Genomic DNA, 72,089 nt, shown 5'->3' with positions numbered 1-72,089 from the left:
TTAGATCAGGGATTGTGTACTGTACTGAATCGGACCTGGATCTTGTGCTTGTTTTTAAGATTTTGGAAATCTTTTTGGTAACGCCTGCTATGTATGGTGACGTGATGGTTCCCCCACCCCCACCATGCCCAGTATAAACCCCTTGACTCCGGCTTCTTTCCCACTTCAGCAAAATTTCTTGCTGTGGTTGTCACACCTGATGACGATTGCTTGTGTTGCAATGGAAACGTCGTGATTTTTTAAATATTTTTATTTTTTATTTTCTTTACCTCCGTGACTTTACCGAAAGATCCTTGCGGTCATGAAACTTCAAATCTAGAAGGCTTCATCCTCGTCACTCCCACCCCACACTCACCTCCTCTGGGTGCAGTCTCATCACCTGCAGCCGTGAGCTCACCTTCAGAAAGTTCCCAACGCTGCGAAAGTCGGCGAGCTACTGCCAGCAGATTTTCAGCATGCAGGTGCCAAATAACACGTGGCACTTGCAGCCCATGTACGCCAGATTGTACACCGCCTGCAGCACCACCACCACCACCGTCATCATCGTCACCACCACCACCACACTCACCGCCACCATCATAATCGCCACTACCAACCGCCGTTCGCTAACAAGTGGCGGTGACGTCACGACGGCACCTGTGCCTGCGTCCGGGGATGGAATTCCTTTCCAGCTCAGACCCAGCATGCCCTTCGCCACAAACATCACCTCTTGCTGTGTGTAACGGCTCTCTCGCTGCTCCAGCAGTTCAACTGCTGGGTTATCTTTTTTTCGCCCTAAAGACGACCGCTTTGTGGTGTTGTGATCAAAACGGCGTGGACGTTTTATTTTTTCTACCTCCGTGACGACTTTACCGAAAGAACCCAAAGGGGTGTGGATTCCTGCAGTCGTGAAAGCTTCAAATCAAGATTCATGCATAACAATAATCTTAAATGTAAGAACTGTATCCTGCGACCAGACGTTATTGTACTTGAAACATAAACCGGTAAAATTTTGATTTAAAGCTTTCGTGATTGCAGGGATTCATATTCTTGGTTCTTTCGGTATAGTCACGTAGAAGGGAAACAATAAAATAATAAATAAATATATTAACCAATAAAATTCTCACGACGTTTCGACTGCAACACAAGCAATCATCAGGTGTGGAAACCAAAGCAAGAAAATTTGAAAAAAGTAGTGTTTTTTTTCTTCAAATTTTGATGATGATTGTTTGTGTTGCAGTCGAAACGTCATGAGAATTTTAATGTTCATATTTTTATTTTTTATTATTTTATTGTTTCCCTTCTACGTGACTTTACCGAAAGAACCAAGAATATAACCGGTGAAAGTTAAAGCGAGAATCATTGCATCAATCACGATTGGTAATACAACCCGAGCCGACGAAGCCGAACCTAATTTGCATTGATCGCATAAAATAACTTTTTTCCATTACATTTGTTTTTTAATGACAATACACACACATGCACAACCCACCCGTTCACCCACTCACTAGCCGGCCGGCCTCGTTGTTGTGCAAATTCATCGCCAAAGACTCCCCTCCTTGCCCGCTGCCACGATTGCAATCGCCCGCATCCACGAACCACTTGGCGAATTGGTATCCGTATTCGACGTCGTCTCCGGAGCCGCCCCGCCGAGCACCCGGCGGTAGCTTCATGGTGTGGGGAACGACCCAGGAACAACCGCCCTGCAGGGCCCCCTGGCGGCAGGCGCGCGCCACCGCGTGGGCCACTCCGGCGGCGGTGACGGCGGAGACGAACGCGGCCTCGCGCGAGCCTGGGGAGACTCCCGGGGGGGCGTCGTGCGTGAAGCCCGCCCCGTCAGCTGGAGACGGTGCGGCCAGACCGGTGTGGGAAGGGGTTTTGGGGGAGAACACGCCAAGCAGGTGGTAGGGAAAACGTCGCCTATTTAGAGACAGACCCCTCTCACGGGATTTGCCCGGGGGACCGAACAATGGGCTCCGCGGCCCTGCGAAAGGAGAGCCCCCGAATCGGTGGCGTGGGGGCGCGCAGCTCAGAAGCGGCAGCAGCACGAGCGGCTGGGGAGAGCTCCCACCCTCAAGGACCGACACGAGTGGGGACCAGGGGGATCGTCGCCGCGGGTAGGAGCCGAACGCCGTCTCCAACTCCGCGGAATAGATCTCGGGACAGGGAAACGATCAGGTGACGGGTATTACGATTGCTGCGTTTATAGCGGCCGACCTGGGGAGCGAACCAGGGCCGGTGGGACGTCCGGGACCCCCAAGAGGCGTGCCAGGAGCGTCAAGAGCAGTGAAGCGAGCGAGCCGCAGCCTGGCACTGGCCCAGAGCGAAGGCGGTTGTCATCGGGTTAACGGGGCGGCCGCTTGGGCCGCCCGTGGACATCTCCCGCTGCCCGAGGACGGGAACTCTGCGAAGCAGAGTCGCGTAGGGGAGGGGGAAACCCCTGGAGGAGGAACGCGGGAACTCCGAAGCAGAGTCGCGTAGGGGAGGGAGGTGGGCGACCCCCCCCTTTCCCCCCCCCAAAAAAGCTTCTGTGTGCGTGTCTCGGGGAACCGGTCGGGGACCTTAAGTGCGAGTGGATGTGGCGGGCTCGCTCTGACCCCTCACCCGACTTGGCCACGGGGTCCAGCGTGTCCTCCGCGCCAGGCACGGTGCAGTTCCACCGTTTGCCCTGGAACTGGTGCCGGCACTCGGACAGCGCCAGGTGGACGCCCTCGGCCACGTGCGCCATGTGGTCCCGGTGCCGCAGGCATATTCTGCGCTGTGCGGGGGACAGCCCCGGCACCCAAATGCACAGCGGCCGATACTCGGAGGGGTCAAAGTTGGGGGCCCACAGTGTGAGCGACCTGCAGAGGGATGGGGGCGGAAGTCACGGTGGACGGGGGATGTTGACTACCTCGCCTGGTACGCAGGCAGTTGTGGGTTCGATCCCAACCCCTTAAAAAATGCCTGCTGCTGCATGTACGTTTTGAGTTTGCATGTCTCTCCCCGTGGTTGCGTGGATTTATCTCCAGGTCCCTCTGGTTTTAGAATCAACGTCTCTACGCGTTTGGAGTGATTTGGCTGCTGCTATAAATTACCACGTGATGATGATATCGGCCACTTGCTTGAGCTATAAAGTGCGATAGCCAGGCCTCTCCTGAAAAAGTGCTACATGATAAAAAGTTAAATAGAGCAAATATCTGTGGAATTTCTACAGGTTTGTAAATTTGAATATTACACGATGTACACACACACACACATGAGTTATTCTTCTCTGAAGTTGTGTAGTGACACAGCGCCGACCGCTGTCCAGCGGCGGCAACTGCTGTGGACAGCGAGTGCACTCACGCCGTCGAGAGTCTACACACGGCCGCTGCGTGCCGGCAGGGCGGAGGAACCGGGGCAAGGGTCATGGAAGACCTCACAGGGAGGGAGGCCCCTGGAACCCTCTGGTTGGTTTGAGAAGGGAGGTGAGGCCAGGGACGGGGCCAGGGCGGGGCAAGGGGCAATATAAAAGCAGCGGTGAGAGCGCTCCGGGCTGCCGGTACTGGGAATGGACTCTTCTTCTCATTGTCGCCTTCACCGGTAATTGTGCGGCCGGACAGCGGTTGGTCGTCTCGGTCGACGCAACGCGGTTCAGGGTCGTGTCTGGGCCGCGGCTGTACAGCAGCGTGGTCGAGAGAGAGAGAGAGGCCGGAGTTGGTGTAACGGAAATAAGAGACGGTGCCTCCTGCGACTGCATCGTCTCCGACTGTGCGTGTGCGTGCCGCACGCCGGAGGAGGATGCTACATGGGCGCAGGATGGGAAACAAGCAATTGTCTTTTAGCGCGCAAGACCCCGGCCGAGCCAAGTGGCTCTTTCCTCAGCGGCGACCTGGCGATCATCACGCTGACACTTACAGCAGTAGGCAAACACTCTCAACGCGTGCTTCTAAATGTGGAGGGAATAATCGGAGGACCCCGGAATAAAAATTCTTAAGACGACCACGGGGAAAACATAGCAACTCCAAATATACGGCATGTGTCAAGGTCGCGATTGAACCCACGACCTCCTGCATAACAGCCGAGGTCGTCAACATCTCCTAGCCGCCATGGTGCCCCAATATACCGCGCTAGATACTGTATATGTGATGTATATACACGCACACGATAAAAAAAAAATCCCGTACAACAACCGTATGGGGTGTGCAAAATAGAGGCAAGGTAAGAAGGTTGCTCAAATCGACGTCGAAACTTGTGAGCTCTCATCGCAGCAGTGAGGACGAAGACAGCAGCGGTGGCGGCGGCTTGCGGTCACCACAAAGAGGCGCTGGCGACTGCCCACAGCTGTGCCAAGGCGCAGAGCCCCAGCGGGAACCAGCCCACACGTCGCAGGGGACCCATCGCAATCCTCGTGGTCAGCGGCGCTGCGCAGAAGAGAAGCGGCCCGGTGGTGACGATGTTAACTCCCTCGCCTGGTACGCAAGAGGTCGTGGGTTAGACCCTGACGATGCCCGCTGCCGTATGTTTTGAGTTTTCACGTCTCGCTCATCATCATCATCACCACGGTGGCTGGGAGATGATCGAACCCACGACCGATGCATACCAGGCGAGGGAGTTAACATCTCCTAGCCACCGTGATCGTGACCAACTCGACTGCCGTCACTCTGGTGGGCTCTGCAGCCACGTCGTGCAGTGAATGTATCCAGTCGGGTAGAGACCCCTCCTGCCTGCAACACCGGCAATGTGTTACACACAGACAAAGTGTTATACACACACAGACAAAGTGTTATACCCAATGTTACACACACAAAGTGTTATACACACACAAAGTGTTATACACACACAGACAAAGTGTTATACACACACACAAAGTGTTATATACACACACACAAAGTGTTATACACACACAAAGTGTTATATATACACACACACAAAGTGTTATACACACATTGACAATGTGTTATATACCAGGTGGGGGGCTTAAAAAAAAAACCTCTCAGTTCTCAAACAATCCGTCTTAACCCTGCAAATCCCAAACGGTCTGCATGGCTGTGCTGCTGCTGCCGTTTCATCTGCTTGTGGGATTTGCGAGAGAGTCTGAGATGGGGTTTGGGAGGGGTTGGTGTCAGAAGGCATGCGGAAGAATGAACGGAAGAGGGAGGAGGAGGAAGAGGAGTGACCCGTTTAAAGGTCACAGAGGTAAGGGTCAACGAGAGGGCTGCGTGCAGTCAGTCGGTAAATCCCCTGCGGTGTCTCAATCTTTGCGATGTAAAATGGAAAAGTAACATTTATTTTTTGTATCTGTGACGTTCCAAAACGCTAAAACGCTCGCTCAGATTGCGACGGCAGGGATGAGGACGCATTTTGCAAGTGACCCATCACTGCAATTCTGCATCATATGAGTGTGCAACATGAGTGTTGTTGTTTTTTTAAATCTGTAATTGTGGAATGCTGTGATGTTGTCTGCTGCCCAAGTCATTGAACATTTTTTCTTAGCTCTGGGGCTTTTCTCCTGGATGGTAAAACATTTTTGGACTCCTCCGATTACATTTGTGGGATTTTATTCAAATGTCTTGCCCGTTTCATACTGGATGATGTTTTTTGTTTGTGTCCAAACTGCTCATCCAGAGGCGTCTCATTCTCAGCCAGGGGTGAGGGTGGGAAAGATGATTTCCTTTATTGGTGGTCAATTAATTCTCAAACCCCGTAAGTGGTAGGCGAGCACACACGAGCACACGCCTTGCAAGCCTCGACAGTGCATGAAGGAGCCCTTGGTGCAAAGCGATTGCACTTTACTCAGATTGAAAGCAGTGTTTCCAGGTCCATTACATTGAATATATCCCACCCCCCCCCCGATTAGTGTTGCCAAGATGCTTGTAGGTAAATGACCACGTGATCGTAATTTTAATTGTTTCATCAAACACAACGATGACGATCAAGTACGTTCAACGCATTCGTATATAAAGTCACATTTGAGAGGAGTTTTAATAAAATGCAATGTAGTCATCGTTGGGGCTGCGCTTTAGTCTATTACAGCATGATAATGTGTTTATATATAATGTAATAACTCTGTGCAGAATATTGTTAAATCATTGTTAATAGAGTGAAACATCCGATTGCCAAATATAACCTTGTAAGATGATACCCCACACACACACATCTTTGTCGCATTTATTTTATTAAAATTACATTTTCTCGATAGCATTGGATTTTCATAGAACAGAACGACTTTTGAAGAAATTCTATGTCAAGTCAAATTAGTATTTCTAAAGGCAGGCACATGCAAAATACGTTAACATGAATATTTTTTACATTTTTTTATTAAATATCTCAATGTTTCAGCACATGTCTTACCGACACTAATATATGGTTACATTTCACCGCGTTCACATTTGTAAACGTATAACCAGATGCCATCCAGCACCGTTCGTGAGCGTTGTTAATAATAAAAAAATGCGATTAGGTTAATACACAGTACAGTTAATGTCCTTTTTAAAGGGGGCGCTTTGTAAGAACATCGACTTGCAGAGTGAGCAGCACACACAACGGATGAAGGCCTCCCTCCCCCATGTTGCGTCAGTCAGAGGTTGTTTGACCATACTTCACCACGCTGGTCAGTGCTTGTTCATAAACGTGGGGAGGTGAAACAGGCGTGCTTCAGATATCACCCTCTAAAGATAAAAACTTTAGAGTTTGATTTCAAGCTTTCGTGACTGCAGGGATTCACATTCTTGGTAATGATTGCTTCTTGTGTTGCAGTCGAAATGTCGTGAGAATTTTATTGTTTTATATTTGTATTATTTTATTGTTTCCCTTCTACGTGGTGACTTTACCGAAAGAACCAAGAATATAAACTTTAGAGTTCTTACCAGGCAAGGCCCACAGAGCTAGAGATGTTTTTGTTCACAAGCGACGTGGCTATCACAAATAACTGTACTTGCTTATCTACCAGTTATGTGTTACTTATTTATTGGATATTTACTTTTGTTACTTGTTTACCGTTTAAAGTTCACTCGTTTGCGGTTAGTTTGTCGTCTTTGTGCACGTTATGATTTTAATGTTAACAATTGACAGTGGAATGTATTACAAATGTAAACTTCGTATTAGTACGATGGAATAAAGCTGCGGTAACGACGTTAAATCTATGAATGCATGCGGGGTATATGGAGGTGCGGGCTATCTGAATTTCTGCGGGTGACATGCTTGAAACTACGGTAGTCTCAATGGAGCGTGGCTGCTGGTGGAGGGGGGTGAGGGCATGTGAGGATGATGAGACTCCCCGGTATCGTCTGAAGAGCGCGATGGGCCGGGGAGTTTCATGCTCCCCACCGTGAAACACTTGCACACACACACAAAGACAAAGGTCCCCCGTGCAAGCCTTAGACCATCGAGGCAAGTGCCGTTAGCGAGTAGCGGCGCCACGCTCGGCCGCCTTTGTCTCCCCTGTGGCGAGGTCTACCCATCGCACCAGGTGTGCGCATTTGAGGCCGAGTATACCTAGGGGAGGCCCAGGACCGGTTCAAATAATCGTCACTGGCGTTGGCCGTGAGCGAGGGAACTGAAATCGGGTCAAGAATTGACCCCACCTACGTTCGTCAGATTTATATTTTTAAGGCCGGAAGTTTGACCACTCGCTCGCTCCCTTCGGGCGAAGCGGCTAAGGAGCGAAATCCTTTCGCGTGAAGACGAAAAAAAAAACTCGCCCGCAATGTGGCGCCATTCCGAATTAAATAGACGCCGATTGCAAACGGTGCGACACTTTGGGACGTGCTCCACGGGCCGTGGACGAGTTTCCCCGTCGTCGGCAGTCTCACCTGGCAGGTGCACAGGCAGGTACACAGCCTGGCAGGCAGGTAGGTAGGCTGGCAGGCAGGCAGGAAGGCAGGGCAGGCAGGTGGGGCAGGCAGGCAGGCGGGTAGGCAGGCAGGCAGGCAGGTGGGGCAGGCAGGCAGGCGGGTAGGCAGGCAGGCAGGCGGGCGGGCAGGTAGGCAGGCGGGCAGGCAGGCAGTGGAATCCACACCCCCGCAGTGTCAGCGGAGGGCCCTTTTATAGATCTTGTTTGTCAAATTACTCATCACGGCGTGCTCATCACGAGTCCACGTGCTCCCGAGATGATCTCATCCCACACACAGATTAAAATTAATTAGCATACCAAAATTAGCATAGGATAACCGTTGACCAATCGCTGCGCACCATCGCCGGAGACGCGCCCAGGTTTGCCTCTCGACCAATCGGATCGCTGGCCCTGCCCCCCTCCCCACTTTGGCACGCGGCGACCAATAAGATCGCGGGAGGTCGCTACCATTTTTAATGCCCTACACGCTGAACGCCGCGCGCCCATGTGCGTGTGTTTAGTTTTGTTTTAATTATTTTAATCATTAAAGTTCGCGAGTGTCAAGGTAAGCTACGTTGACTTTTTTAAAGCATTTTCTCAAGAGAACCGTTGTTGCTGTTGCTGCGGCTGTTGTTGTGAAAGGCCCGGTACACCCTGAGGCCTTGCCTAGAATAGGACAGCCTTGATGTCACGTGGGTCCACACTCTTTGCGTCTTTCGGTAAAGTCACGGAGGTAGAAAATAAAATGTATTTATTATTTAATTTAATTACATTTTATTTTATACCTACGTTAAATTTAATTTAAAATGTTTATTTAAATGAAATGTATTTTATACCTACGTAATTGTTTTTATAAATGAATATTTTTTTATAATTTAAATTCATTTTATTTTATACCTACGTTAAATTTAATTTAAATGTGTAATAAATTACATTTTATTTCATACATACGTTAAATTAAATTGAATTTTTGTATAAATTAAATTTCTTTTATACCTACGTTTAATTTAAATTTTTAATAAATTACATTTATTTAAATTACATTTCTTTTATACCTACGTTAAATTAAATTTTTAATAAATTACATTTATTTAAATTACATTTCTTTTATACCTACGTTAAATAAAAAATTGTTTAAATTACATTTATTTACATTTATTTTATACCTATGTTAAATTACATTTTTTAGTACATTTATTTAATTTAAATTTATTTTATATTTACGTTAAATTAAATGTTTTAATAACTAAAATGTATTTTATTTAAATTAAATTTATTTTATTTAATACCTACACATGTACAGTCATTTTAACTCCTCTGACTGCTACAAGCTAAGTGTGGCCTGGAATCGTATTATTAAGTCATACATTCTACAATTACAATTCCTTATAGAGGAACCCCATACTAATGAACTGACTACGTATCTATATAATTAAAAGACCGCACGCAGACGTCGCAAAAGCGGACCCCGTTGTCAATGATATAATTTGATGTACGTACAGCAGTTGCTGTACGTACATCATTAAAATTACACCGATTGCAATACGTCACCAAAGACGACACAATTTTAATTTGACCCCCGGGTCTGATCGCGTTAACTGTGCAGGTGGCGGGTCGAGAGGTGACTTGCACGTGTGTGCAGTTTGTTGAATATTGACGTGCGATGACTTGTGGAGAGGAAGAACGATGATGATGGCAATGCAAGTCTTGAAGTCTGACGCTGTTCTCTGAGTCGTGTAGCCTACCGCGTGCCACTTTGGGGATTGCGTAATGTCATTTTAGTTTCCTCTGTGGAACTTTTTATTTTGTTGATCCTAACGATGTAACTAACGTAGGGCGGGCTTGGGAGCGGCGTTGACGATGTGTTTTGGCGTTACACCAACCAGCACCTTTGCATTCAGAAGTTGGAGGTGCTATGATTGTTACGGCGAGAGGTGGAATCATCACCGCCATCGTCATGGGCTTAAGTGGGCACGGAGCCCGTCAAGGGAATGGGTAGGTAGAGTAATGGGGTTGGAGAGTATACACAACTTGCATTTCTAGTCATTTCAACAATTTATGGGCATGCGCATCATTAACAGTGTCCTGATTGATGAGCAAAACAAAATCGCAATTTAATCGTGAATCTATTGTCATAAATGAGTCCAAAATATCAATAGTCATGCTCAAAACTGCATTCCTATTGTTATAAAAATAATTGTACCCCCCATTCATGATGACAATTCCAATGTGGTCATAATGATGCTCAGAATTACACTTATATTCTCAGAATCATGAACATTTATTAAAACAGCAGTGTGCTCAAAATGCTCATTTAACAATTGCAACATGTACACAATCAATTCCAACATTCTAATCAAAGTAAGTCCTATGTATCGTGGTGTTTTCATGCTTATCCATTATTGCGCGCCCCCCCAAAAAAATATACAAAAGTGTATTTTTATGTTTGCATGGTGTACAGTCTGGAAATTACTCACATGGCAAATTTCAAGCTTGGTGCGTGTCGGGAAGTACGCTAAACATTTTGAACAGACATACATTCACAACTTTGCCTTTGATATATGGAGATTAGTAATAAATTGTTAATTTAACTACTTTCATGTTGACGGATTGGAAATAGGAATAGCACTGGCTCACCACGGGGCTTATCGCGTGGTATCTGGGCACTTTATTTGAAACGTAAACCCCACAGTTTGTGGGTACAATTCCTCGCAAGTTGCGTCCACAGAGACAGACAGACAATGACGTTTCTAGGTAAGAGTAAGAAATGAATCTACGTGTCGAGGAGAGACGAGAGAGCCAAGAGGTCACCTCGGGAGACGGGGCGGCGCGTCAACCTTAGTCACGTGACTGAAGGAGTGTGGGCGTGCCGTGCGTACGTGTGTGTACTGTGTGTGTGTGTACCGTGAGTGTGTGTGTACCGTGTGTGTACTGTGCGTGTGTGTGTACCGTGTGTCTGTGTACCGTGTGTGTGTACTGTGCGTGTGTGTACTGTGTGTGTGTACCGTGCGTGTGTGTAGTGTGTGTGTGTGTACTGTGTGTGTACTGTGTGTGTGTAACGTGTGTGTGTGTAACGTGTGTGTGTGTAACGTGTGGTGGTAGTCTAGCGGTTAGTGCACTGTACTACGAACATAACGACCCGAGTTTGATTCCCGCTCACAGCCAACACCCAGTGACGATTATTTGAACCGGTTCTGGGCCTCCCCTAGGTCGACTCAGCCTCAAATGTGTGTGTGTGTACGTACACTACACACACACAGTGTGTACGTACACACAATAATGTCCAAGTTGTTGTTGCTGAGTTCACGCACCCAAGGGAGGGGGCAATGGAAAATGAATCTAAATCAACTTAAACTCCATCTACGCTCTGTGACGTCACCACTCAGCATGACCTCAACGGCATGAAGTGCCAGCGGGAGGTGGACCTCGCTAGTGACGTCATGTCACCAAGTTATTCACCCGTCCATCGCGCTCCTGAACGTGACGTCACCTCCGCTGGGGTCACTGTTGATATCGTTCCAGTGCCAATCCTTATTTGGGCAAAGCTACGCCCAGTGACGGCGGTTCATTAACATAATGTATCCGTTGAAGCCGTCGGGTTAAGCAGCCACGCCCTATCCCTCGACATATGGCCAGTTAACATTAACATAATTTATTCAGTTCCAGAGCCGCTCATTATGGGAGGGGCGTGTTTCTTACCCGGAAGTGACGTCACGTTACCTGCTTACCCGCGTGACGTCGCGAGGTAACAGGAGGCTGCCGATCCACGCTTGCACTGAAATCCGAGGTGAGAAATTCTCATGGTGGTTGTGGTGGTTGTTGTTTACCAAGGTAGAGCCTCTCTCTCTCAGGGATGTCAGTTGAGTAGCAGCGAGCATGGGAATCGATGTCCAGGTTGGAACTTTACAACGCGGGGCCTAGCCACGCGGGGCCTTGCCTCCTGCCCTCGCCTGATTGCGTTCACTTTAATTATCTCGCTTAAGTTTAATTTGTCTTCACCCGGCTCGCCACTTTGTAACTTTGTTTTATTGTAAATATTCACGCAGTTTTTATTTTCTTTTGTTAGCAGGCCAAGCCCGCTTGAGCTGCTATACCGCTCTTGTCATCAGAAGCGACCTGCCCACACCAACACAAGGTGAGGCTTTGTCAACGTGTGTGAATGTTTTGACTTAAAACTTTGGTGACTGCAGGAATTAATATTCTTGGTTCTTTCGGTAAAGTCACGTAGATAGAAAATTTAATGAAAATAACAATAAAAATAAATGTAAATAAAGCAAAAAACTCACGTCGTTTTGATCGCAACACAATTGGTCTTTATTTAATGTAATTGTATTATCAATTATTGTTATTTTCTATCTACATAACTTTACTGAAAGAAACAAGAATACGTGTGTCAATGTCTATCGGTCAAAAACGCAATACGGAGAGACGCGCAAACTCCAAATATACAGCAGGCGTCAGGGTCGGAATCGAACCCACGACTTCCTGTATACCAGGTGAGGTAGTTAACATCTCACCACGGAGAGAGACATGCAAACTCCAGTTAGCCTCAGCTATGTTCGTTGATCCTCAATTAATTACTTGGTGGAGTGAGGAAGCATTCATGCCAAGCAGATGAAGGTGGCCAGGCGTGATTCTAGACACGCCACCGCCTGTTTACCCAGTGACAGTGTACAGTTTGTGTTTGCAGTAACGTCTATTAACTCTGTTGAACACGGAGGTTATAGCGTAACAATATTCATAATAAAGGTTTTTGGGTTAGATCGCGTTTATTTATAAATGTGTCGTAACCCTCCACCACCCGACATGGCCAATCAGCAAAAAAAGTGTCACGTTGACAAAAGACAAATAATTCACTACTTCAGCCCACCGGTGTGTTGAAGAGTGAATCCACATTTACAGTTTGAGTACGACGTTTCGCTGGTAAATACATCCAGCATCATCGGGCAATTCGCCAGAATGGTAAAGCCCTCGCTTGCTCCCGGTTTTATATAGAGCAGCAGGGTGACGTCATCACTTAACTCATATCAGGTGCAGTGATTAGAGACGGAGGGGGGGGTATTGTAATTATATAATCGATTAGTAATCAGTCATTGGTTATGATTAGTAATGAGTTGTAGATTAGTAATTCTTTAAATCAAAATGTAATGTGTATTATTTAATAATACGCTTCCAGGCCGCACTAAGCCTGTAGCTGTCAGAGCGATTAAAGTTATTCTTGTTCCTCTCAATTTCAATGGATTCGCAGGGAGGCCGCGGTTGGACCGCGTGCGGCGCGGAAGAGACACTTCGACTTTTGGTGGCAGGGCGTGGGCAGGAGGGGGAGCAGCAGGAGGGGCGGAGGAGGAGGCGGAGCGAGAGGAGGAGGAGGGGAAGAGGAGGCCGAGGCGGCGATGAAGGCGGAGGAGGAAGAGGAGGAGCTTTTGGCCGGGCGGTCGCCGCTAAGCAAGCGGCGGGAGGCGGCGGAGGCGGATTGCCCGGTGGGACCGAATCCCGATCCCTGCCCGGGCTCCTCTACCTGCCGCGCTCCTCCGTCTCCTCCGTCGCCACCGGCTCCTCCTCCACCTCCTCCGTCTCCTCTGTCTCCTCCATCGCCGCCGGCGGCGGTCGCGGGCAAGCGGCGCTCGGCCCCGCTTGGGGTGACGTTCCACTTCTGCTCGCTGATGCCGCGGCCGCTGGCTGAGCCGCCGCCGCCGCCCACCGGGAGGTGCCGGGGTCGCGCCCTGGAGAAGCAGCGGCAGCGACGGAGACAAATTCAGCAACAATACCGGCAGCAGAGAGCGTCGTCATCGTCGTCCAGCTGTTGGTCGTTCTCGGACGCATCGTCGTCATCGTCTTCATCGCCGGAGGAGGTGGTGGAGGGTGACGAGGCGAAGGAGCGGAGGGGCGAGGAGGAGGAGGGGGAGGTGGTGGTGGAGGGTGATGAGGTGAAGGAGCGGAGGGACGAGGAGGAGGAGGAGGTGGTGGAGGGTGACGAGGTGAAGGAGCGGAGAGACGACGAGGAGGAGGGGGAGGTGGTGGTGGAGGGTGACGAGGTGAAGGAGCGGAGGGGCAAGGAGGAGAAGGAGGTGGTGGTGGAGGGTGACGAGGTGAAGGAGCGGAGGGACGACAAAGAGGAGGAGGTGGTGGAGTCTACAGGGGGCGTCCGCAGGCTGCTGCTGAAGTTTCGCGCCAGCCGCCTGCAGCCGAGCGTCGACAGAGCACGAGACGAGGAGGAGGCGGCGGACAACGAGGAGGAGGAGAACGAGGAGGAGGAGAGGAAGACGAGGAGGAGGAGGAGGAAGAAGAGGACGAGGAGGAGGAGGAGGGGACTACGGAGATCACGCAGTGCAGCCGATGATGGCGACTGTAAGTCGGGCGACGAGGAAGAGGTGGAGAAGAGGGTGGCGAGTCTCAAGAGGGTGGAGGAGTGCTGGATTCTCAAGCAGATAGACGACATCATGGCTGAGATACCCCAGCTGGAAGGGAGATGCAGGGTGAGGAGGAGGAGATGAGGTGTAGGGTGGTGAGGAGGGGCTGGGTGGTGAGGTGTAGTGTGGTGAGGAGGGGCTGGGTGGTGAGGTGTAGGGTGGTGAGGAGGGGCTGGGTGGTGAGGTGTAGGGTGGTGAGGAGGGGCTGGGTGGTGAGGTGTAGGGTGGTGAGGAGGGGCTGGGTGGTGAGGTGTAGGGTGGTGAGGAGGGGCTGGGTGGTGAGGTGTAGGGTGGTGAGGAGGGGCTGGGTGGTGAGGTGTAGGGTGGTGAGGAGGAGGGTGAGGAGACTCCAGGGCAGCGGGTGAGGGCGTTGGGAGTGGTTCACTCGCTTGCTCGGACACTCAGTCACTCAGTTACTCAATCAGACACTCACTCAGTCACTCGCTCAGTCACTCACTCAGACACTCAGTCACTCACTCAGTCACTCACTCAGACACGCACTCAGACACTCAGTCACTCAGACACTCAGTCACTCAGACACGTACTCAGACACTCAGTCACTCACTCAGACAGTCACTCAGTCACTCATACACTCAGTCACTCAGACACACACTGACACACACACACTGACACACACACTGACAACAACAACCGCCATTCACCACTAAGTGGCGGTGACGTCACCACGACGCTTGTGCCAGGCTATGCGCACCCTGAGGCCACGTGAAGTGTCGAACGCCCGCTGGCAGGAGGTCATGGGGCAGACCCAGGTGCCACGGGTCGACTGACTGAGATGACTGGCTGATGCACCACCTGTGCCCCCTACTGTGCCAACCTGCTGTGCTTTAGCCACCCGGCGGTCCGCTCGTTTTTCTGAGCGTCGCTCCTCCGCCCTCCGTTGTTGTTGGAGGGCGACTGCCTCCAACTGCCCAGTAGCATCCTTCACGAGCCTCCTCCACAGAGGCCGATCTTGACACCGCTGGTACCAGTCATCGGCAAGTCCACTCAGCTCCACGTCCTCCTGTACCACATCACTCCATCTCTTCTCTAGCCCGTGCTGCGCCCGCCTAGCCCCCTCAATTCGGCCGAATAAAAGCTGTTTCGGCATGCGGTGGCTGGGCATGCGGGCTACATGACCCAGCCATCACAGCCTTGCCCGCCGGAGGAGCTCACTGATGGGACCTTGCCCAGATCTTTCAAGGATTTGTGAACTCACACAATCCAGTCTGGTTAAACCCAGGATGGATCGTAGGCAGGCCAGACTAAATGTTTCTAACTGGCGAAGATGTTCCATTAGGGGGGTCCACGTTTCGCAAGCGTAGAGAAGGGAGGGAATGACCGTGGCCAAGAAGACCTGAAGCTTAGTGCGGAGCGACAGACCAGGTAGCTTCCACACAGCGTTATGCAACCGATGAAAAGATATTGCCGCTCGACTGATTCGGAGTGAGACCTCTGCTGTTAAACTGGAGCCAGTCATACCCAGGCAGGTGCTTAGTTTTGGTGGGGCTGATGGTAAGGCCCCACCTCTTAGTGGCACGCTCCAGTCTCAGCAGCAGCATCTCCAACTCCTCCTCTGACTGAGCAGCTATTACCAAATCATCAGCATACATAACGTGGTTGAGCAATAGGGAGCCATCCCTTGACCGCACCTGGGCATCGATCAGCCTCCCATTATATCTGTACCATATGGAGATTCCCCCAGTACAGCTATTGAAGGCTTCACGAACTACGTGGTCAAAATAGATGTTAAATAATGTGGGAGCCAGAGTACATCTCTGTCGCACCCCAAGGTGTACAGGGAATGGCTCTGACTCCCAGCCACGTAGTTTTACCCGGGCCCGCTCACCATCATGAAGGTCCTTAATGATCGTGAGCAGAGGGTCAGGTACTCCAAAAGCACGAAGAACAACCCAGAGCCCAGGCCTACTGATGGTATCATAGGCCTTGACCAGGTCAATAAAGCAGAGAGTTAAACACACACTGACACACACACTGACACACACACTCAGACACACACTGACACACACACACACTGACACATACACTGACACACACACCATGATACACACACTGACTGGAGGAGGTGGAGTGTGGTCAACACATCTACGCCTGAAACATTTTAGAAAGAAGTGGAGAATACGGAACAACCCACCTGTTGTCCATTTCGATTTCTGCGTTGCCTCTAATCTTCAGTCTTGCTGTGTATCCACCGTCTGCTGGAGCTCACCTTCTATAGCGAGGATATCCATCATCTCCAGTTTGTGTGTCTTTAATAAATTGTCTCGGATATTTCTTGCTGCTCTCTATGTCCCCTTCATACATGCTGCTGCATTGACATTAAGGTTTCCGCATGGTCCATGAATCATATTTGCGGTCACTACTGCAAACAGATTTTGGGTCTTCCTCTGGATTTGGAAACTCGGCAGATATAACATCGATTTGGATTGGATGATTTTTTTCTTTCAGCCGGATTAAAATATGAGCGTGGGCAAGTCATCTACATCATTAGACCTCCTTTGCCAGTACCAAAATATAAATACAACAAAACTGAAACCTTTTTACAAAGATTCATGTCTACTGCATTAACCACAATACCTGCAGTCAAAATGCAAACAAAACACACGCACTATGATAATATATGTGGCATTGTCCTTGAAACCGATTGGTCCACACCAAGGGACGGCTTTCTTGAGAGCCTCGACCCAATTGGTGCTCGACCAGAGGACGCCAAAAGGTTTCAGTTTTGTTGCCAGAAAAATAGGGGAAACCCCTATGATGTGGAAGTCCTCGTTTCTGCCACTCAATTGAGTACATCCAGCATCTTGTTTCTCCAAAAAACACGACTCTCAGTGAATGCTCTCGATGAATTTGACTTTTGTCTGAACACCCTGGCTGTGAAGTCGTATCGACGGCTGGGTGTCTGGCCGAATGAAAGTTATTACTTTTTTTGTTTTATCTGAGGCCAAGTTGGATTACATGTAAAGGTAATAAATAAGTCGGGGACATCCATACGCTCGAACGTATGACATGGCACCTTGAGCATATTCGTGAATGCGTCTAGGGCTCCCTGTGAACGTAGCAGACACCTGGATGCTACAAGGGGGGGGGGGATGATGTAGCGCCATGTTGGGCTGTATGCGTATTACCACGGGAGCTGACCTGTAATAGCGGACATGCGTCAACAGGGGGTGGTGTACAGACCAGGTGGGACGAACAGGGCCCCCAGACCCCAAGAGGGGGGGGGGGCTGGGGGATGTTCCAGGGCCCCCTAGAGAGTTCCAGAAGGCTTGGCCAGGGGCGGAGAGACCCTGGAACGGGGATAAAAGCCGGACCCCTGAACGGGTTTGGCGGTCCTCGTCCACCTGAAGCTCTGAAGAAGACTCTTGAGCGCTACCCTGAAGACCCTGAAGACCCTGAAGCGAAGAGCCCAGTGACCCTGGCTAGGGTCGGGTTCAGACATAACCAGTGTAGGGTTAGCGCTAGAACCAGAGTAAGGGCACCGTAGTGTGGAGGGACTGCCTCCTGAGGTTATCGGCTGTGAGGGGTCGTCACCCCTCTGTGTTGTGGTTCCAGCGAACCGTCTCGCCTCATCTTGGGCCCACTGCACGTGTAACCTGTGATAATGAAACCTCTTGTTGCAAAAAATTAGCGGCGTGCGAAAGTGAAAGATGTTAACAAAGTAAAAATAAATTTTGATTTAAAGCTTTCGTGACTGCGAGGAATTCATATTCTTGGTTCTTTCGGTAAAGTCACCACCACGTAGAAGGGAAACAATAAAATAATAAAAATATAAAACAATAAAATTATCACGACGTTTCGACTGCAACACGAGCAATCGTCATCAGGTGTGAAAACCACAGCAAGAAATTTTGAAAAAAAGTGGCGGGTTTTTTTTAACGTTAGAGCGATTTGACAGTTTATTTAGAAGGACTAGTCCATCTATGTTCGGAATAGAGGAGGGGGGAGACGAAAATAATGGAATGCGGTCTGAAAGCCACCGTAAGCGTGAACAACAATTAAGACCCGAAATGGTTTATCAAATCTTTCCAATGATTGCTAAGCCAGAATGCATCTTCCCGGTTGAAATTGTCTCTGTGCTTGTATATGTGGATAGCCTCATGAACGAATCTCTCATGGTAGCCAGATGGCTTACAAAGAACCTCTGTCTTGGAGAAGTCAATGTCATGTGAGCCTACTGAATTATAACAGTGATCTGCCACGGCTGAGGTGTTGGTCCTACCGTGTTTTAGGTCTGCATTCTGTTCACGAATGAGGTCCGAGACATGTCGTTTGGTTTCTCCAATGTAACTACTACCACAGAGGCAACTTAGTTTGTAGACGCCAGGGTACTGTATGTCCGGAATCACATCTTTTACAGATGGAACCAGATCACGGATTTTATGTAATGTGTTGAATCGGACCTGGATCTTGTGTTTACTCAAGATTTTGGAGATCTTTTTTGTGATCCCCGCAATGTAGGGCAAAGTGATGGTTTTGAAAGGCTCCTCAAGAGGGTCCTTCTTCATGGTTGGAGTGATAGCTTTGCGGATTGTAGTCGGAGTAACCATTAGCCTTAAGAGCGTGGTGTACGTGCTTGAGTTCACTGGCTACGTGTTCCTGGTCGGATATGTATTGGGCTCTATGGTGCAGAGTCTTGATGAGGGAATTCTGGGATGGATGGTGGTTGGAATCCGGTTTCAGGTAAACATCCGTATGGGTAGCTTTCCCGTAGACGGAGTGGCTCATTGAACCATCATTTTTTTTTACCAATTCCACTTTACAGTAAAATTGTAGACACGGCACAATATATATTTCTGAATCTTTATTTTTACCAACATTTAAAAAAATATTCTCCGTTAAGGCAAAATTCTGAAATATTGGATTTTTAACAAAGCCTTGTGAATTCACCTTGTATCTGAACAAGTTCAATTTATGCAAATATTTTTTTTCAAACGTATAAATAAAAAAGACATTGCTTACAAATATCAGCTCTATGTTTTCAAGTAAATTCATTTTGGGTATTGAATAAATTATAGTCTAAATAAGCTACACATGACGAATTGTAGGCAATCATAGTTATAATCAAAGACATTTTTAAACAATCAGGTGGTCCCTGTAGTCGCCGTTAGAGACAAAATCTGCTTGAAAAGTTTATCAACATATACGAATACATTGATTCAAATAAGCAGAGTTAATTTCCTATTTATGGCATGCCAGTTATGTGTCAGTTTTCGATATTAACATCACCTTATAAAGAATAACATTTAAAATACGCACAGACAAGTATTCGTAATTATTGACAGGCATATGAACAAAATTTAATTACTGCAGTGAAATATACTGCATCAGGTTACATCGTATTAAGAAGCATTTTTAAAAATACGCACCGCCTGCTTAACAGTGTATGTACAACGTACTATTGTAGTGTCACTCAAAACGAGTAGGCCATTGCATGCTGGCGTCTGGGTCAAAATGTAGCAAATTATAAACATTAGCTACAAATAATAGATCACGGAGTTTAGATCGCAACACAAGCAATCGTCATCAGGTGAGACAACCACAGCAGCAAGAAGACAAAACTGCTGAAGTAGGCGCCTACTTCAGCGTCTTCTTTTTGCTGTGGTTGTCCCACCTGATGACGATTGCTTGTGTTGTGATCTAAACGCCGTGATCTGTTATGTTTCTACCCACGTGGTGACTTTACCGAAATAACTAGAGAGTGTGGATTCCTGCGGTCACAAAAGCTTCGAATCAAGATTGCCGACAAACTACACAACTGAGATGATGCACCAATCATCGCCCCCTACTGACAGGCTCTTGTCCACATGCAGGCCGGTGCAGGGCCACCACCTTGTGCCACACAGGGGCAGCTGCTACTTGGGGATGCTCTTCGAGCGTCTCAGACGAGATACGAAACTCCGAGTTGCCGAGGCGATTAAGCAAGCACCATGTAAAAGCAATTATCATTAGAACATCGTGAATGCTTGGGAGCTTATTGGCTCTCGCTCCTGGTCAGAGATCTACCCAACCCACAGGTCCACAAAGACTGGCCGCTCGCTCTTACTCTGCAGGTTGAACCTAGGAATTGAGTGTTCAACTTCACATTCTTTTCATTAAAGGCCTGTGACAAAGGTGCATCTATTGTAGCGACATCGTCTCTGGCTTACACATCTACCGGGTCTCCACTTGACTTTGTATTGTCTAGGAAGTCCACCCACACCTCCACTTGCACAAACTGCTGGGAGTTGCCTCGCTCTGCCTCACAGTCAGAATTCTCCTCCTGCTTCACGTTGCCTCCATCGATGTGAAGGTCCCATTTTGGAGTTGAATCTTCATCTTCACATTTTACCTTCACTTCTTCGCTCTTCACCATCACTTCTTCACATTTCACCTTCACTTCTTCACTCTTCACCATCACTTCTTCACATTTCACCATCACTTCTTCGCTCTTCACCATCACTTCTTCACTCTTCACCATCACTTCTTCACTCTTCACCATCACTTCTTCACTCTTCACCATCACTTCTTCGCTCTTCACCATCACTTCTTCACTCTTCACCATCACTTCTTCAATCTTCACCATCACTTCTTCACATTTCACCATCACCTCTTCACATTTCACCTCGATACCTTTAAAAGTGTCCAAGCTGGGATTTTCTTCCGGTTCGTGTTTCATGAGGGATGGGCTCATTGCGGCACTTTGACTTTCACAAGCTGATTTCAGACTGCACTCCTTGTGGATCTTCTGATGCTTCTGTGTTCTCTGGTGTACTTGAAGATTTGATGACTGTGAAAATGCCTTCCCACACACACTGCACTTGAAGGGTTTCTCTCCCGTGTGTGTTCTCTGGTGTTTTTTAAGAGTAGATGAATCTGAAAATGTCTTCCCACACACACTGCACCTGAAGGGTTTCTCTCCAGTGTGTGTTCTCTGGTGTGTTTTAAGAGCAAATGACTGTACAAATGCCTTCCCACATACAGTGCACTTGAAGGGTTTCTCTCCCGTGTGTGTTCTCTGGTGTGTTTTAAGAGCAGATGAATCTGAAAATGTCTTCCCACACACACTGCACTTGAAGGGTTTCTCTCCCGTGTGTGTTCTCTGGTGTTTTTTAAGAGCAGATGACTGTGCAAATGCCTTCCCACACACAGTGCACTTGAAGGGTTTCTCTCCCGTGTGTGTTCTCTGGTGTGTTTTAAGAGCAGATGAATCTGAAAATGTCTTCCCACACACACTGCACTTGAAGGGTTTCTCTCCTGTGTGTGTTCTCTGGTGTGTTTTAAGAGCAGATGAATCTGAAAATGTCTTCCCACACACACTGCACTTGAAGGGTTTCTCTCCCGTGTGTGTTCTCTGGTGTCTTTGAAGATGAGATGAATCTGAAAATGCCTTTCCACACACACTGCACTTGAAGGGTTTCTCTCCTGAGTGTGTTCTCTGGTGTGTTTTAAGAGCAGATGAATCTGAAAATGTCTTTCCACACACACTGCACTTGAAGGGTTTCTCTCCTGAGTGTGTTCTCTGGTGTGTTTTAAGAGCAGATGAATCTGAAAATGTCTTCCGACACACACTGCACCTGAAGGGTTTCTCTCCCATGTGTGTTCTCTGGTGTATTTTAAGAGTAGATGAATCTGAAAATGTCTTCCCACACACACTGCACCTGAAGGGTTTCTCTCCCGTGTGTGTTCTCTGGTGTGTTTTAATAGTAGATGAATCTGAAAATGCCTTCCCACACACACTGCACTTGAAGGGTTTCTCTCCCGTGTGTGTTCTCTGGTGTGTTTTAAGAGCAAATGAATCTGAAAATGTCTTCCCACACACACTGCACTTGAAAGGTTTCTCTCCCGTGTGTGTTCTCTGGTGTTTTAAGAGCAGATGAATCTGAAAATGTCTTCCCACACACAATGCACATGAAGGGTTTCTCTCCCGTGTGTGTTCTCTGGTGAATTTTAAGAGCAGATGACTGTGAAAATGCCTTCCCACACACAGTGCACTTGAAGGGTTTCTCTCCCGTGTGTGTTCTCTGGTGGGTCTCAAGAACTGATGGCCATGCAAATGCTTTGTCACACACAGTGCAATTAAAGGGTTTCTCTCCTGTGTGAGTTCTCTGGTGCTGTGTCAAATTTCCAGTCCGATCCGTGCTGTATGCACGCCGGTCGCATTGTTGACTTGTCGTACCGAGCTGCTGTGCTGAGGGCCTTTGCTCCATCAGACCAGCGTCAGCTGCAAACAGAAAATAAGAATATCCACACCATCTACACGTCAGTATCGAGCCATGGAGGAATAAATATATACAGTCACACGTGACTTACACGTCTATATTCATTCATGTATTCATGACTAGCTGTACTACCCGGCTTCGCCCGGGACTTGGATCCACCACGTCCGGCCGCCTTTGTCTCCCCAGTGGCGATGTTCACACCACAACAGTTACTCGTTTTAGGCTGAGTCGACCTAGGGGAGGCCCAGAAGCGGTTCAAATAATCGTCGCCGGTGGTGGCCGTGAGCGGGAATCGAACTCGGGTCGCCGGGTTCGTAGCGCGGGGTAGCGCTAACCGCTACACTACAATGCGTTACGCTTCCACACACACACACAGACACACACACAGACACACACAGATAGACACACACACACAGACACATACACACACAGACACAAACACACAGACACACACACATACAGATACACAGACAGCGCTAACCACTACAGTACAATGCGTTACGCTTCCACGTGCGAGGGTCACGTGACAGATTTGACGTCACAGCTCACTTGCCGTGCAAAAAATCTATACATTATTGAGCTCCCCTCCCCCCCCCTAAAACAACACAAAAATGTATTTGTATAATGTTTGCACGGTGTACAGTCTGGAAAGTACCCACATGGCAAATTTCCAGTTTGTTGCGTGTTGGGAAGTATGCTAAACATTTTGAACAGACAACACACACAATCACAACTTTGCCTTTTATATATATTTGGAGATGCAGTGAAAAACTTTCCCAAAATTCATCACACGGTTTCAGTTTTTTGATTTTCAGTTTTATTTATTTTGGTATAGTCCCATGAGCCATTCGGCTCTTGAATCGGGTGCAACCACAACAAGCAACAAAACAAAAACACGATCAAGAAATTCATCTTACAGTGACTATGTGTGGCTGTGCAAACAGCACTGTCATGGCACGCAATGAGAGGGCAAATGTCATAAATATTCCTGTAAGCCCTCGCATCTTCAACATTAATGTTGCCATAGAAACGTTGTGGGGTTTTTTGCTTCATTGTAAAAAAGAAAAATTATTATCTGTTATTTTAATTTTATTTTCTATCTACGTGACTTTACCGAAAGAACCAAGAATATTAATTCCTGCAGTCACCAAAGTTTTAAGACAAAACATTCACACACGTTGACAAAGCCTCACCTTGTGTTGTTGTGGGCAGGTCGCTTCTGATAACAAGAGCGGTATAGCAGCTCAAGCGGGCTTGGCCTGCTAACAAAAGAAAATAAAAACTGCGTGAATATTTACAATAAAACAAAGTTACAAAGTGGCGAGCCGGGTGAAGACAAATTAAACTTAAGCGAGATAATTAAAGTGAATGCAATCAGGCGAGGGCAGGAGGCAAGGCCCCGCGTGGCTAGGCCCCGCGTTGTAAAGTTCCAACCTGGACATCGATTCCCATGCTCGCTGCTACTCAACTGACATCCCTACGAGAGAGAGAGGCTCTACCTTGGTAAACAACAACAACAACCACCACCACAACGACCACCACCACAACGATGAGAATTTCTCACCTCGGATTTCAGTGCAAGCGCGCACACGGCAGCTTCCTGTTACCTCGCGACAGCAGGAAGTAGTATCACGTCACTTCCCTCCCACGAGCGGCTCTGTAACTGAATAAATTATGTTAATGTTGCCGGCCCATATGTGGAGGGATTGGGGCGTGGGCGCTGAACCCGTCGCAATAAACTCGCGACGGCTTTAACGAACACATTATGTTAATGAGCCGCCAGTCATTGGGCGTAGCTTTGCCCAAATAAGGATTGCCACTGGAACGATATAGGCAGTGACCCGAGCGGAGGTGACGTCACGCTCAAGAGCTCGGTGGACGGGGGAGGGATGAATACTTTGCTGACATGACGTCACTAGCGAGGTACACGTCACCCTAGCGTTTCACGCCGAGGTAATGCAGAGCGGTGACGTCACAGAGTTGAAGTTTAAGTTGATTTAGATTCATTTTCCATTGCTCCCTCCCTTGGGTGTGTGAGCTCAGCAACAACGTGGACATTATTGTGTATACACTGTGTGTGTGTACAATGTGTGTGTACACTGTGTGTATACACTGTGTGTGTGTCACTGTGTGTGTGTACACTGTGTGTGTGTACACTGTGTGTGTACAGTGTGTGTGTACACTGTGTGTGTGTACACTATGTGTATACACTGTGTGTCACTGTGTGTGTATGTACACTGTGTGTGTGTACACTGTGTGTGTGTACACTATGTGTATAAACTGTGTGTGTACACTGTGTGTATGTACACTATGTGTATACACTGTGTGTGTCACTGTGTGTCACTGTGTGTGTGTCACTGTGCCTGGCACAAGCTTGGTGGTGGGTGTACACCCAGGACCCCATTCCAACATAAAGTGGTCTGGTCTCAGTTATCTGATGAAAGTTGCAAGCGAGAATTTCATCATCGCTTGCGGCTGGGATTGGCATCGTCCCCGACTCCTCCTGATGTCGAGGGTAAATGGGCGAGGTTTAGGACTGTGACTCATGCAGCTGCAATGGCTGCTTTGGGTACGCGGTCCAGACCTCCCCAGAGACCCTGGCTGACAGAGGAGGTGTTCAGGATGGTTGAGAAAAAGCGACAGGCCCACTGTCATCGGCTACAGAATCCCACGTCAGAGAATGAGGAGGCTTACCGCAGCCTTCGCTCGGAGGTTCGGAGAGCCGTGAGGCGCTGCAAGGATGGGTGGTGGTCGCAGGTTGCTGAGGAGATGGAGTCTGCCTCAGTGGCCCGTGATCACAAATCTCTATTTAACTCCATCAAAAAAGTAACCTGCAGCGCCACACCTATTACCATCATTAGGGGAAAAAACGGTGATCCAATTTCCGACCCCCAGGAACAGGTTCGCAGATTTGCTGAGCATTTCTGTGAGGTCCTGGGGGAGGGAAAATCCCTCAGCCAGGAAAACATCGTGGCACAAAGTGAGGATGACCCTGCTGAGGCTGCGGTGCCTCAAATATTGGAAGAAGTCACCCCCTGTGAGTGGCTGGCTGAGGTGCCATCTGCTGAGGAAGTATTGAAGGCGATCCGGAGTCTTAGACCAGGAAAGGCAGCGGGCAGAGATGATCTCCCAAGCGAAATGCTGAGGGAGGGTGGCGTTTGTGCACAGACTGCCCTATATGACATCATAACAACAGTCTGGACCACTGGACGGGTTCCGCAGGATTGGAAGGATGCCCTGGTGGTCCCCCTTTTTAAGAAGGGGGACCGCACAGACTGTAACAACTACAGGGGCATCTCACTCCTCAGTGTGCCGAGAAAGGTCCTGGCAAGGATTATTCAGCATCGCCTTGCCAGGCACGCTGAGGAGAGGCTTGCGGAGCCCCAATGCGATTTCAGGAAAGGGCGGTCCTGCACAGATGCCATATTTTCTGTCCGTCTGCTACAGCAGAGGTGTAGGGAATTCCAACAAGACCTACATCTCTGCTTTATTGACCTGGTCAAGGCCTATGATACCATCAGTAGGCCTGGCCTCTGGGTCGTTCTTCGTGCTTTTGGAGTACCTGACCCTCTGCTCACGATCATTAAGGACCTTCATGATGGTGAGCGGGCCCGGGTAAAACTACGTGGCCGGAAGTCAGAGCCATTCCCTGTACACCTTGGGGTGCGACAGGGATGTCCTCTGGCTCCCACATTATTTAACATCTATTTTGACCACGTAGTTCGTGAAGCCTTCAATAGCTGTACCGGGGGAATCTCCATATGGTACAGATATAATGGGAGGCTAATCGATGCCCGGGTGCGGTCAAGGGATGGCTCCCTATTGCTCAACCACGTTATGTATGCTGATGAGTTGGTAATAGCTGCTCAGTCAGAGGAGGAGTTGGAGACGCTGCTGCTGAGACTGGAGCGTGCCACTAAGAGGTGGGGCCTTACCATCAGCCCCACCAAAACTAAGCACCTGCCTGGGTATTATATACCATCGGACACTCCACCCCCAAAACTCCCAATCGGTGGGGCAGTTGTGGAGAGAGTGGAGAGTTTCCCATACCTGGGCAGTGTGCTTATGACTGGCTCCAGTTTAACAGCAGAGGTCTCACTCCGAATCAGTCGAGCGGCAATATCTTTTCATCGGTTGCGTAACGCTGTGTGGAAGCTACCTGGTCTGTCGCTCCGCACTAAGCTTCAGGTCTTCTCGGCCACGGTCATTCCCTCCCTTCTCTACGCTTGCGAAACGTGGACCCCCCTAATGGAACATCTTCGCCGGTTAGAAACATTTAGGCTGGCCTGCTTACGATCCATCCTGGGTTTAACCAGACTGCATTGTGTGAGGAGCTCACAAATCCTTGAAAGATCTGGGCAGGGTCCCATCGGTGAGCTCCTCCGGCAGGCAAGGCTGCGATGGCTGGGTCATGTAGCGCGCATGCCCAGCCACCGCATGCCGAAACAGCTTTTGTTGGCCGGATTGAGGGGGCTAAGCGGGCGCGGCACGGGCTAGAGAAGAGATGGAGTGATGTGGTACAGGAGGACGTGGAGCTGAGTGGACTTGCCGATGACTGGTACCAGCGGTGTCAAGATCGGCCTCTGTGGAGGAGGCTCGTGAAGGATGCTACTGGGCAGTTGGAGGCAGTCGCCCTCCAACAACAATGGAGGGCGGAGGAGCGACGCTCACAACAACGAGCGGAGCGCCGGGTGGCTAAAGCACAGCAGGTTGGCACAATAGGGGGCACAGGTGGTGCATCAGCCAGTCATCTCAGTCAGTCGACCCGTGGCACCTGGGTCTGCCCAGTGACCTCCTGCCAGCGGGCGTTCGACACTTCACGTGGCCTCACGGTGCACATAGCCTGGCACAAGCGTCGTGGTGACGTCACCGCCACTTAGTGGCGAATGGCGGTTGTTGTTGTTGGCACAAGCTTCGTGGTGACGTCACCACCACTTAGTGGCGAATGGCGATTGTTGTTGTGTCACTGTGTCACTGTGCGTGTACACTGTGTGTGTACACTGTGTGTGTGTGTGTGTACACTGTGTGTGTACACTGTATCACTGTGTCACTGTGTGTCACTGTGTGTGTGTACACTGTGTGTGCACTGTATGTACACTGTGTGTACACTGTGTGTACACTGTGTGTGTACACTGTGTTTGTGTACACTGTATACAGTGTGTGTACACTGTGTGTGTGTACACTATGTGTACACTGTGTACACTCTGTGTGTACACTGTGTGTGTACAGTGTGTGTGTACAGTGTGTGTGTACATTGTGTGTGTACACTGTGTATACACTGTGTGTACACTGTGTGTGTGTACACTGTGTGTACACTGTGTGTGTACACTGTCTATGTGTACACTGTGTGTACACTGTTTGTGTACACACAGTGTACACTGTGTGTACACTGTGTGTACACTGTATAAACTGTGTGTACAGTGTGTATGTGTACACTGTGTGTGTGTACACACACACAGTGTACACTGTGTGTATAGACTCTGTGTGTACACTGTGTGTATAGACTCTGTGTGTACACTGTGTGTTTGTACACTGTGTGTGTGTGTGTACACTGTTTGTGTCCGCATTGAACCTAACCCCCGGCAAGGCCATTTACTTAATGACGAGAGAAAATTCACACAAAATGTCCTTTTCAATGAAGTCTTCCAGATGTAAATTGATACAAGCTTTTAATGAGGAAATAAAATCATCTAATTCAAAACACAACACAATTCCAAGATGTTTCATTTTAAAACTTCAAAACGGAGCATGGGGTACTTGCGTGAATGTGTCTTTCGTGTTCAAATGTTGTGACTTTCCTGGCCTGAAGGCCGTCAATGTGTTGGACCCTTATTGGTGCACAGCGTCTCAACAACAGCAGTGGAGTTTGCTTCAACCGATAGGTACGAACATCCAGACGTCAATCAGCAATGAGCATTTCTAGTCCCAGTTAGACAAAATCTACGTCAACACGTAAGACAAAACTACAATTCGTGTTGTAGAGAATGTACCTCTTCCTATACGTGTAACTTTCAAGTGGTATGCCTTGTAACTGATGAATGATCCGAGCGTGCTCCCTATTTCAAAGACGATGAGTTGCTGCAGAGGCAGATGCTTTGTGAAACACAAAAAATACCCTTTGACCTGTATCACAAGAACAACGGGTCTCACCCGAGTTATGGTTACTTCCAAACACATACACACACTTTGTCCTAACATCACTTAATCTAGATTTGAACACTTAATCAATGTTTGACACTCATAGAAAAAATGTTACATGTACACGCACAATCAGACAAGTATTCATTCTTAATTATTGACAGGCATATTAACAAAATTTAATTACTGCAGTGAAATATCCTGCATCAGGTTACATCGTATTAACAAGAAGCTATTTTTAAAAATACGCACCGCCTGCTTAACAGTGTATGTACATAATCTTGGTTCTTTCGGTAAAGAACAATAAAATTCTAACTGCAGTCGAAACGTCGTGAGGATTCTATTGTTTTATATTTTTATTATTTTATTGTTTCCCTTCTACGTGACTTTACCAAAAGAACCAAGAATATGAATCCCTGCAGTCACGAAAGCTTTAAATCAACAGTGTATGTACACCGTACTATTGTTGCGTCATTCAAGACGAGTAGGTCGTTGCATGCTGGCGTCTGGGTCAAAATGTAGCAAATTCTAAACATTACGCTACAAATAATAGATGAGGGCGCTTCGATGGCAACACAAGCAATCGTCATCAGGTGGGACAAGCACAGCAAGAAGACGAAACTGAAGTAGGCGCCTACTTCAGTGACGTCACGCTCAAGGGCGCGGTGTACGGGGGTGGGGTGAATACCTAGGTGACATGACGTCACTAGCGAGGCACACCTCCCCCCGGCGTTTCATGCCGATGACGTCATTCTGAGTGGTGATGTCACAGAGCGGGGATGGAGTTTAAGTTGATTTAGATTCATTTTCCATTGCTCCATCTCTTGAACAGAGACCCCTTGGGTGCGTGAGCTCAGCAACTACAACGTGGACATTACTGTGTATACACACTGTTTCTGTGTGTACACAATGTTTCTGTGTGTACACTGTGTGTGTGTGTACAGACTATACTCTTTGGTTCTATTCGGTATTGACAGGCAATAAATCTAGAATTGTGTACAGAATTGTGTACAGACTGTGTGTGTGTGTACACTGTGTACGTGCACACTGTGTGTGTGTACACACTGTGTGTGTGCCTGTGTCTCTGTGTGTGTCTGTGTCTCTGTGTGTGCGTGTGCCTGTGTCTGTGTGTGTGAGGGTGGCGTTTGTGCACAGACTGCCCTATATGACATCATAACAACAATCTGGACCACTGGACGGTTCCACAGGGGTATCTCACTCCTCAATGTGCCAGGAAAGGTCCTGGCAAGGATTATTCAACATCGCCTTGCCAGGCACGCTGAGGAGAGGCTTGCAGAGCCCCAATGCGGTTTCAGGAAAGGGCGGTCCTGCACAGATGCCATATTTTCTGTCCGTCTGCTACAGCAGAGGTGTAGGGAATTCCAACAAGACCTACATCTCTGCTTTATTGACCTGGTCAAGGCCTATGATACCATCAGTAGACCTGGGCTCTGGGTTGTTCTTCGTGCTTTTGGAGTCCCTGACCCTCTGCTCACGATCATTAAGGACCTTCATGATAGTGAGCGGGCCCGGGTAAAACTACGTGGCCGGGAGTCAGAGCCATTCCCTGTACACCTTGGGGTGCGACAGGGATGCCCTCTGGCTCCCACATTATATAACATCTATTTTGACCACGTAGTTCATGAAGCCTTCAATAGCTGTACCGGGGGAATCTCCATTTGGTACAGATATAATGGAGGCTGATTGATGCCCGGGTGCGGTCAAGTGATGGCTCCCTATTGCTCAACCACGTTATGTATGCTGATGATTTGGTAATAGCTGCTCATTCAGAGGAGGAGTTGGAGACGCTGCTGCTGAGACTTTACCATCAGCCCCACCAAAACTAAGAACCTGCATGGATATTTTGTACCATCGGACACTCCACCCCCACAACTCCCATTCGGTGATGGGGCAGTTGTGGAGAGAGTGGAGAGTTTCCCATACCTGGGCAGTGTGCTTATGACAGGCTCCAGTTTAACAGCAGAGGTCTCACTCCGAATCAGTCGAGCGGCAAATATCTTTTCATCGGTTGCGTAACGCTGTGTGGAAGCTACCTGGTCTGTCGCTCCGCACTAAGCTTCAGGTCTTCTCGGCCACGGTCATTCCCTCCCTTCTCTACGCTTGCGAAACGTGGACCCCCTTAATGGAGCATCTTCGCTGGTTGGAAACATTTAGGCTGGCCTGCCTATGATCCATCCTGGGTTTAACCAGGCTGGATTGTGCGAGGAGCTCAAAAATCCTTGAAAGATCTGGGCAAAGTCCCATCGGTGAGCTCCTCCGGCAGGCAAGGCAACGTTGGCTGGGTCATGTAGCCCGCATGCCCAGCCACCGCATGCCGAAACAGCTTTTGTTCGTCCGGATCGAGGGGGCTAAATGGGCGCGGCACGGGCTAGAGAAGAGATGGAGTGATGTGGTACAGGAGGACGTGGAGTTGAGTGGACTTGCTGATGACTGGTACGAGCAGTGTCAAGATCGGCCTCTGTGGAGGAGGCTCGTGAAGGATGCTATTGGGCAGTTGGAGGCAGTCGCCCACTAACAACAACGGAGGGCGGAGGAGCGATGCTCACAACAACGAGCGGAGCGCCGGGTGGCTAAAGCACAGCAGGTTGACACAGTAGGGGGCACAGGTGGTGCACCAGCCAGTCATCTAAGTCAGTCGACCCGTGGCACCTGGGTCTGCCCCGTGACCTCCTGCCCGCGGGCATTCGACACTTCACGTGGCCTCAAGGTGCACATGGTCTGGCACAAGCGTCGTGGTGACGTCACCGCCACTTAGTGGCGAATGGCGGTTGTTGTTGTTGTGTGTGTGTCTGTGTGTGTATCTGTGTGTGTATCTGTGTGTCTGTGTGTGGGGTGTTTGTGGCGTGTCTGTGTGTGTGTGGTGTGTCTGTGTGTGGTCTGTGTGGCGTGTATGTGTGTGTGTAGTGTGTGTGGGTAGTCTGTGTAGTGCGTGTGGCGTGTCTGTGTGTGTGTAGTGTCTCTGTGTGTAGTGTGTGTGGCGTGTCTGTGTGTGGTGTGTGTGGCGTGTCTGTGTGTGTGTGGTGTGTAGTGTCTCTGTGTGTGTGTATCTGTGTGTGTCTGTGTCTGTGTGTATCTGTGTGTGGTGTGTGTGTCGTGTCTGTGTGTGTGTGGCGTGTCTGTGTGTGTGGTGTGTGTGTAGTGTCTCTGTGTGGTGTGTGTCTCTGTCTGTGTGTGTAGTGTCTCTGTGTGTCTCTGTGTTTCTGTGTAACCGGTCCTGGGACTCACCGAGGCCTTCTCTGCAGGCTCCACCGCCACTATTTGGTGCTCGCAAAGTGGCAGTGGTCCCCCCACCACGGGGGGGCAGTGGGGGGGGGGGGCTCTGGGAGTTTGTTGCCTCGCGGATTTTCGCGTTCCATCCCCCCGCGGGGTTTTTCTCTCTCCACTGGGCAGCCCCCTTGCCAGGAAGGTCGAGTGGACGGTAATGCATGCAGGGTCCCCCCCCACCTTACTGGTAAATAACATAAACCCATAAAACAACATCGCTAAATAACTTATTGTTACATCTCTCGTCATCAGAGGACAAGGCGCGTGATGTTGAATTGAGTTTATTTGAATGTTGTGTATGTAACCTTGAAATGGATTTGATGTTGCCTGCGGGCAGAGTCGCAGCACCCTTGAAAACAAATTAGCTCAATGACTCTTCAGATTTGAAGCTTTCGTGACTGAAAGGATTCATACTCTTTGGTTTTTTCGGTAAAGTCACGTAGGTGAAAAATAAATAAAATAAATGAAAACTAAATTTAGTTTTATTTTCAAAATAAATAAAACTAAATGTAATTTTCATTTATTTTATTTATTTACAAACTAAATTTAGTTATCATATATTTTATTTATTTTTTACATACATGACTTTACCGAAAAAACTAAAGAGTATAGCTCTGTGACCTTTACTCGGGAACCAATTTATTATTCTGACTTCAGAACTGTCCATGGCAGGAAGGTCAAGGGAGGCAGGGAGGGTAGGAGGGGGAGTGGGAGGGAGGAGGAGAGTCCTACTAAATCCGAATTTTCCATCTCCCGTGGTGGCACGCAAGCCAGAGAGATTAGGAACCGTGTCGTATTTGTATCAATTAAAATGGACAGGAGTCAACAAGATACACCGCTCACTCTCACCGGGGCTAGGGCCTCAACTTGGCCGTTTGAGCTGCATGTCTCCAAATCAATCAATAATTCGTGAGTTCACATTCCAGCCATGGGCAACTCGGCCTCATCATTGTGGGCATAATTTTACACGACATCATTGGTAGCGTTGATTGCCCGTGTGTCTGCGAGTCAGTGTTGGTCGTCATGTTGGTCGTACAGAGCCAAGGGCACATTCTGACCGGTACTATTGATGGGCTATATCTGACCTACGACCTACGACCCAAGTCAAAACAAGTGAGCACAATCGGTGTCCGTGATAACGATGGCATTGAGAGTTAAAGTTGCTGTTTCTGCTGCTGCCGACGACGATGATGATGATGAGGAGTTAATGATGATGATTCATAATCGATGTTTGGGCGAGGTCACTTAATGACGATGAACCCTCCAAAATTGATATCGTAAAAACCCCCCCACCCACAGCCACACAGACGCAGGTGTCACGTGTGCGAGCGCTTTCACGATCGTTCGGCGGCGGCCGATGTGCACGTGACCCGCGATGCGGGCCGCGTGCGGGCGGCAGCGATGGGGAGGTGGATCACCGCACGAACGCTGCGAAACTCCCTCGCCCGTGAGCGTCGAGGAGGCGCCCATAACCCCCGGCTCGCCAGCAGAAGGCGGTGCAGCAATCGTGGATTAACCGCCATGCGTTTTGGTTGCTATCCGTTCGTATAAAAATGCTGCGCGCGTTGAGCTTTTGATCGCACCGTATGTAGCCAACCGTGCAAAATCAGAGGCGTGGGTGGAGTGTTTCTCCCCTCGCGCAAGGAGCGGCTTTTCTCCGGGTGCTCAGGTTTCCTCCTACGCTTGTTCACACGACTCACTCATTGGCTGACAATATCCTGCGATTAAAAATAAATAAAAAACACCCAAATGTCGAAGATGCCCTACTGAGTGGAGAGTCCCCGTGACACTGCGTAACTTCCTGGATAATTTAATTATCATTATTTACACTCCGGACCCAGTTGTTTTTTTTTTGCTGTCGTCTGACGTACCGATTTGGGGAGGCATCATGCGCGTGCAGGGGCAGAGCCACGGGGGGGGGGGCTGGGGGGGGCCAGCGGGCGGCGCCGCCCCTGCCGCCGTTGGCGCCTCCGGCACCGCCCCCACCGTTGTGGCTCACCAGCTGCACGGCGGAACTTCTGTCGTACTTTTCCTGCGGCAACCATCATCGTCGTCATCAGGGGATGTGGTGGTTGTTGAGTGAATGCGGGGAGCTCCGTTAGCTGTGAGGGACCCCCCCCTCCCCCACCCCCCCCCCCCGTCTGTAACCCTCCTATGGATTCATCCTCACTCTTGGTTCTTTCGGTAAAGTCACGTAGGTAAAGAAAATAAAAGATAAAAAAATGTAATCACGACGTTTCGATTGCAACACAAGCAATCATCATCAGGTGTGACAACCACAGCAAGAACATTTTACTGAAGTAGGAGAGAAACCGGAGTCAAGGGGTTTATACTGGCCATAATAGGGGGGGGGGGAGTGGGAGGGGCTGTAGGTGCGGGAGGAGGGGCCAGTGGGGAGAGAGCCACGCATCTACAACGATTGCCGCCAACACGGATGGTGGCACTCGCAACAAAATAGCCGCACTGCCAAGCGCTGACGATGTAATTAACTCTGTAAAATAAACTAGTATCCAGTAAATAAGGGGGAACAACTATGAACTGTAAAATTTTACTTGGTTAATAACACATTTTAATGATTGCTCAGTTTGTATCTGTCCTCTGGGTTGAAGTTATGTCTGTGTTTGTATATCTGGATGGCTTCATGAACAAATCTTTGATGGTAGCCAGACGGCTTGCAGAGCACTTTGGTCTCGGAGAAAACAATATCATGGGAGCCCACGGTGTTGTAGCAGTGATCAGCCACGGCGGAAGAGTTAGTCCTGCCGTGTTTCAAATCTCGCGGATACGGTCTGAGACATGACATTTCGTTTCCCCAATGTAACAATCGAAACAAATGCAACTCAGTTTGTAAACTCCAGGGTATTGCATGTCAGGAATGACATCCTTCACAGATGGGATTAGATCAGGGATTGTGTACTGTACTGAATCGGACCTGGATCTTGTGCTTGTTTTTAAGATTTTGGAAATCTTTTTGGTAACGCCTGCTATGTATGGTAACGTGATGGTTCCCCCACCCCCATCATGCCCAGTATAAACCCCTTGACTCCGGCTTCTTTCCCACTTCAGTAAAATTTCTTGCTGTGGTTGTCACACCTGATGACGATTGCTTGTGTTGCAATCGAAACGTCGTGATTTTTAAAATATTTTTATTTTTTATTTTCTTTACCTCCGTGACTTTACCGAAAGATCCTTGCGGTCATGAAACTTCAAATCTAGAAGGCTTCATCCTCGTCACTCCCACCCCACACTCACCTCCTCTGGGTGCAGTCTCATCACCTGCAGCCGTGAGCTCACCTTCAGAAAGTTCCTAACGCTGCGAAAGTCGGCGAGCTGCTGCCAGCAGATTTTCAGCATGCAGGTGCCAAATAACTCGTGGCACTTGCAGCCCATGTACGCCAGATTGTACACCGCCTGCAGCACCACCACCACCACCGTCATCATCGTCACCACCACCACCACACTCACCGCCACCATCATAATCGCCACTACCAACCGCCGTTCGCTAACAAGTGGCGGTGACGTCACGACGGCACCTGTGCCTGCGTCCGGGGATGGAATTCCTTTCCAGCTCAGACCCAGCGTGCCCTTCGCCACAAACATCACCTCTTGCTGTGTGTAACGGCTCTCTCGCTGCTCCAGCAGTTCAACTGCTGGGTTATGTTTTTTCGCCCTAAAGACGACCGCTTTGTGGTGTTGCGATCAAAACGGCGTGGACGTTTTATTTTTTCTACCTCCGTGATGACTTTACCGAAAGAACCCAAAGGGGTGTGGATTCCTGCAGTCGCGAAAGCTTCAAATCAAGATTCATGCATAACAATAATCTTAAGTGTAAGAACTGTATCCTGCGACCAGACGTTATTGTACTTGAAACATAAACCGGTAAAATTTTGATTTAAAGCTTTCGTGATTGCAGGGATTCAGATTCTTGGTTCTTTCGGTAAAGTCACGTTGAAGGGAAACAATAAAATAATAAATAAATATATAAACCAAAAAAATTATCACGATGTTTCGACTGCAACACAAGCAATCATCAGGTGTGAAAACCACAGCAAGAAAATTTGAAAAAAGTTTTGTTTTTTTTCTTCAAATTCTGATGATGATTGTTTGTGTTGCAGTCGAAACGTCGTGAGAATTTTAATGTTCATATTTTTATTTTTTATTATTTTATTGTTTCCCTTTTACGTGACTTCACTGAAAGAACCAAGAATATAACCGGTGAAAGTTAAAGCGAGAATCATTGCATCAATCACGATTGGTAATACAACCCGAGCCGACGAAGCCGAACCTAATTTGCATTGATCGCATAAAATAACTTTTTTCCATTACATTTGTTTTTTTAATGACAATACACACACATGCACAACCCACCCGTTTACCCACTCACCAGCCGGCCGGCCTCGTTGTTGTGCAAATTCATCGCCAAAGACTCCCCTCCTTGCCCGCTGCCACGATTGCGATCGCCCGCATCCACGAACCACTTGGCGAATTGGTATCCGTATTCGACGTCGTCTCCGGAGCCGCCCCGCCGAGCACCCGGCGGTAGCTTCATGGCGTGGGGAACGACCCAGGAGCAACCGCCCTGCAGGACCCCCTGGCGGCAGGCGCGCGCCACTGCGTGGGCCACTCCGGCGGCGGTGACGGCGGAGACGAACGCGGCCTCCCGGGGGGGCGTCGTACGTGAAGCCCGCCCCGTCAGCTGGAGACGGTGCGGCCAGACCGGTGTGGGAAGGGGTTTTGGGGCAGAACACGCCAAGCAGGTGGTAGGGAAAACGTCGCCTATTTAGACACAGACCCCTCTAACGGGATTTGCCCGGGGACCGAACAATGGGCTCCGCGGCCCTGCGAAAGGAGAGCCCCCGAATCGGCGGCGTGGGGGCGCGCAGCTCAGAAGCGGCAGCAGCACGAGCGGCTGGGGAGAGCTCCCACCCTCAAGGACCGACACGAGTGGGGACCAGGGGGATCGTCGCCGCGGGTAGGAGCCGAGCGCCAACTCCGCGGAATAGATCTCGGGACAGGGAAACGATCAGGTGACGGGTATTACGATTGCTGCGTTTACAGCGGCCGACCTGGGGAGCGAACCAGGGCCGGTGGGACGTCCGGGACCCCCGAGCCCGAGAGGCGTGCCAGGAGCATCAGGAGCAGTGAAGCGAGCGAGCCGCAGCCTGGCACTGGCCCAGAGTGAAGGCGGTTGCCATCGGGTTAACGGGGCGGCCGCTTGGGCCGCCCGCGGACATCTCCCGCTGCCCGAGGACGGGAACTCTGCGAAGCAGAGTCGCGTAGGGGAGGGGGAAACCCCTGGAGGAGGAACGCGGGAACTCCGAAGCAGAGTCACGTAGGGGAGGGAGGTGGGCGACCCCCCCTTTCCCCCCCCCAAAAAAGCTTCTGTGTGCGTGTCTCGGGGAAGCGGTCGGGGACCTTAGGTGCGAGTGGATGTGGCGGGCTCGCTCTGACCCCTTACCCAACTTGGCCACGGGGTCCAGCGCGTCCTCCGCGCCAGGCACAGTGCAGTTCCACCGTTTGCCCTGGAACTGGTGCTGGCACTCGGACAGCGCCAGGTGGACGCCCTCGGCCACGTGCGCCACGTGGTCCCGGTGCCGCAGGCATATTCTGCGCTGTGTGGGGGACAGCCCCGGCACCCAAATGCACAGCGGCCGATACTCGGAGGGGTCAAAGTTGGGGGCCCACAGTGCGAGCGACCTGCAGAGGGATGGGGGCGGAAGTCACGGTGGCCGGGGGATGTTGACTACCTCGCCTGGTACGCAGGCAGTTGTGGGTTCGATCCCAACCCCTTAAAAAATGCCTGCTGCTGCATGTACGTTTTAAGTTTGCATGTCTCTCCCCGTGGTTGCGTGGATTTATCTCCAGGTCCCTCTGGTTTTAGAATCAACGTCTCTACGCGTTTGGAGTGATTTGGCTGCTGCTATAAATCACCACGTGATGATGATATCGGCCACTTGCTTGAGCTATAAAGTGCGATAGCCAGGCCTCTCCTGAAAAAGTGCTACATGATAAAAAGTTAAATAGAACAAATATCTGTGGAATTTCTACAGGTTTGTAAATTTGAATATTACGCGATGTACACACACACACACGAGTTATTCTTCTCTGAAGTTGTATAGTGACACAGCTCCGACCGCTGTCCAGCGGCGGCAACTGCTGTGGACAACGAGTGCACTCACGCCATCGAGAGTCTACACACGGCCGCTGCGTGCCGGCAAGGGTCACGGAAGACCTCACAGGGAGGGAGGCCCCTGGAACCCTCTGGTTGGTTTGAGAAGGGAGGCGGGGCCAGGGGCAGGGCCAAGGCGGGGCCAGGGGCGGGGCCAGGCCAGGGGCGGGGCCAGGGGCAATATAAAAGCAGCGGTGAGAGCGCTCCGGGCTGCCGGTACTGGGAATGGACTCTTCTTCTCATTGTCGCCTTCACCGGTAATTGTGCGGCCGGACAGCGGTTGGTCGTCTCGGTCGACGCAACGCGGTTCAGGGTCGTGTCTGGGCCGCGGCTGTACGGCAGCGTGGTCGAGAGAGAGAGAGAGGCCGGAGTTGGTGTAACGGAAATAAGAGACGGTGCCTCCTGCGACTGCATAGTCTCCGACTGTGCGTGTGCGTGCCACACGCCGGAGGAGTACGCTACATGGGCACAGGATGGGAAACAAGCGATTGTCATTTAGCGCGCAAGACCCCGGCCGAGCCAAGTGACTCTTTCCTCAGCGGCGACCTGGCGATCATCACGCTGACACTTACAGCAGTAGGCAAACACTCTCAACGCGTGCTTCTAAATGTGGAGGGAATAATCGGACGACCCCGGAATAAAAATTCTTAAGACGACCACGGGGAAAACATAGCAACTCCAAATATACGGCATGTGTCAAGGTCGCGATTGAACCCACGACCTCCTGCATAACAGCCGAGGTCGTCAACATCTCCTAGCCGCCATGGTGCCCCAATATACCGCGCTAGATACTGTATATGTGATGTATATACACGCACACGATAAAAAAAAATCCCGTACAACAACCGTATTGGGTGTGCAAAATAGAGGCAAGGTAAGAAGGTTGCTCAAATCGACGTCGAAACTTGTGAGCTCTCATCGCAGCAGTGAGGACGAAGACAGCGGCGGTGGCGGCGGCTTGCGGTCACCACAAGGAGGCGCTGGCGACTGCCCACAGCTGTGCCAAGGCGCAGAGCCCCAGCGGGAACCAGTCCACACGTCGCAGGGGACCCATCGCAATCCTCGTGGTCAGCGGCGCTGCGCAGAAGAGAAGCGGCCCGGTGGTGACGATGTTAACTCCCTCGCCTGGTATGCAAGAGGTCGTGGGTTCGACCCTGACGATGCCCGCTGCCGTATGTTTTGAGTTTTCACGTCTCGCTCATCATCATCATCACCACGGTGGCTGGGAGATGTTCATTACCTCGCGTGGTACGCGGGATCGAACCCACGACCGCTTGCGTACCAGGCGAGGGAGTTAACATCTCCTAGCCACCGTGATCATGACCAACTCAACTGCCGTCACTCTGGTGGGCTCTGCAGCCGACCAACCTCATAACCACGTCGTGCAGTGAATGTATCCAGTCGGGTGGAGACCCCTCCTGCCTGCAACACCGGCAATGTGTTACACACACAGACAAAGTGTTATACACACACAGACAAAGTGTTATACCCAATGTTACACACACAAAGTGTTACACACAATGTTACACACACAAAGTGTTATACACACACAAAGTGTTATACACACACAGACAAAGTGTTATATACACACACACACACAAAGTGTTATATACACACACACAAAGTGTTATACACACACAAAGTGTTATTCATAATAAAGGTTTTTGGGTTAGATCGCGTTTATTTATAAAACCAAACGCAGTTAAAATAACACATCACATAAAGTCTTCTAAAGCTAACCAAATACTACACAAAGCTAGCGAATTATTATTAATAGAGAGAATACAGCACAATAGGAGTGAATTATCTTACATTTCGGAATCGCTAAAGCAGTTACACTTAGATATAAGCAATAGTGTATCTATGCATTATTGGAATATAATCGATAACATAACACAACAATCGGCTGATAATGTGTTTAAACTAACAAAAACTAACCAAATTAATACATTTTCTAGACTACATAATAAGCAAATCCCTACTGAAAACCAAAATTTTTAAAACAAAACCGTACTGAACTTGACTAACACTGTATTAACCGGTGACATGGTCTCTATCCTTTCTAAAGGCCTTAACTTTGCCGTTACCCCACGCACAATTCCAGTGGATGAGATAATTGCTGAGGTAGAATCAGCAGTTAGACTCCTTCCACATAATGAGGCAGAGATGACTAGACATGAGGTTGTTAAAATAATTGAGAATAGCAAAGTTCCAAAAGTAAATATTTGCTCTAACGAGGCAAAAGCCTTAAGAGAGCTGCGTGTAAACAAGGATATCCAAATCCTAGCAGCTGATAAAGGCCGCACTACTGTAGTGATGTCACGAGCCGATTATGATAATAAAATTAGAAATTTACTAGAGGAAAGTACCTACATTAAAATTAAACGAGATCCAACTAATACTTTAGAACGTAAGACCACTGCAATAATTGCAAATTCATTCATCCATAAAAATGAGCAATACCAAATTAAGCCAAGGGCCTCAAAACCACCTAGACTCTATGGGCTACCAAAGATTCATAAAATCGGCATCCCATTATGACCCATAGTCAGTACAATTGGCTCTGCCACATATCAATTAGCAAAATATATAACCAAACAAATACAGCCCTACATCAGTAGGACATCTTCATTCATAAAAAATTCAGAACATCTTGTGAATGTAATTAAAGCTATTAAACTTACTCCTGATGATATTCTGGTAAGTTTTGATGTGATTTCTCTATTCACTAAGGTTCCAGTGGACGAATCGCTTAAATTACTTGATACACTAGTAAAGAATACCGGTTTAACATAAGATATTCCGAAACTTGCTGGCCATTGTTTAAATAACACTTACTTCTTATGGAGAGGGGATTTCTTTAAACAAAAGGAGCAGCAATGGGTTCTCCTTTATCCCCTGCTATAGCAAATTTGTACATGGAAAACTTTGAAATAAGAGCACTTGCCTCGAGCACATTAAAACCATCCTTTTGGTTTAGATATGTGGATGACACTTTGGTTGTCTGGCCACATGGTAAAGATACACTTAATGATTTTCTAAATCATCTCAATGCAAAAAACCCGGCCATCCAGTTCACCATGGAAATGGAGGTGAATAACACACTCCCATTCCTAGATATTTTGCTTGGACATGGCCTAAACGGTAAAATAACACACAGCGTTTACAGAAAGCAAATGCACACTGATGCCTATCTGAATGCAGAATCACATCATCATCCAGCTCAGAAATCCTCTCTTATCAAGACGCTCATACATCGGGCTAAAACAGTGTCAGATGGTGAGAGTCTAGTGAGAGAGATTAAGCACGTTAAAGACGCACTACGACAGAATGGCTACAATAATGCTCAAATTAACAGAGCACTGAATGCCAAATCACGATCGCAAAGCAATACTGCTGAAAGCGACCAGATTGTTAAAACAATAAAAATTCCATATATCTCAGGAGTAATTGACAAATTAGCCCGTGTTTTGCAAAAGCAAAACATTACAGTAAGATTTGGTACAGTACACAAAATTCAAAAACTAGTATCTTGCACTAAAGACGCATTACCTAAATTATCAACAGAAGGTGTATATCGGATATTTTTTTTATGTGGCAGCTGCTACATTGGGCAGACGGGATGTAACATCAGTGTAAGACTAAAAGAACATCAGAGAAATATTAAATTATCTCAAACACAACTGTCGGCAGTGGCAGAACATGCTTGTCAACAAGGACACTCAATTGATTTTGACAATGTTGCAGTGGTGTGTAAAACTAATTATTACTGGCAAAGACTAATTAGAGAATACATTGAAATTGAGAGGAACAAGAATAACTTTAATCGCTCTGACAGCTACAGGCTTAGTGCGGCCTGGAAGCGTATTATTAAATAATACACATTACATTTTGATTAAATAATTACTAATCTACAACTCATTACTAATCATAACCAATGACTGATTACTAATCGATTATATAATTACAATACCCCCCCTCCGCCTCTAATCACTGCACCTGATATGAGTTAAGTGATGACGTCACTCTGCTGCTCTATATAAAACCGGGAGCAAGCGAGGGCTTTACCATTCTGGCGAATTGCCCGATGATACTGGATGTATTTACCAGCGAAACGTCGTACTCAAACTGTAAATGTGGATTCACTCTTCAACACACCGGTGGGCTAAAGTAGTGAATTATTTGTCTTTTGTCAACGTCACACTTTTTTTGCTGATTGGCCATGTCAGGTGGTGGAGGGTTACGACACATTTATAAATAAACGCGATCTAACCCAAAAACTTTTATTATGAATATTGGTCACGATAGCCTACGTGTTAAACTGACAAAGTGTTATATACACACACACACACAAAGTGTTATATACACACACACAAAGTGTTATACACACATTGACAATGTGTTATATACCAGGTGGGGGGCTTCAAAAAAAAACCTCTCAGTTCTCAAACAATCCGTCTTAACCCTGCAAATCCCAAACGGTCTGCATGGCTGTGCTGCTGCTGCCGTTTCATCTGCTTGTGGGATTTGCGAGAGAGTCTGAGATGGGGTTTGGGAGGGGTTGGTGTCAGAAGGCATGCGGAGGAATGAACGGAGGAGGAGGAGGAAGAGGAGTGACCCGTTTAAAGGTCACAGAGGTAAGGGTCAACGAGAGGGCTGCGTGCAGTCAGTCGGTAAATCCCCTGCGGTGTCTCAATCTTTGCGAGGTAAAATGGAAAAGTAACATTTATTTTTTGTATCCATGACATTCTAAAACGCTAAAACGCTCGCTCAGATTGCGACGGCAGGGCTGAGGACGCATTTTGCAAGTGACCCATCACTGCAATTCTGCAGCATATGAGTGTGCAACATTAGTCTTGTTGTTTTTTAAAATCTGTAATTGTGGAATGCTGTGATGTCTGCTGCCCAAGTCATTGAACATCTTTTTTCTCAGCTCTGGGGATTTTCTCCTGGGTGGTAAAACATTTTTGGACTCCTCCGATTACATTTGTGGGATTTTATTCAAATGTCTTGCCCGTTTCATACTGGATGATGTTTTTTTTTGTGTCCAAACTGCTCATCCAGAGGCGTCTCATTCTCAGCCAGGGGTGAGGGTGGGAAAGATGATTTCCTTTATTGGTGGCCAATAAACTCTCAAACCCCGTAAGTGGCGGGCGAGCACACACGAGCACACGCCTTGCAAGCCTCGACAGTGCATGAAGGAGCCCTTGGTGCAAAGCGATTGCACATTACTCAGATTGAAAGCAGTGTTTCCAGGTCCATTACATTGAATATATCCCACCCCCCCCCCCCCCGATTAGTGTTGCCAAGATGCTTGTAGGTAAATGACCACGTGCTCGTAATTTAAATTGTTTCATCAAACACAACGATGACGATCAAGTACGTTCAACGCATTCGTATATCAAGTCACATTTGAGAGGAGTTTTAATAAAATGCAATGTAGTCATCGTTGGGGCTGCGCTTTAGTCTATTACGGCATGATAATGTGTTTATATATAATGTAATAACTCTGTGCAGCATATTGTTAAATCATTGTTAATAGAGTGAAACATTCGATTGCCAAATATAACCTTGTAAGATGATACCCCACACACACACATCTTTGTCGCATTTATTTTATTAAAATTACATTTTCTCGATAGCATTGGATTTTCATAGAACAGAACGACTTTTGAAGAAATTCTATGTCAAGTCAAATTAGTATTTCTAAAGGCAGGCACATGCAAAATACGTTAACATGAATATTTTTTACGTTTTTTTAATTAAATATCTCAATGTTTCAGCACAAGTCTTACCGACACTAATATATGGTTACATTTCACCGCGTTCACATTTGTAAACGTATAACCAGATGCCATCCAGCACCGTTCGTGAGCGTTAGTAATAATAAACAAAATGCGATTAGGTTAATACACAGTACAGTTAATGTCATTTTTAAAGAGGGCGCTTTGTAAGAACATCGACTTGCAGAGTGAGCAGCACACAACGGATGAAGGCCTCCCTGCCCCATGTTGCGTCAGTCAGAGGTTGTTTGACCATACTTCACCACGCTGGTCAGTGCTTGTTCATAAACGTGGGGAGGTGAAACAGGCGTGCTTCAGATATCACCCTCTAAAGATAAAAACTTTAGAGTTTCATTTCAAGCTTTCGTGACTGCAGGGATTCACATTCTTGGTGATGATTGCTTCTTGTGTTGCAGTCGAAATGTCGTGAGAATTTTATTGTTTCATATTTTTATTATTGTATTGTTTCCCTTCTACGTGGTGACTTTACCGAAAGAACCAAGAATATAAACTTTAGAGTTTTTACCAGGCAAGGCCCACAGAGCTAGAGATGTTTTTGTTCACAAGCGACGTGGCTATCACAAATAACTGTACTTGCTTATCTACCAGTTATGTGTTACTTATTTATTGGATATTTACTTTTGTTACTTGTTTACCGTTTAAAGTTCACTCGTTTGCGGTTAGTTTGTCGTCTTTGTGCACGTTACGATTTTAATGTTAACAATTGACAGTGTAATGTATTACAAATGTAAACTTCGTATTCGTACGATGGAATTAAGCTGCGGTAACGACGTTAAATCTATGAATGCATGCGGGGTATATGGAGGTGCGGGCTATCTGAATTTCTGCGGGTTACATGCTTGAAACTACGGTAGTCTCAATGGAGCGTGGCTGCTGGTGGAGGGGGGTTGAGGGCATGTGAGGATGATGAGACTCCCCGGTATCGTCTGAAGAGCGCGATGGGCCGCGGAGTTTCATGCTCCCCACCGTAAAACACTTGCACACACACACAAAGACAAAGGTCGCCCGTGCAAGCCTTAGACCGCCGAGGCAAGTGCCGTTAGCGAGTAGCGGCGCCACGCTCGGCCGCCTTTGTCTCCCCTGTGGCGAGGTCTACCCATCGCACCAGGTGTGCTCATTTGAGGCCGAGTATACCTAGGGGAGGCCCAGGACCGGTTCAGATAATCGTCACTGGCGTTGGCCGTGAGCGAGGGAACTGAAATCCGGTCAAGAATTGACCCCACCTACGTTCGTCAGATTTATATTTTTAAGGCCGGAAGTTTGACCGCTCGCTCCCTTCGGGGCAAAGCGGCTAAGGAGCGAAATCCTTTCGCGTGAAGACGGAAAAAAAACTCGCCCGCAATGTGGCGCCATTCCGAATTAAATAGACGCCGATTGCAAACGGTGCGACACTTTGGGACGTGCTCCACGGGCCGTGGACGAGTTTCCCCGTCGTCGGCAGTCTCACCTGGCAGGTGCACAGGCAGGTACACAGCCTGGCAGGCAGGTAGGTAGGCTGGCAGGCAGGAAGACAGGGCAAGCAGGTGGGGCAGGCAGGCAGGCGGGTAGGCAGGCAGGCGGGCAGGTGGGGCAGGCAGGTAGGCAGGGAGGCGGGCAGGCAGGCAGTGGAATCCACACCCCCGCAGTGTCAGCGGAGGGCCCTTTTATAGATCTTGTTGTTTGTCAAATTACTCATCACGGCGTGCTCATCACGAGTCCACGTGCTCCCGAGATGATCTCATCCCACACACAGATTAAAATTAATTAGCATACCAAAATTACAACCGTTGACCAATCGTTGCGCACCATCGCCGGAGACGCGCCCAGGTTTGCCTCTCGACCAATCGGATCGCTGGCCCTGCCCCCCTCCCCACTTTGGCACGCGGCGACCAATCAGATCGCGGGAGGACGCTACCATTTTTAATGCCGTACACGCTGAACGCCGCGCGCCCATGTGCGTGTGAGTGTTTAGTTTTGTTTTAATTATTTTAATCATTAAAGTTCGCGAGTGTCAAGGTAAGCTACGTTGACTTTTTAAAAGCATTTTCTCAAGAGAACCGTTGTTGCTGCTGCTGCGGCTGTTGTGAAAGGCCCGGTACACCCTGAGGCCTTGCCTAGACTAGGACAGCCTTGATGTCACGTGGGTCCACACTCTTTGCGTCTTTCGGTAAAGTCACGGAGGTAGAAAATAAAAAATATTTATTATTAAATTTAATTACATTTTATTTTATACCTACGTCAATGTAATAAAATAATTAATTTAATTAAAATGTATTTTAGACCTACGTACTTTTTTTAATAAAATGAATATTTTTTTATAATTTTAATTAATTTTATACCTACGTTAAATTTAATTAAAATTCATATTCTTAGTTTTTTCGGTAAAGTCACGTTGAAGAGAAACAACAAAATAACAAAATATATATAAAACAATAAAAATTCTCACGACGTTTCGATGATGACCGTTTGAGTTATGGTCGAAACGTCGTGAGAATTTTTATTGTTTTATATATATTTTGTTATTTTGTTGTTTCTCTTCAACGTGACTTTACCGAAAAAACTAAGAATATGAATTACTGCAGTCACGAAAGCTTTAAATCAAAATTTAATTAAAATTTGTAATAAATTGAATTTTATTTAAATTTATTTTATTTTATACCTACGTTGAATTAAGTTGAAATGTTTAATAAATTTAATTTATTTATTTAAATTACATTTATTTTATTTAATACCTACGTTTAATTAAAATTTTTAAATAAATTACATTTTATTTAAATGAAATTTATTTTATACCTACGTTAAATCTTTTTTTATTCTTTTTTTAAATTTAAATTTATTTTATACCTATGTTAAATAAAATGTTTTAATAACTAAAATTTATTTTATTTAAATTAAATGTATTTTATTTCATACCTACACATGTACAGTCATTTTAACTGCTCTGACTGCTACAAGCTAAGTGCGGCCTGGAATCGTATTATTAAGTAATACATTTTACAATTACAATTCCTTATAGAGGAACCCCATACTAATGAACTGACTACGTATCTATATAATTAAAAGACCGCACGCAGATATCGCAAAAGCGGACCCCGTTGTCAATGATATAATTCGATGCACGTACAGCAGTTGCTGTGTGTACATCATTACAATTACACCGATTGTAATACGTCACCAAAGACACAATTTTAATTTGACCCCCGGGTCTGATCGCGTTAACTGTGCAGTTGGCGGGTCGAGAGGTGACTTGCACGTGTGTGCAGCTTATTGAATATTGACGTGCGATGACTTGTGGAGAGGAAGAATGATGATGATGGCGATGCAAGTCTTGAAGTCTGACGTTCTCCGAGTCGTGTAGCCTACCGCGTGCCACTTTGGGGATTGCGTAATGTCATTTTAGTTTCCTCTGTGGAACTTTTTATTTTGTTGATTCTAACGATGTAACTGACGTAGGGCGGGCTTGGGAGCGGCGTTGATGATGTGTTTTGGCGTTACACCAACCAGCACCTTTGCATTCAGAAGTTGGAGGTGCTTTGATTGTTACAGCGAGAGGTGGAATCGTCACCGCCATCGTCATGGGTTTAAGTGGGCACGGAGCCCGTCAAGGGAATGGGTAGGTAGAGGAATGGGGTTGGAGAGTATACACAACTTGCATTTCTAGTCATTTCAACAATTTATGGGCATGCGCATCATTAACAGTGTCCTGATTGATGAGCAAAACAAAATCGCAATTTAATCGTGAATCTATTGTCATAAATGAGTCTGAAATATGAATAGTCACGCTCAAAACTGCATTCCTATTGTTATAAAAAATCATTGTACCCCCATTCATGATGACAATTCCAATATGGTCATTATGATGCTCAGAATTACACTTATATTCTCAGAATCATTAACATTTATTAAAACAGCAGTGTGCTCAAAATGCTCATTTAACAATTTCAACATGTACACAATCAATTCCAAGATTCTAATCAAAGTAAGTCCTATGTATCGTGGTGTTTTCATGCTTATACATTATTGCGCGCCCCCCCAAAAAAAATATACAAAAGTCTATTTTTATGTTTGCACGGTGTACAGTCTGGAAATTATCCACATGGCAAATTTCAAGCTTGGTGCGTGTCGGGAAGTACGCTAAACATTTTGAACAGACGCACACATTCACAACTTTGCCTTTGGTATATATGGAGATTAGTAATAAATTGTTAATTTAACTACTTTCAAGTTGACGGATTGGAAATAGGAATAGCACTGGCTCACCACAGGGCTTATCGCGTGGTATCTGGGCACTTTATTTGAAACGTAAACCCCACAGTTTGTGAGTACAATTCCTCGCAAGTTGCGTCCACAGAGACAGACAGACAATGAGGTTTCTAGGTAAGAGTAAGAAATGAATCTACGTGTCGAGGAGAGACGAGAGAGCCAAGAGGTCACTTCGGGAGACGGGGCGGCGCGTCAACCTTAGTCACGTGACTGAAGGAGTGTGGGCGTGCCGTGCGTACGTGTGTGTACTGTGTGTGTGTACCGTGAGTGTGTGTGTACTGTGCGAGTGTGTGTACTGTTGCGTGTGTGTGTACTGTGCGTGTGTACTGTGCGTGTGTGTGTACCGTGTGTGTGTGTGTACCGTGCGTGTGTGTACCGTGTGTGTGTACTGTGTGTGTGTACTGTGCGTGCGTGTGTACTGTGCGTGTGTGTGTATTTTGTGTGTGTGTGTACCATGTGTGTGTACACTGTGTGTGTGTGTGTGTACTGTGTGTGTACTGTGTGTGTGTACTGTGCGTGTGTGTGTACTGTGCGTGTGTGTGTATTGTGTGTGTGTGTGTACCGTGTGTGTGTACACTGTGTGTGTGTGTACCGTGTGTGTGTAACGTGTGTGGTGGTAGTCTAGCGGTTAGTGCGCTGCTCTACAAACATGACGACCCGAGTTTGATTCCCGCTGGTGGTGGTTGTTGTGGTGGTGGTTGTTGTTGTTGTTTACCAAGGTAGAGCCTCTCTCTCACTGTACACACACAGTGTACACACACACAGTGTACACACAGTGTGCACACACAGTGTACACACAGTGTGCACACACAGTTTATACACTGTGTATACACAATGTACACACACACAGTGTACACAGACAGTGTACACACACAGTGTACACACACACAGTGTACACACACACAGTGTATACACAGTGTACACACACAGTGACACACAAAGACAAAGATCCCCCGTGTAGCCTTAACAGACTGTAGGGGCAAGTGCTGTTAGCGAGCACCTATGAAGGCCGGAACGGTACACGAGGGGGTGGGTGGCCAGCACCACGCCCGACCGCCTTTGTCTCCCTAGTGGCGATATTTACACACCGCACCAGGTACTCAGTGACACAGTGACACACAGTGACACACACAGTGTATACACATAGTGTACACACACACAGTGTACACACACACGGTGTATACACAATAATGTCCACGTTGTTGCTGAGCTCACACACCCAAGGGAGGGAGCAATGGAAAATTAATCTAAATCAACTTAAACTCCAACTCTGTGACGTCACCACCCAGCATTACCTCATCGGCGTGAAACGCCAGGGGGAGGTGTACCTCGCTAGTGACATCATGTCACCATGGTATTCACCCCTCCCCCGTCCACCGCGCTCTTGAGCGTGACGTCACCTCCGCCTGGGTGACTGCCGATATCGTTCCAGTGGCAATCCTTATTTGGGCAAAACTACGCCCAGTGACTGGTGGCTCATTAACATAATGTATCCATTAAAGCCGTCGCGAGTTTATTGCGACGGGTTCAGCGCCCACGCCCCCATCCCTCCACATATGGGCCGTGCTCATTAACATAATTTATTCAGTTACAGAGCAGCTCTTGGGAGGAAAGTGACGTCATACTACTTCCTGCAGTCGAGAGGCAACAGGAAGCTGCCGTGTGCTTGCACTGAAATCCGAGGTGAGAAATTCTCATCGTTGTGGTGGTGGTGGTTGTTGTGGTGGTGGTTGTTGTTGTTGTTTACCAAGGTAGAGCCTCTCTCTCTCGTAGGGATGTCAGTTGAGTTGCAGCGAGCATTGGAATCGATGTCCAGGTTGGAACTTTACAGCGCGGGGCCTAGCCAAGTGGGGCCTTGCCTCCTGCCCTCGCCTGATTGCATTCACTTTAATTATCTCGCTTAAGTTTAATTTGTCTTCACCCGGCTCTCCACTTTGTAACTTTGTTTTATTGTAAATATTCACGCAGTTTTAAGTTTTGTTCTTTTGTTAGCAGGCCAAGCCCGCTTGAGCTGCTATACCGCTCTTGTTATCAGAAGCGACCTGCCCACAACAACACAAGGTGAGGCTTTGTCAACGTTTGTGAATGTTTTGATTTTAAACTTTGGTGACTGCAGGAATTCATATTCTTGGTTCTTTCGGTAAAGTCACGTAGATAGAAAATAAAAATTAAATTAACTGAAAAATTGAAAATAAAGCAAAAAACCCACGAGGTTTCGATTGCAACACAAGTGGTCTTTATCTTATTAAATTTAATCTGTTATTTTTATTTTCTATCTACGTGACTTTACCGAAAGAAACAAGAATACGTGTCAATGTCTATCGGTCAAAGACGCTCAGCGGAGAGACGCGCAAACTCCAAATATACAGCAGGCGTCAGGGTCGGGATCGAACCCACGACTTCCTGTATACCAGGTGAGGTAGTTAACATCTCACCACGGAGAGAGACACGCAAACTCCAGTTAGCCTCGGCTATGTTCGTTGATCCTCGATTAATTACTTGGTGGAGTGAGGAAGCATTCATGCCAAGCAGATGAAGGTGGCCAGGCGTGATTCTAGACACACCACCGCCTGTTTACCCAGTGACAGTGTACAGTTTGTGTTTGCAGTAACGTCTGTTAACTCTGTTGAACACGGAGGTTATATCATAACAGTAGTTTATTTTTGTTTACCTCTGGAACTCTTCATAAGAATGGAAACATGAGGTGAACACAGCACACACATTCAGCTGAAGTCGGAACTGTTCATCCCCAGCATTCAAGGACATCTGAGCCTGGATTCACACGTCTAAGTTGCGATTGAACGTTGATTCATGCATTTCTGCCTAACACAAATAGTATTGTTTTCAACACCCTTTGCTATGTCAGCTGAATTTAGCTCTCATAAATATTCCTTTTGTAGCCAGACAGCTGAAATTGTGTGCTCGGAGTTTTGGGTTAACATTCATTTTGAAGCTACGAGGGCTTCCAGGCATGTTTATAACCATTTTCCCTCTCATTGTGTGCCATCACAGCCCTGTGATGAATTTGGGAAACGTTTTTACTACATCATGAATATATGAATATAGACGTGAAAGTCACATGTGACCATATTGATGGAGGCAACTTCAAGCAGGGGGTGAATTCTGACTGTGAGGCAGAGCAAGGCAACTCCCAGCAGTTTGTGGAAGTGTGGGTGGACTTCATCCTAGAGACCTAGACAATATAACGTCAAGTGGAGACCCGGTAGATGTATAAGCCAGAGACGATGTCGCTAAAATAGATGCACCTTTGTCACAGGCCTTTAATGACAAGAATGTGAAGTTAAACACTCAATTCCTAGGTTCATCCTGCAGAGTAAGAGCGGCCAGTCTTTGTGGACCTGTGGGTTTAGATCACAACACAAGAAATCGTCATCAGGTGGGACAACCACAGCAAGAAGAAGACGCTGAAGTAGGCGCCTACTTCAGCAGTTTTGTATTCTTGCTGCTGTGGTTGTCCCACCTGATGACGATTGCTTGTGTTGCGATCTAAACTCCATGATCTATTATTTGTAGCTAATGTTTAGAATTTGATACATTTTGACCCAGATGCCAGCATGCAATGGCCTACTCGTTTTGAATGACACTATAGTTTGTTGTACATACACTGTTAAGCAGGCGGTGCGTATTTTAAAAATAGCTTCTTGTTAATACGATGTAACCTGATGCAGTATATTTCACTGCAGTAATTAAATTTTGTTAATATGCCTGTCAATAATTACGAATGAATACTTGTCAGTGCGTATTTTAAATGTTATTCTTTTATAAGGTGATGTTGATATCGAAAACTGACACATAACTGGCATGCCATAAATAGGAAATTAACTCTGCTTATTCAAATCAATGTATTCATATATGTTGATAAACTGTTTCAAGCAGATTGTCTCTAACGGCGACTACAGGGACCACGTGATTGTTTAAAAATGTCTTTGATTATAACTATAATTGCCTACAATTCGTCATGTGTAGCTTATTTAGACTATAATTTATTCACTTATTTTTATTTATACGTTTGAAAAAATATATTTGCACAAATTGAACTTGTTCAGATACAAGGTGAATTCACAAGGCTTTGTAAAAAATCCAATTTTTCAGAATTTTGCCTTAACGGAGAATATTGTTTAAAATGTTGGTAAAAATAAAGATTCAGAAATATATATTGTGCCGTGTCTACAATTTTATTGTAAAGTGGAATTGGTAAAAAAAATGATGGTTCAATGAGCCACTCTGTCTACGGGAAAGCTACCCATACGGATGCTTACCTGAAACCGGATTCCCACCACCATCCATCCCAGAAGAATTCCTTCATCAAGACTGCACCATAGAGCCCAATGCATATCCGACCAGGAACACATAGCCAGTAAACTCAAGCACGTACACCAAGCTCTTAAGGCTAATGGTTACTCCGACTACAAAATCCGCAAAGCTATCACTCCAACCATGAAGAAAGACCCTCTTGAGGAGACTTTCAAAACCATCACTTTACCCTACATTGCGGGGATCACAAAAAAGATCTCCAAAATCTTGAATAAACACAAGACCCAGGTCCGATTGAACACATTACATAAAATCCGTGATCTGGTTCCGTCTGTAAAAGATGTGATTCCGGACATACAGTACCCTGGCGTCTACAAACTAAGTTGCCTCTGTGGTAGTAGTTACATTGGAGAAACTAAACGCCATGTCTCGGACCGCATTCGTGAACAGAATGCATACCTAAAACACGGTAGGACCAACACCTCGGCCGTGGCAGATCATTGTTATAATTCAGTAGGCTCACATGACATTGACTTTTCCTAAAGACAGAGGTTCTTTGTAAGCCATCTGGCTACCATGAGAGATTCGTTCATGAGGCTATCCACATATACAAGCACAGGCAATTTCAACCGGGAAGATGGATTCTGGCTTAGCAATCATTGGAAAGATTTGATAAACCATTTCGGGTCTTAATTGATTGTTCACGCTTACGGTGGCTTTCAGACCGCATTCCATTATTTTCGTCTCCCCCCTCTATTCCGAACATAGATGGACTCGTCTATCTGAATAAACTGCCAAATCGCTCTCCGTGGTGCTAACATTAAAAAAACCCGCCACTTTTTTCAAAATTTCTTGCTGTGGTTTTCACACCTGATGATGATTGCTTGTGTTGCAGTCGAAACGTCATGAGAATTTTATTTTATATTTTTATTATTTTATTTCCCTTCTACGTGGTGACTTTACCGAAAAATAAAATAATAAAAATATAAAACAATAAAATTTAATTGTTTTATATATTTTAGTTATTTTATTGTTTCCCTTCTACGTGGTGACTTTACCGAAAGAACCAAGAATATGAATTCCTCGCAGTCACGAAAGCTTTAAATGAACATTTATTATTACTTCGCTAACATCTTTCACTTTCGCACGCCGCTAATTTTTTGCGACGAGGTTTCATTACCACAGGTTACACGTGCAGTGGGTCCAAGATGAGGCGAGACGGTTCGCTGGAGGCAACACGTTTATTCAACAAGGGAACCACAGCACAGAGGGGTGACGACCCCTCACAGCCGATAACCTCAGGAGGCAGTCCCTCCACACTACGGTGCCCTTACTCTGGTTCTAGCGCAAACCCTACACTGGTTATGTCTGAACCCGACCCTAGCCAGGGTCACTGGGCTCTTCGCTTCAGGGTCTTCAGGGTAGCGCTCAGAGTCTTCTTCAGGTGGACGAGGACCGCGAAACCCGTTCAGGGGTCCGGCTTTTATCCCCGTTCCAGGGTCTCTCCGCCCCTGGCCAAGCCTTCTGGGACTCTCTAGGGGGCCCTGGAACATCCCCCAGCCCCCCCCCCCTCCTCTTGGGGTCTGGGGGCCCTGTTCGTCCCACCTGGTCTGTACACCACCCTCTTTTGACGCATGTCCGCTATTACAGGTCAGCTCCCGTGGTAATACGCATACAGCCCAACAATGGCGCTACATCATCCCCCCCCCCCCCCTTGTAACATCCAGGCGTCTGCTACGTTCACAGGAAGCCCTAGACGCATGCACGAATATGCTCAAGGTGCCATGTCATACGTTCGAGCGTATGGATGTCCCCGACTTATTTATTACCTTTACATGTAATCCAACTTGGCCTGAGATAAAACAAAAATAATAACTTTCATTCGGCCAGACACCCAGCCGTCGATACGACTTCACAGCCAGGGTGTTCAGACAAAAGCAAGTCAAATTCATCGAGAGCATTCACTGAGTCGTGTTTTTTGGAGAAACAAGATGCTGGATGTACTCAACTGAGTGGCAGAAACGAGGACTTCCACATCATAGGGATTTCCCCTTTTTTTGTGGCAACAAAACTGAAACCTTTTGGCGTCCTTTGGTCGAGCACCAATTGGGTCGAGGCTCTCAAGAAAGCCATCCCTTGGTGTGGAACAAGCGGTTTCAAGGACAATGCCACATATATATTATCATAGTGCGTGTTTTTTGTTTGCATTTTGACTGCAGGTATTGTGGTTAATGCTGTAATATGAATCCTTGTAAAAAGGTTTCAGTTTTGTTGCCAGAAAAAAGGGGAAAAACCTCTATTATTATATTTTGGTACTGCCAAAGGAGGTCTAATGATGTAGATGACTTCCCCACGCTCATATTTTAATCTGGCTGAAAGAAAAAAATAATCCAATCCAAATCGATGTTATATCTGTCGAGTTTCCAAATCCAGAGGAAGACCCACCACCCAGCCCCACCTCACCACCCTACACCTCACCACCCAGCCCCTCCTCACCACCCTACATCTCATCTGCTCCTCCTCACCACCCTACACCTCACCACCCAGCCCCTCCTCACCACCCTACACCTCACCACCCAGCCCCTCCTCACCACCCTACACCTCATCTGCTCCTCCTCACCCTGCATCTCCCCTCCAGCTGGTGTATCTCAGCCATGATGTCGTCTATCTGCTTGAGAATCCGGAAACTCCTCCACCCTCTTGAGACTCGCCACCCTCTCCTCCTCCTCCTCCTCCTCCTCCACCTCATCGCCCGACTTGCAGTCGCCATCATCGGCTGCACTGCGTGATCTCCGTAGTCCCCTCCTCCTCCTCTTCTCCTTCCTCCTCCTCGTCTTCCTCTCCTCCTCCTCGTTCTCCTCCTCCTCGTCCGCCGCCTCCTCCTTGTCTCGTGCTCTGTCGACGCTCGGCTGCAGGCGGCTGGCGCGAAACTTCAGCAGCAGCCTGCGGACGCCCCCCGTAGACTCCACCACCTCCTCCTCCTCGTCCCTCCGCTCCTTCACCTCGTCACCCTCCACCACCACCTCCCCCTCCTCCTCGTCGTCCGTCCGCTCCTTCACCTCGTCACCCTCCACCACCACCTCCTCCTCCTCGTCCCTTCGCTTCTTCGCCTCGTCACCCTCCACCACCACCTCCTCCTCCTCGTCCCTCCGCTCCTTCAACTCGTTACCCTCCACCACCACCTCCCCCTCCTCCTCCTCGTCGTCCCTCCGCTCCTTCACCTCGTCATCCACCACCACCTCCTCCTCCTCGTCCCTCCGCTCCTTCGCCTCGTCACCCTCCACCACCACCTTCTCCACATCCCTCCGCTCCTTCACCTCGTTACCCTCCACCACCACTTTCCCCTCCTCCTCATCGTCCCTCCGCTCCTTCACCTCGTCACCCTCCATCACCACCTCCTCCTCCTCGTCATCCCTCCGCTCCTTCGCCTCGTCCCCCTCCACCACCTCCTCCGGCGACGACCAACAGCTGGACGACGATGACGACGCTCTCTGCTGCCGGTATTGTTGCTGAATGTGTTTCCGTCGCTGCCGCTGCTTCTCCAGGGCGCGACCCCGGTGCCTCTCGGTGGGCGGCAGCGGCTCAGCCAGCGGCCGCGGCATCAGCGAGGAGAAGTGGAACGTCGCCTCATGCGGGGGCGAGCCCCGCTTGCCCGCGACCGCCGGCGCCGGCGGCGGCGGCGGAAGAGGAGCCGGCGGCGACGGAGGAGACGGAGGAGGCGGAGGAGGCGGAGGAGCGCGGCAGGTAGAGGAGCCCGGGCAGAGATCGGGATTCGGTCCCGCCGGGCAATCCGCCGCCGCCGCCATCTCCCGCCGCTTGCTTAGAGGCGACCGCCCGGCCAAAACCTCCTCCTCCTCTTCCTCCTCCGCCTTCATCACCGCCTCGGCCTCCTCTTCCCCTCCTCCTCCTCTCGCTCCGCCTCTTCCTCCTCCTCCGCCCCTCCTGCTGCTCGCCCTCCTGCCCACGCCCTGCCACCAAAAGTCGAAGTGTCTCTTCCACGCCGCACGCAGTTCAACCGCGGCCTCCCTGCGTCTCTCCGCCTCCTCCTCCTCCGCCTCCTCCTTGCCCGCCGCCTCGTCGGCACCGAGCGCCGGCCCCGACTCTCCGCCGCCGTCTTCGCGCTCCGGGGCGACCCTCGGGCCGATTCCCGGCGTCGGCGTCGTCCGGGCGCCGCCGCTGCCGCCGCCGCTGCAGGAGCTCTCCTGGGGGGGCGCCGCTGCCGCCGGAGTCTCCCGGCGGCGGCGCCCCCCCTCGAGAGCCCGGAACGTCACGGGGCGACGAAGACGACGGTCGCGGCAGGGAGGCCCCGGCACGGGCCCCGGCCCCCCGGCGTCGTCGTTGTGGAGCGGGCGAGCGACCTTGGAGGGCTCCGCGCGGGACTCGGCTTCTCCTCCTCCGGCGTCATCCGCGGAGCGCTTGGGCACCCGGATGGGCCAGGAGGAGCGAGCCCTCGCGGAGGGGGCGGCCGTGGCCGTGGCCGGGGCCGGGGCCACGTGGAATGTTCGAACGCTCACTGCGGAGGAGAGGCTGCCACTCCTCTGTCGGGAGCTGGACCGGTACCGCCTGGATCTATGCGGCATTCAGGAGGTCCGGTGGACCGGCTGTGGCTCCTGCCACCATGAGGGGTGGACAGTCCTCTACTCGGGGCAGCAGACTGCCAAACAACAGGGTGTGGCTCTTCTTTTGAACAAAAGAATGAAGGGGGCGTGGGAGCGTGGCGGTGAGGTGTGGGAAGCTGTAAGCCCCAGGCTACTGTGGGCTCGCCTTCCCATCAACCGGAGGCGAGGAATGGTGGTTGTGGTTACTTATGCCCCCACCGAAGATGAACATCCGTGGAGGGATGCAGGCAAAGCCGATGAGTCAGATGCCTTCTATGACCTCCTGTCACAGGTGCTGGCTAAAGTGGCCTCTCGGGATAGAGTCATCATGTTGGGTGACTTCAATGCCCGAGTTGGTCATGATACTGGCACCTGGTCTGGAGTGATTGGAGGGCATGGGCCAGATCAGCTCAATAACAACGGTAGGAGGCTGCTAGATTTTTGTGCAGCCCATGGGCTTGTAATTACCAACACGCTGTTCCGGCATCGGCGCATCCACACAACATCATGGATGCATGCCGGGTCCAAGCAAGAACATCTGCTGGACTACATAGTGACGGACCAGCGGATGCGAGCCCATGTCCTTGACACCAGGACCTACCGTGGAGCTGATCTGCCCTCTGACCATCGACTAGTCATCTGTAAGATGCGCCTGCCATTCTTCCACTCCAGTGGTGGGTGTACACCCAGGACCCCATTCCGACCTAAAGTGGCCTGGTCTCAGTTATCTGATGAAAGTTGCAAGCGAGAATTTCATTACCGCTTGCGGCTGGGATTGGCATCGTCCCCGACTCCTCCTGTTGTCGAGGGTAAATGGGCGAGGTTTAGGACTGTGACTCATGCAGCTGCAATGGCTGCTTTGGGTACGCGGTCCAAACCTCCCCATAGACCCTGGCTGACAGAGGAGGTGTTCAGGATGGTTGAGAAGAAGCGACAGGCCCACTGCCATCGGCTACAGAATGCCACGTCAGAGAATGAGGAGGCTTACCGCAGCCTTCGCTCGGAGGTTCGGAGAGCCGTGAGGCGCTGCAAGGATGGGTGGTGGTCGCGGGTTGCTGAGCAGATGGAGTCTGCCTAAGTGGCCCGTGATCACAAATCTATATTTAACTCAATCAAAAAAGTAACCTGCAGCGTCACACCTATTACCATCGTTAGGGGAAAAAACGGTGATCCAATCTCCGACCCCCAGGAACAGGTTTGCAGATTGGCTGAGCATTTCTGTGAGGTCCTGGGGGAGGGAAAATCCCTCAGCCAGGAAAACATCGTGGCACAAAGTGAGGATGACCCTGCTGAGACTGCGGTGCCTCAAATATTGGAAGAAGTCACCCCCTGTGAGTGGCTGGCTGAGGTGCCATCTGTTGAGGAAGTACTGAAGGCGATCCGGAGTCTGAGACCAGGAAAGGCAGTGGGCAGAGATGATCTCCCAAGCGAAATGCTGAGGGAGGGTGGCGGTTGTGCACAGACTGCCCTATATGACATCATAACAACAGTCTGGACCACTGGACGGGTTCCGCAGGATTGGAAGGATGCCCTGGTGGTCCCCCTCTTTAAGAAGGGGGACCGCACAGACTGTAACAACTACAGGGGCATCTCACTCCTCAGTGTGCTGGGAAAGGTCCTGGCAAGGATTATTCAGCATCGCCTTGCCAGGCACGCTGAGGAGAGGCTTGCGGAGCCCCAATGCGGTTTCAGGATAGGGCGGTCCTGCACAGATGCCATATTTTCTGTCGGTCTGCTACAGCAGAGGTGTAGGGAATTCCAACAAGACCTACATCTCTGCTTTATTGACCTGGTCAAGGCCTATGATACCATCAGTAGGCCTGGGCTCTGGGTCATTCTTCGTGCTTTTGGAGTACCTGACCCTCTGCTCACGATCATTAAGGACCTTCATGATGGTGAGCGGGCCCGGGTAAAACTACGTGGCCGGGAGTCAGAGCCATTCCCTGTACACCTTGGGGTGCGACAGGGATGTCCTCTGGCTCCCACATTATTTAACATCTATTTTGACCACGTAGTTCGTGAAGCCTTCAATAGCTGTACCGGGGGAATCTCCATATGGTACAGATATAATGGGAGGCTGATCGATGCCTGGGTGCGGTCAAGGGATGGCTCCCTATTGGTCAACCACGTTATGTATGCTGATGATTTGGTAATAGCTGCTCAGTGAGAGGAGGAGTTGGAGACGCTGCTGGTGAGACTGGAGCGTGCCACTAAGAGGTGGGGCCTTACCATCAGCCCCACCAAAACTAAGCACCTGCCTGGGTATTTTGTACCATCGGATACTCCATCCCCACAACTCCCAATCGGTGATGGGGCAGTTGTGGAGAGAGTGGAGAGTTTCCCATACCTGGGTAGTGTGCTTATGACTGGCTCCAGTTTAACAGCAGAGGTCTCACTCCGAATCAGTCGAGCGGCAATATATTTTCATCGGTTGCGTAATGCTGTGTGGAAGCTACCTGGTCTGTCGCTCCGCACTAAGCTTCAGGTCTTCTCGGCCACGGTCATTCCCTCCCTTCTCTACGCTTGCAAAACGTGGACCCCCCTAATGGAACATCTTCGCCGCTTAGAAACATTTAGGCTGGCCTGCCTACGATCCATCCTGGGTTTAACCAGACTGGATTGTGTGAGGAGCTCACAAATCCTTGAAAGATCTGGGTAAGGTCCCATCGGTGAGCTCCTCCGGCGGGCAAGGCTGCGATGGCTGGGTCATGTAGCCCGCATGCCCAGCCACCGCATGCCTAAACAGCTTTTGTTCGGCCGGATTAAGGGGGCAAAGCGGGCGCGGCACGGGCTAGAGAAGAGATGGAGTGATGTGGTACAGGAGGACGTGGAGCTGAGTGGACTTGCCGATGACTGGTACCAGCGGTGTAAAGATCGGCCTCTGTGGAGGAGGCTCGTGAAGGATGCTACTGGGCAGTTGGAGGTAGTCGCCCTCCAACAACAACGGAGGGCGGAGGAGCGACGCTCACAACAACGAGCGGCGCGCCAGGTGGCTAAAGCACAGCAGGTTGGCACAGTAGGGGGCACAGGTGGTGCATCAGCCAGTCATCTCAGTCAGTCGACCCGTGGCACCTGGGTCTGCCCCGTGACCTCCTGGCAGCGGGCATTCGACACTTCACGTGGCCTCAGGGTGCACATAGCCTGGCACAAGCGTCGTGGTGACGTCACCGCCACTTAGTGGCGAATGGCGGTTGTTGTACACTGTGTGTATATACTGTATGTACACTGTGTGTACACTGTGTGTGTGTACACTGTGTATACTCTGTGTGTGCACAGTTTGTGTACACTATGTGTATACAATGTGTGTGTGTACACTGTGTGTGTGTACACTGTGTGTACACTGTTTGTGTGTATACACTGTTTGTGTGTATATACTGTGTATACTGTGTGTGTATACACTGTGTGTCACTGTGTGTGTGTCACTGTGCCTGGCACAAGCGTCGTGGTGACGTCACCGCCACTTAGTGGCGAATGGCGGTTGTTGTATACACTGTGTGTATACACTGTATGTCACTGTGTGTTGCTGTGTGAGTCACTGTGTTTCACTGTGTGTGTGTCACTGTGTCCCTGTGTGTACACTGTGTGTATACACTGTATGTACACTGTAAGTGTGTACACTGTGTGTGTACACTGTGTATACCCTGTGTGTGTACACTGTGTATACACTGTATATACAGTATGTGTACAGTGTGTGTACAGTGTGTGTACACTGTATCACTGTGTGTGTGTACACTGTGTGTGTGTACACTATGCGTGTCACTGTGTGTGTGTCACTGTGTGTGTGTCACTGTGTCACTGTGTGTACACTGCGTTTGTACACTGCGCGTGCACACTATGTGTGTAAACTGTGTGTGTACACTGTGTGTGTGTACACTGTGTGTGTACATTGTGTGTGTGTACACTGTGTGTGTACACTGTGTGTACACTGTGTGTGTGTGTACACTGTGTGTGTGTGTACACTGTGTGTGTACACTGTGTGTGTGTACAGTCTGTGTACACTGTGTGTGTACACTATGTGTATAGTGTGTGTGTGTACACTGTGTGTGTACACTGTGTGTGTGTACACTATGTGTATAGTGTGTGTGTACACTGTGTGTGTACACTGTGTGTGTGTACACTGTCTGTGTACACTGTGTGTACATTGTGTGTGTGTACAATGTGTGTACATTGTGTGTGTACATTGTGTGTACACGGTGTGTGTGTACACTGTGTATACACTGTGTGTCTGTACACTGTTTGTACACTGTGTGTGTACATTGTGTGTACATTGTGTGTACACTGTGTATAAACTGTGTGTGTACACTGTGTGTGTACACTGTGTGTGTGTACACTGTGTGTATACACAGTGTGTGTGTACACTGTGTGTGTACACTGTGTGTACACTGTGTATAAACTGTGTGTATACACTGTGTGTGTGTACACTGTGTGTGTACACTGTGTGTACATTGTGTGTACACGGTGTGTGTACACTGTGTGTGTATATATATTGTGTGTACATTGTGTGTACACGGTGTGTGTGTACACTGTGTATACACTGTGTATCTGTACACTGTGTGTGTACACTGTGTGTCTACACTGTGTGTGTGTACACTGTGTATGTACACTGTGTGTGTGTACACTGTGTGTGTACACTGTGTATGTACACTGTGTGTGTACACTGTGTGTATACTGTGTGTACACTGTGTGTGTACACTGTGTGTGTACAATGTGTGTACATTGTGTGTACATTGTGTGTGTGTACACTGTGTATACACTGTGTATCTTTACACTGTGTATCTGTACACTGTGTGTGTGTACACTGTGTGTGTACTGTGTGTCTACACTGTGTGAGTACACTGTGTATGTACACTGTGTGTGTACACTGTGTGTGTACACTGTGTATGTACACTGTGTGTGTGTACACTGTGTGTATACTGTGCGTACACTGTTTGTGTCCGCATTGAACCGAACCCCCGGCAAGGCCATCTATTTAATGACGAGAGAAAATTCACACGAAATGTCCTTTTCAATGAAGTCTTCCACATGTAAATTGATACAAGCTTTTAATGAAGAAATAAAATCTAATTCAAAACACAACACAATTCAAAGATGCTTCATTTTAAAACTTCAAAACGGAGCATGGGGTATTTGCGTGAATGCGTCCTTCGTGTGCAAATGTTGTGACTTTCCTGGCCTGAAGGCCATCAATGTGTTGGACCCTTATTGGTGCACAATGTCTCAACAACAGCAGTGGGGTTTGCTTCAACCGATGGTTTTGAACATCCAGACGTCAATCAGCAAGGAGCGTTTCTAGTCCCAGCTGGACAAAATCTACGTCAACACGTAAGACAAAACTACAATTCTTGTCGTAGAGAATGTACCTCCTCCTATACGTGTAACTTTCAAGTGGTATGCCTTGTAACTGGTGAATGATCCGAGCGTGCTCCCTATTTCAAAGACGATGAGTTGCTCCAGAGGCAGATGCTTCGTGAAACACAAAAGTACCCTTTGACCTGTATCACAAGAACAACGGGTCTCACCTGACTTCTCTTTACAGGTTACTTACAAAACACACACACACTTTGTCCTAACATCACTTATTCAATGTTTGACCCTCAGACAAAATGTTACATGCACGCGCACAATCAGACACGGTATTCATTCTAAATCATTGACGGGCATATTAACAACATTGAATGACTGCAGCGAAATTGACTGCATCCCGTTACATCGTATTAACAAGAAGCTGTTTTACAAATACGCACCGTCTGCTTAACAGTGTATGTACAACGTACTATTGTTGCGTCATTCAAAACGAGTAGGCCGTTGCATGCTGGCGTCTCGGTCAAAATGTAGAAAATTTAAAACATTACGCTACAAATAATAGATCACGGCACTTCGATGGCAACACAAGCAATCGTCATCAGGTGGGACAAGCAAGCAAACGCCGTGATCTGTTATGTTTCTACCTACGTGGTGACTTTACCAAAATAACTCAAGTGTGTGGATTCCTGCAGTCACGACAGCTTCGAATCAAGATTGCCTACAAACAACACAACTGAGATGACGCATCAATCATCGCCCCCTACTGACAGGCTCTTGTCCACATGCAGGCCGGTGCAGGGCCACCACCTTGTGCCACACAGGGGCAGCTGCTACTTGGGGATGCTCTTCGAGTGTTTCAGACGAGGTACGACACAAATCTCCGTGTTGCTGAGGCGGTTAAGCAAGCACCGTGTAAATGCAAATATTATAAGAGTGAATGCTTGGGAGCTTTTGTCTCTCGCTCCTGGTTAGAGATCTACCCAACCCACAGGTCCACAAAGACTGGCCGCCCTTACTCTGCAGGTTGAACCTAGAAACTGAGTGTTCAACTTCACATTCTTGTCATTAAAGGCCTGTGACAAAGGTGCATCTATTGTAGCGACACCGTCTCAAGCTTACACATCTACCGGGTCTCCACTTGACTTTGTATTGTCTCGGAGGAAGTCCACCCACACCTCCACTTCCACAAACTGCTGGGAGTTGCCTCGCTCTGCCTCACAGTCAGAATTCTCCTCCTGCTTCACGTTGCCTACATCGATGTGAAGGTCCCATTTTGGAGTTGAATCTTCATCTTCACATTTCACCTTCACTTCTTTGCTCTTCACCATCACTTCTTCCCTCTTCACCATCACCACTTCATATTTCACCTCGATAACTTTAAACATGTCCAAGCTGGGATTTTCTTCCGGTTCGTGTTTAATGAGGGATGGGCTAATTGCGGCACTTTGACTTTCACTAGCCGATTTCAGACTCCACTCCTTGTGGATCTTCTGATGCTTGTGTGTTCTCTGGAGGACTTGAAGATTTGATGAATGTGCAAATGCATTCCCACACACAGTGCACTTGAAGGGTTTCTCTCCCATGTGTGTTCTCTTGTGTTTTTTAAGAGCAGATGACCATGAAAATGCCTTCCCACAAACAGTGCACTTGAAGTGTTTCTCTCCCGTGTGTGTTTTCTGGTGTCTTTGAAGATTAGATGAATCTGGAAATGCCTTCCCACACACGGTGCACTTGAAGGGTTTCTCTCCCCTGTGTGTTCTCTGGTGTCTTTGAAGATTAGATGAATCTGGAAATGCCTTCTCACACACATTGCACTTGAAGGGTTTCTCTCCCCTGTGTGTTCTCTGGTGTCTTTGAAGATTAGATGAATCTGGAAATGCCTTCCCACACACACTGCACTTGAAGGGTTTCTCTCCCGTGTGTGTTCTCTGGTGTACTTGAAGATTTGATGAATGTGCAAATGCCTTCCCACACACACTGCACTTGAAGGGTTTCTCTCTCGTGTGTGTTCTCTGGTGTGTTTTAAGAGCAGATGACCGTGAAAATGTCTTCCCACACACACTGCACTTGAAGGGTTTCTCTCCCGTGTGTGATTTCTGGTGTCTTTGAAGATTAGATGAATCTGAAAATGTCTTCACACACACAGTGCACTTGAAGGGTTTCTCTCCTGTGTGAGTTATCTTGTGCCGTGTCAAATCTAAGGTACGATCCGTGCTGTATGCACACCGGTCGCATTGGAGCCTTTTCATACCGAGCTGTGCTGAGCACATTTGCTCCAGCAGACCAATTCTGCGGAGGAAGCGTCAGCTGCAGAAATAAAAAAATAATATCCACACCATCTACACGTCAGTATCGAGGCACAGAGGAATGCATATATACACAGGAACACGTGACTTACACGTCTGTACTTATTCATATATTCATGATGTAGTAAAAACGTTTCCCAAATTCATCACAGGGCTGTTATGGCACACAATGAGAGGGCAAATGATCATAAACATGCCTGGAAGCCCTCGTATCTTCAAAATGAATGTTCACCCAAAACTCCGAGCACGCAATTTCGGCTGTCTGGCTACAAAAGGAATATTTACGAGAGCTAAATTCAGCTGACATAGCAAATGGTGTTGAAAACAATACTATTTGTTTTAGGCAGAAATTCATAAATTAACGTTCAATCGCAACTTAGAGGTGTGAATCCAGGCTCAGATGTCCTTGAATGCTGGGATGAACAGTTCCGATTTCAGCTGAATGTGTGTGCTGTGTTCACCTCCTGTTACCATTCTTATAAAGAGTTCCAGAGGAAAACAAAAGTAAACTATTGTTATGATATAACCTCCGTGTTCAACAGAGTTAATAGACGTTACTGCAAACACAAACTGTACACTGTCACTGGGTAAACAGGCGGTGACGTGTCTAGAATCACGCCTGGCCACCTTCATCTGCTTGGCATGAATGCTTCCTCACTCCACCAAGTAATTAATTGAGGATCAACGAACACAGCCGAGGCTAACTGGAGTTTGCGTGTCTCTCTCCGTGGTGAGATGTTAACTACCTCACCTGGTATACAGGAAGTCGTGGGTTCGATCCCGACCCTGACGCCTGCTGTATATTTGGAGTTTGCGCGTCTCTCCGCTGAGCGTCTTTGACCGACAGACATTGACACACGTATTCTTGTTTCTTTCAGTAAAGTTACGTAGATAGAAAATAACAATAACAGATAATACAATTACATTAAATAAAGACCACTTGAGTTGCGATTAAAACGCGGGGTTTTTTATTTAATATTTTTTATGTTTATTAAGTTATTGTTATTTTATTTTCTATCTACGTGACTTTACCGAAAGAACCAAGAATATTAATTCCTGCAGTCACCAAAGTTTTAGGTCAAAACATTCACACACGTTGACAAAGCCTCACCTTGTGTTGTTGTGGGCAGGTCGCTTCTGATAACAAGAGCGGTATAGCAGCTCAAGCGGGCTTGGCCTGCTAACAAAAGAAAATAAAAACTGCGTGAATATTTACAATAAAACAAAGTTACAAAGTGGCGAGCCGGGTGAAGACAAATTAAACTTAAGCGAGATAATTAAAGTGAATGCAATCAGGCGAGGGCAGGAGGCAAGGCCCCGCGTGGCTAGGCCCCGCGTTGTAAAGTTCCAACCTGGACATCGATTCCCATGCTCGCTGCTACTCAACTGACATCCCTACGAGAGAGAGAGGCTCTACCTTGGTAAACAACAACAACAACCACCACCATGAGAATTTCTCACCTCGGATTTCAGTGCAAGCGTGGATCGGCAGCCTCCTGTTACCTCGCGACGTCACGCGGGTAAGCAGGTAACATGACGTCACTTCGGGGGTAAGAGACATGCCCCTCCCATGAGCGGCTCCGTGACTGTATAAATTATGTTAATGTTAACTGGCCATATGTCGAGGGATGGGGCGTGGCTGCTGAACCCGTCGCAATACGGATACATTGTTAATGAACCGCCAGTCACTGGGCGTAGCTTTGCCCAAATAAGGATTGCCACTGGATTGATATCGGCAGTGACCCAAGCGGAGGTGACGTCACGCTCAAGAGCGCGGTGGACGGGGTTGGGGGAGTGTGAATACCTTGGTGACATGACGTCACTAGCGAGGTACACCTCCCGCTGGCACTTCATGCCTATGAACTCATGCTGAGTGGTGACGTCACAGAGCGGGGATGCAATTTAAGTTGATTTAGATTCATTTTCCATTGCCCCCTCCCTTGGGTGCGTGAACTCAGCAACAACAACGTGGACATTATTGTGTGTACGTACACACACACAGTGTGTACGTGTACACACACACAGTGTGTATGTAAACACAGTATAAACACACACAGTGTACACACACACAGTGTAAACACACAGAGTGTACACACACAGTGTAAACACACAGAGAGTAAACACACAGTGTAAACACACACAGTGTACACACACACGCATTGTGTACACACACACACAGTGTACACACAGTGTACACACACACAGTGTACACACTGTGCATACACAGTGTACACACACACAGTGTACATACACAGTGTACACACACACAGAGTATACACACGGTGTACACACAGTGTACACACACACACAGTGTACACAGACACAGTGTACACACACACAGTGTACACACACAGACACAGTGTACACACACACAGTGTACACACACACACAGTGTACACACACTGTGTACACACACACAGTGTACACACACACAGTGTACACACACAGTGTACACACAGTGTACACACACTGTGTACACACACACAGTGTACACACACACACAGTATATACACACAGTGTACACACACACAGTGTACACACAATAATGTCCACGTTGTTGTTGTAGCTGAGCCCACGCACCCAAGGGAGGGAGCAATGAAAATGAATCTAAATCAACTTAAACTCCAATCCCGCTCTGTGACGTCACCACTCAGCATTACTTCATCGGCGTGAAACGCCAGGGGGAGGTGTACCTCGCTAGTGACGTCATGTCACCAAGGTATTACACCTCGCTCTTGAGCGTGACGTCACCTCCGCATGTGTCACTGCCGATTGCGTTCCAGTGCCAATCCTTATTTGGGCAAAGCTACGCCCAGTGACGGCAACTCATTAACATAATTTATTCGTTAAAGCCGACGAGTTCATTGCCCACGACACATGGGACAAGGTACATTAACATAATTTATTCACTATTTTAGTTACGGAGCCGCTCATTGTGGGAGGAGCGTGTATCGTTCCCCGGATGTGACGTGTTGGTACCTGCTGCCGCGTGACGTCACGAGGTAACACTGCACTGAAATCCGAGGTGAGAACTTCTCATTGTGATTGTGGTTGTTGTGGTGGTGGTTGTGGTGGTGGTTGTTGTTTACCAAGGTAGAGCCTCGCTCTCTCTCGTAGGGATGTCAGTTGAGTAGCAGCGAGCATGGGAATCGATGTCCAGGTTGGAACTTTACAACGCGGGGCCTAGCCACGCGGGGCCTTGCCTCCTGCCCTCGCCTGATTGCATTCACTTTAATTATCTCGCTTAAGTTTAATTTGTCTTCACCCGGCTCGCCACTTTGTAACTTTGTTTTATTGTAAACATTCACGCAGTTTTTATTTTCTTTTGTTACCAGGCCAAGCCCGCTTGAGCTGCTATACCGCTCTTTTTATCAGAAGCGACCTGCCCACAACAACACAAGGTGAGGCTTTGTCAACGTGTGTAAATGTTTTGACATAAAACTTTGGTGACTGTAGGAATTAATATTCTTGGTTCTTTCGGTAAAGTCACGTAGATAGAAAATAAAAAATAACATAAAATAATAATTGTAAATAAAGCAAAAAAACCCACGTCATTTCGATCACAACACAAGTGGTCTTTATTTAATTGTATTTGTTATTGTTATTTTCTATCTGTATTTGCGGTAAAGTCTATTAACTCTACTGCACACGGAGGTTATATCAAAACAATAGTTTATTTTTGTTTTCCTCTGGAACTCTTAATAAGAATGGAAACAGGAGGTGAAGTCGGAACTGTTCATCCCAGCATTCAAGGACATCTGAGCCTGGGTTCACACCTCTAAGTTGCGATTGAACATTAATTCATGCATTTCTGCATAACACAAATAGTATTGTTTTCAACACCCTTTGCTATGTCAGCTGAATTTAGCTCTCATAAATAATCCTTTTGTAGCCAGACAGCCGAAATTGTGTGCTTGGAGTTTTGAGTTAACATTCATTTTCAAGATACGAGGGCTTCCAGGCATGTTTATGATCATTTGCCCTCTCATTGTGTGCCATAACAGCCGTGTGATGAATTTGGGAAACGTTTTTACTACATCATGAATATATGAATAAGTATAAACATGTAAGTCACATGTGACTATATATGCATTCCTCTGTGCATCGATACTGACGTGACGATGGTGTGGATATTATTTTCAGTCTGCAGCTGACGCTGGTCTGATGGAGCAAAGGCAGTCGGCACAGGTCGGTATGACAAGTCAACATTGCGACCAGCGTGCATACAGCACGGATCGGACTGGAAATTTGACACAGTACCAGAGAACTCGCACGGGAGAGAAACCCTTCAAGTGCAGTGTGTGTGGGAAGGCATTTTCAGATTCATCTAATCTTAATACACACCAGAGAACACACACGGGAGAGAAACCCTTCAAGTGCACTGTGTGTGGGAAGACATTTTCAGATTCATCTACTCTTAATACACACCAGAGAACACACACGGGAGAGAAACCCTTCAAGTGCACTGTGTGTGGGAAGACATTTTCAGATTTATCTACTCTTAAAAAACACCAGAGAACACACACGGGAGAGAAACCCTTCAAGTGCAGTGTGTGTGTGAAGGCATTTTCACGGTCATCTGCTCTTGTAACACACCAGAGAACACACACGGGAGAGAAACCCTTCAGGTGCACGATGTGCGGGATGGCGTTTGCACTGTCATGTAATCTTGTAACACACCAGAGAACACACACGGGAGAGAAACCCTTCAAGTGCAGTGTGTGTGGGAAGGCATTTTCACGGTCATCTGCTCTTGTAACACACCAGAGAACACACACGGGAGAGAAACCCTTCAGGTGCACGATGTGCGGGATGGCGTTTGCACTGTCATGTAATCTTGTAACACACCAGAGAACACACACGGGAGAGAAACCCTTCAAGTGCAGTGTGTGTGGGAAGGCATTTGCACAGTCATCTGCTCTTAAAAAACACCAGAGAACACACACAGTAGAGAAACCCTTCAAGTGCAGTGTGTGTGGGAAGACATTTTCAGATTTATCTGCTCTTAAAAAACACCAGAGAACACACACAGGAGAGAAACCCTTCAAGTGCAGTGTGTGCGTGAAGGCATTTTCACAGTCATCTGATCTTGTAAAACACCAGAGAACACACACGGGAGAGAAACCCTTCAGGTGCACGATGTGCGGGATGGCGTTTGCACAGTCATGTAATCTTGTAACACACCAGAGAACACACACAGGAGAGAAACCCTTCAATTGCACTGTGTGTGGGAAGACATTTTCAGATTCATCTACTCTTAAAACACACCAGAGAACACACACGGGAGAGAAACCCTTCAAGTGCAGTGTGTGTGGAAAGACATTTTCAGATTCATTTGCTCTTAAAACATACCAGAGAACACACACAGGAGAGAAACCCTTCAAGTGCAGTGTGTGTGGGAAGGCATTTGCACAGTCATCTGCTCTTAAAAAACACCAGAGAACACACACGGGAGAGAAACCCTTCAAGTGCAGTGTGTGTGGGAAGGCACTTTCACAGTCATATCATCTTAAAAGACACCAGAGAACACACACGGCAGAGAAACCCTTCAAGTGCACTGTGTGTGGGAAGGCATTTGCACGGCCATCAGTTCTTCAGACCCACCAGAGAACACACACAGGAGAGAAACCCTTCAAGTGCACCGTGTGTGGAAAGGCATTTGCACGGCCATCAGTTCTTCAGACCCACCAGAGAATACACACGGGAGTGAAACCCTTCAGGTGCATCTTGTGTGGGAAGGGGTTTGCACATTCATCAGTTGTTCAGACCCACCAGAGAACACACACAGGAGAGAAACTCTTCAAGTGCAGTGTGTGTGGGAAGGCATTTTCACTGTCATCTGTTCTTGTAAAACACCAGAGAACACACACAGGAGAGAAACCCTTCAGGTGCACTCTGTGCGGGAACGCGTTTGCACAGTCACCACATCTTAAAGTACACCAGAGAACACACACAGGAGAGAAACCCTTCAGGTGCATTCTGTGCAGGATGGCCTTTGTACATGTGTCACATCTTCGAAGACACGAGAGAATACACACGGGAGAGAAACCCTTCAGGTGCACTCTGTGCGGGATGGCGTTTGCACATTCATCAAATCGTCAAAGACACCAGAGAACACACATGGGAGAGAAACCCTTCAAGTGCAGTCTGTGTGGGAATGCCTTTTCACAGTCATCTTTTCTAAAAAAACACCAGAGGACACACACAGGAGATAAACCCTTCAGGTGCACTCTGCGGGAAGGCGTTTGCAGATTCATAAAATCGTCAAGTACACCAGAGATCACAGAAGCATCAGAAGATCTGCAAGGAGTGGAGTCTGAAATCAGCTTGTGAAAGTCAAAGTGCCACAATGAGCCCATCCCTCATGATACAAGAACCGGAGGAAAATCCCAGCTTGGACACTGAAAAGGAACCGAGGTGAAATGTGAAGAAGTGATGGTGAAGAGGGAAGAAGTGATGGTGAAGAGCGAAGAAGTGACGGTGAAATGTGAAGATGAAGATTCAACTCCAAAATGGGACCTTCACATCGATGGAGGCAACGTGAAGCAGGAGGAGAATTCTGACTGTGAGGCAGAGCGAGGCAACTCCCAGCAGTTTGTGGAAGTGGAGGTGTGGGTGGACTTCCTCCGAGACAATACAAAGTCAAGTGTAGACCCGGTAGATGTGTAAGCTTGAGACGATGTCGCTACAATAGATGCACCTTTGTCACAGGCCTTTAATGACAAGAACGTGAAGTTGAACACTCAGTTCCTAGGTGCAACCTGCAGAGTAAGAGCGAGCGGCCAGTCTTTGTGGACCTGTGGGTTGGGTAGATCTTTAACCAGGAGCGAGAGACAATAAGCCCCCAAGCATTCACTATGTTATCATAATTGCATTTACACGGTGCTTGCTTAACCGCCTCAGCAACTCGGAGTTTAGTGTCGTACCTCGTCTGAAACACTCGAAGAGCATTCCCAAGTAGCAGCTGCCCCTGTGTGGCACAAGGTAGTGGCCCTGCACCGGCCTGCATGTGGACAAGAGCCTGTCAGTAGGGGGCGATGATTGATGCGTCATCTCAGTTGTGTAGTTTGTAGGCAATCTTGATTCGAAGCTTTCGTGACTGCAGGAATCCACACTCTTGAGTTCTTTCGGTAAAGTCACCACGTGGGTAGAAACATAACAGATCACGGCATTTAGATCACAACACAAGCAATCGTCATCAGGAGGGACAACCAAAGCAAGAGAAACTGCTGAAGTAGTAGGCGCCTACTCCAGCAGTTTCCTCTTATTGCTGCTGTGCTTGTCCCACCTGATGACGATTGCTTGTGTTTCCATCGAAACGGCGTGATTTATTATTTGTAGCGTAATGGTTTGAATTTGCTACATTTTGACCCAGGCGCCAGCATGCAACGGCCTACTCGTTTTGAATGACGCAACAATAGTACGTTGTACATACACGGTTAAGCAGACGGTGCGTATTTGTAAAATAACTTCTTGTTAATACGATGTAACGTGATGCAGTCAATTTCGCTGCAGAAATTCAATTTTGTTAATATGCCCGTCAATGATTTAGAATGAATACTTGT

At 48.0% G+C, this 72,089-nt stretch overlaps 3 protein-coding genes and 1 pseudogene across 4 annotated transcripts; 1 reads left to right on the top strand and 3 right to left on the bottom strand.

Moving 5' to 3' along the window:
• Nucleotides 1–623, bottom strand: part of LOC142918224 (protein Wnt-5(I)-like) — a 3,832-nt pseudogene extending 3,209 nt beyond the window's left edge.
• An 18,546-nt stretch (nucleotides 624–19,169) lies between these two features.
• On the bottom strand, nucleotides 19,170–33,296 carry LOC142918238 (uncharacterized). Its single transcript, XM_076062371.1, has 3 exons — nucleotides 33,250–33,296; nucleotides 20,405–22,295; nucleotides 19,170–19,175 (listed from the first exon to the last, which is right to left on the bottom strand). Exons 1-3 carry the CDS (start codon nucleotides 33,294–33,296, stop codon nucleotides 19,170–19,172), a joined length of 1,944 nt encoding a protein of 647 aa, XP_075918486.1.
• A 28,647-nt stretch (nucleotides 33,297–61,943) lies between these two features.
• On the bottom strand, nucleotides 61,944–65,706 carry LOC142918223 (uncharacterized). 2 transcript variants are annotated; one of them, XM_076062358.1, is made up of 2 exons: nucleotides 65,636–65,706; nucleotides 61,944–64,525 (listed from the first exon to the last, which is right to left on the bottom strand). In XM_076062358.1, exon 2 carries the CDS (start codon nucleotides 64,486–64,488, stop codon nucleotides 63,334–63,336), a length of 1,155 nt encoding a protein of 384 aa, XP_075918473.1. In that variant the 5' UTR covers nucleotides 64,489–64,525; nucleotides 65,636–65,706; the 3' UTR covers nucleotides 61,944–63,333. The 2 variants fall into 2 exon arrangements, with proteins under 2 accessions (XP_075918473.1, XP_075918474.1); XM_076062359.1 differs by lacking the exon at nucleotides 65,636–65,706 and adding an exon at nucleotides 65,276–65,361.
• A 2,151-nt stretch (nucleotides 65,707–67,857) lies between these two features.
• On the top strand, nucleotides 67,858–71,520 carry LOC142918222 (uncharacterized). Its single transcript, XM_076062357.1, has 2 exons — nucleotides 67,858–67,925; nucleotides 68,668–71,520. Exon 2 carries the CDS (start codon nucleotides 68,689–68,691, stop codon nucleotides 70,855–70,857), a length of 2,169 nt encoding a protein of 722 aa, XP_075918472.1. The 5' UTR covers nucleotides 67,858–67,925; nucleotides 68,668–68,688; the 3' UTR covers nucleotides 70,858–71,520.
• The last annotated feature ends 569 nt before the right edge of the window (nucleotides 71,521–72,089 follow it).

This window comes from Petromyzon marinus, unplaced genomic scaffold (assembly GCF_048934315.1).
Source record: "Petromyzon marinus isolate PM22_M1 ecotype Great Lakes invasive population unplaced genomic scaffold, UKy_Petmar_22M1.pri1.0 PM_G_Scaffold_58, whole genome shotgun sequence".
Lineage (NCBI taxonomy): Eukaryota > Metazoa > Chordata > Hyperoartia > Petromyzontiformes > Petromyzontidae > Petromyzon > Petromyzon marinus.
This window is presented reverse-complemented; position numbering and strand designations above follow the sequence as displayed.

Excerpts from the sequence above, each read along its gene's own strand:
- LOC142918223 (XM_076062358.1), bottom strand. The coding sequence starts at position 64,488 with ATGTGCTCAGCACAGCTCGGTATGAAAAGGCTCCAATGCGACCGGTGT.
- LOC142918222 (XM_076062357.1), top strand. The coding sequence starts at position 68,689 with ATGGAGCAAAGGCAGTCGGCACAGGTCGGTATGACAAGTCAACATTGC.
- LOC142918238 (XM_076062371.1), bottom strand. The coding sequence starts at position 33,296 with ATGGGCGCCTCCTCGACGCTCACGGGCGAGGGAGTTTCGCAGCGTTC. Across the intron at positions 22,296-33,249 it reads GAGGGAGTTTCGCAGCGTTC|CACCAGAGAACTCACACAGG; the intron begins GTGCGGTGATCC and ends AATTTGACACAG.